Source organism: Silurus aristotelis, assembly GCF_946808225.1.
Source record: "Silurus aristotelis genome assembly, chromosome: 26".
Classification (NCBI taxonomy): Eukaryota; Metazoa; Chordata; class Actinopteri; order Siluriformes; family Siluridae; genus Silurus; species Silurus aristotelis.
This window is the reverse complement of record NC_139599.1, coordinates 11,100,122-11,161,069: the sequence shown is the minus strand read 5'-3', so window position 1 is coordinate 11,161,069 and position 60,948 is coordinate 11,100,122. Positions and strand designations below refer to the sequence as shown.

The window sequence follows — 60,948 nt, the reverse complement described above, 5'->3', positions numbered from 1 at the left end:
ACAAAAAAGCTAATCATAAATAGGGCCCTATTATGATTTTCTTGCATAATTTGTGGATTTAATTTCAAACCTAGATACTTCTTTAGACAAAGCATTAATTTAGATTTTTATATATTATTTTGATATTGATATTTTAATAATCATTTGAGAACATTAGATTAAAACAGTCTAAAATAAATTTAGATCATTACTTCATCTCCTTAACTATGCCTCAGTCATAGAATATGTACCTTGACACATTACCATTTTAAACCTATATTCACGTCAGCTACTGCAACAAGTCTTATTAATTATCTCCCTTCCCTACATGTTTTTTCAAAGTGATAATTCCTGAAGCTGTTAAACATCTTTTAAAAATAATAAATTCTTCTTTTAACACTGGTTGTGTACCTAAATCATTTAAGATAGCAGTTAATAAAACTGGGGAGGTGGCAGCTTAGTGATTAAGACATTGGACTTTAAATCTGAAGGCCATGAGTTCAAATCACAGCCATACCAAACTCCCACTCCTTGGCCACTGAGCAAGGCCCTTAACCCCATAGTTGCTGAAATGTATGAATAAGGTAAATGTAGGTGGCTCTGAATATGGGTGTCTGCTAAATGCCATAAATGTAAAACTCCTAATGAAATATCCTGAACTCAACCCCTGTCAGCTATCCAACTATAGGTCACTGATAAAGGGGAGATTTGATAGTGACCTATAGTTTAATAGCTGACAGGGGTTGAGTTATTTTTAATCTACTAGGATGGCATTCATGAAATGTATCATTTAGGATTTAGGACTCATAATAACACAGAGACAGCACTGTTGAAAGTGGTAAATTACGGGTTGCGGGGGCAGCAGTCTAAGCAGGCCCCCGCCTTCGACTGCTGCCCAATCCTCACAGCACCGTCCCTTACGGTCCCTCCTGCAGATGGTGAGCCCACGGGAAGGTGGCCCCACGTCACTCCGACGTCACGGACCTTGATATTTCCCTCGTAAGGGACATATATACATATATATATATATATATATATATATATATATATATATATATATATATATATATATATATACAGTATATATATCTGTATATATATATATATATATATATATATATATATATATATATATATATATATATATATATAAAAATATACAGTATATACATATCTGTATTTGGGTATAACCTGAAAATACCCAAAACGTTCTGTGACTGTGCCACTGAGAAAAGCGGATATAATCCCATCTATGCCAATTTATGATCCATTTTATGAATTTTCAGGAATTCCAGATCTCAGTTCCAGAAATCTCTGTTTCTTTTGCTGCTAATTTCTTCCCGATTCGTGTTTTTTTTTTTATGTGGCATAGGTGGTGTTGCCGTTGTAGCAAATACTTTTTCTTGACACTTCGCGGTTTGTATTGTTTTCATTTACAGCCGTAATATGTGCACCCCTGCTATGTGTATTTTTCTTACAGCAGCGTGGTTTGCTGTTGGATTTGGTTTTTAGAGAAGCCCAAAAAAATTTGAAAAATGAACCTGTGATGATTTTGTATGTTTTGAAAGAGAGGGAGTTCAGCCCAGTTAGCCCAGTGTTACCAGATTCTCATAACCCTACAGCATATATATACGTCGTTTGTATAAAAAAATATAATAATAAATAAAAAAAAAACAAAAAAACAAAAAAAAAACAAAAAAAACCCCACCTCGCTTCAGATTTGCTTTGTTGGTTCGGTTGTTTTGAAATCGATCTACGTATAAATAGATTCATTTGGCCCTCAGGTCGTGTTGTATTTGATTCACTCTCACTTAAATGAGTCGTTCTTTGAGAGCCGATTCATTCACCACTAACTCGTCCTTATCCTTCCTTGTCGGTGTTATAGGCATAAATAGGTTCAGCACTCCCAAAAAAGCAAGAGGAAAAGAAGAAAAGGATAACTTCAACAGATAAACTAGCCAAATGTTCTTGTAACTTGTTAAGTGTATTTCTAGGTATTATTTAGTGCTTAGGTGAGGTGTAAATATATACAGGGAATCGGTTTATTTGGCTAGTTAGCAAAGCATGGCCGACATCGATAAGCTAAACATAGACAGCATCATACAGCGCCTGCTTGAAGGTAAGATTGAGAAAGTTTGCTTCTAAATTAGTCATAAATACTAATTAATAAATAAGTTATTAGACGATTAGTTTGCTAATGTATGCTTTATGTTGGTTAAATTGTTGGAAATTTTAGGGACTCTGCTTGATTGACTAGCTAGCTTGGTTGCTATACTGAATATACTGACTGCTATACAGTCACGCTGTAGAGCTTGATATATTCGTTTCTTGTTATTGTTATTGCACATGACAATAGATGTAAATTAAGTCGTTATCGATAAGGTATTTTGTGATGACTGTATTGACCGGGTATTTACATTCGCAGGCGGAACCGTGGTAATGTTGTGAGTTTTCAATCACGTGTTTTTTTTTACCATTTGTGTTTTTGCTTTCGTGAAGGCACAGTGATTTCAAATGGAAAAGCAAAGTCTTGACATCACTTACAGTCGACGGCCAAGAGGGAACCTGCCAGTAACAGACTATTTTGCAGAATGTTTTGAATAATGGAGGTGGTCTGTAAAATTGTGGCGGACATTATAATGCTCACGCAAAAAGACTGTTAGCCACTTTACTTAGGTTGGCAAAGACAACATTACTGATGTGGCTGTTCATCAAGGCCACAAGCTCATTTAAGTGGAAATCTGTCTTAGTCTGTCTGAGTATGAACTGTCATCAACTTGCTGCGCAAGCATCATAATGTCCTCCATAATTTTACAGACTACTTCCATTGTTTAAAACATTGTGCAAACTAGTCTATTCCTGGCATTTCTCCCCTTGGCCACTATTGCGGTCACTTCCCAATACAAAAGACGCCCAATAATATAGTCCCACCCCTGACACTTGATTTGCAATTCCAGTTGAAAATTATCTGGACTATCCTTCAGTTACCATGCATACTGAGACAGCATTTGGAGATGGAATTCCACACCAGATTTGTAATGTAAAAATAAAAGCATCTCAACTGGTCAACTGTACTATTGCCTAAGTCAAAAATTTTAATTGAAATTTGAGTCTCATAAAAATGTTTAACTTTTAACAGGAAAATTTGTGTCTAGAACATCTTGATGGTGTTCTTTTGTTTTAAATTTCTTTTAAAAGTTTGTATTAACAGTTCTTTTTAACATGAGATCTGTATGAGAAATGCTCGTTTTGGGGGAAAAAAAACCCACTCCCTGTCATGGCGAATCCATTCCACAGTTTCTCAGAGAAGCTGCCCAAGCACTGGAGTGGTAAATTGTCCTGTTGTTTTGTTCAAAACAAGTATTTCTCATACAAACGATAGTCAACAAATATTGACCATCGTGGCTGTAATTTTAACGTAACTTATAGAGTAATCCCCTGCTTTTCCATGGTTCGAATATCGTGGCCCCGGTTTATTGCGGAATTGCATTTGCCACATACAGTGAGGAAAATAAGTATTTGAACACCCTGCTATTTTGCAAGTTCTCCCACTTAGAAATCATGGAGGGGTCTGAAATTGTCATCATAGGTGCATGTCCACTGTGAGAGACATAATCTAAAAAAAAAAAAAATCCAGAAATCACAATGTATGATTTTTTAACTATTTATTTGTATGATACAGCTAAAAATAAGTATTTGAACACCTGAAAAAGTCAATGTTAATATTTGGTACAGTAGCCTTTGTTTGCAATTACAGAGGTCAAACTTTTCCTGTAGTTTTTTACCAGGTTTGCACACACTGCAGGAGGGATTTTGGCCCACTCCTCCACACAGATCTTCTCTAGATCAGTCAGGTCTCTGGCCTGTCGCTGAGTAACACGAAGTTTGAGCTCCCTCCAAAGATTCTCTATTGGGTTTAGGTCTGGAGACTGGCTAGGCCATGCCAGAACCTTGATATGCTTCTTACAGAGCCACTCCTTGGTTATCCTGGCTGTGTGCTTCGGGTCATTGTCAAGTTGGAAGACCCAGCCTTGACTCATCTTCAATGCTCTAACTGAGGGAAGGAGGTTGTTCCCCAAAACCTCGCAATACATGGCCCCGGTCATCCTCTCCTTAATACGGTGCAGTCGCCCTGTCCCTTGTGCAGAAAAACACCCCCAAAGCATGATGCTACCACCCCCATGCTTCAGAGCAGGGATGTTGTTCTTGGGATGGTACTCATCATTCTTCTTCCTCCAAACACGTTTAGTGGAATTATGACCCAAAAGTTCTATTTTGGTCTCATCTGACCACATGACTTTCTCCCATGTCTCCTCTGGATCATCCAAATGGTCATTGGCAAACTTAAGACGTGCCTGGACATGTGCTGGTTTAAGCAGGGGAACCTTCCGTGCCATGCATGATTTCAAACCATGACGTCTTAGTGTATTACCAACAGTAACCTTGGAAACAGGCCCAGCTCTTTTCAGGTCATTGACCAGCTCCTCCCGTGTAGTTCTGGGCTGATTTCTCACATTCCTTAGGATCATTGAGACCCCACGAGGTGAGATCTTGCATGGAGCTCCAGTCTGAGGGAGATTGACAGTTATGTTTAGATACTTCCATTTTCTAATGATTGCTCCGACAGTGGACCTTTTTTCACCAAGCTGCTTGGCAATTTCCCCGTAGCCCTTTCCAGCCTTGTGGAGGTGTACAATTTTGTCTCTAGTGTCTTTGGACAGCTCTTTGGTCTTGGCCATGTTAGTAGTTGGATTCTTATGGATTGTATGGGGTGGACAGGTGTCTTTATGCAGCTAACGACCTCAAACAGGTGCATCTAATTTAGGATAATAAATGTAGTGGAGGTGGACATTTTAAAGGCAGATTAACAGGTCTTTGAGGGTCAGAATTCTAGCTGATAGACAGGTGTTCAAATACTTATTTGCAGCTGTATAATACAAATAAATAGTTTAAAAATCATATATTCTTTTTAGATTATGTCTCTCACAGTGGACATGCACCTATGATGACAATTTCAGACCCCTCCATGATTTCTAAGTGGGAGAACTTGCAAAATAGCAGGGTGTTCAAATACTTATTTTCCTCACTGTAAATTATTTCTTTGGCTGATTTTCCTGGTTTCTAGCAGATAGCACAATAGACCAAAAAACGTATAGCAAATTGTTTTTTGGAGTTTTATGTTGAAATAATGAAATTTATTAATAAAAAAAAAATGTATCAATTATAGAATGAAGTACTGTATACATAAAAAAAATTTTTTGGAGTGGCGTCCATTTATTACGTGCGGTTTTGGAACGTAACCACTGCGGTAAACAAGGGATTACTGTAAAGCGTTAAATCTATGTAATTTACATACACGCCCTGGCATACCATTATGAATTGTAAAGTGAATAACACTGATTATCTTTTCATCATGGCACCTGTTATTGGGTGGGAAATATTCTGCAGCAAATGAACATTCTGTTCTTAAAGTCGATGTGTTAAAAGCAGGAAAAATGGACAAGCACAAGGATTTGAATGAGTTTGACAAGGGCCAAATTGTGATGGCTAGATGCCTGGGTCTGAGCATCTCCAAAACATTCTGTGGGGAGATTCCTGGTCTGCAGTGGTCAGTATCTACCAAAGGTTGTTCAAGTAGGGAACAGTGGTGCATCAGCAACATGGTCAAGGTTCATCAATAAATTGTTAAATTCGTTAGTATGATGATTTTTGTGTATTAGGTGAGGGTTGGAGCAGGTCAAACACTGTCAAAAAACTCCACTGTTCATTGCTAAGGTAACTGGGGAGTTTATTAGATTACTTTGTATGTCTATGCTAATAATAAATCACAATGTTAACATGTATGGGACAATTATGTTCCCTTATGCAAGTGCACAACTCGCATGCACGGTTTGGTGTCTCGGTTATGCGCCTTCCTAATTATTGGGCCAATTTGGCTATTTCATAATTTGGACATTACTAACAGTTTCATGTAGCTTTTTTTAATCATGTCTGCTTAGTTGCAATGACAAGTGGCAAGAATGACAGATCATCAGTTTAGTTTTTTTCTCGTGTGCTTATTCGTAAGATAAATAGCTAATCTGAGTTCTCTTTCTTGTTGACGAAACAGCTAAAAAACTGTAAGGACACCGGAAAAAATAAAGCCAGCCAACGCTCATGAACCACTCTACATTATCTGTCTACCAACCATCAGCTTCTTACTCTATCCTTATACAGTGGCGTGAAATGGTGTTTGCCCCTTCCTGATTTCCTTTTTTTTTTTTTTTTTTTGCATGTTTCACACTTTTAATGTTTCAGATCATCAAATAAATTTAAATATTAGTAAAAGATAACACAAGTGAAAACAACATGCAGTTTTTTAAATAAAGGTTTTTATCATTGAAGGAAAACAAATCCAAAACTACATGGCCCTGTATGAAAAAGTGATTGAAAAACTGAAGTTTATCACACCAGAGTTCAATTTCTCTAGCCACACCCAGGCCTGATTACTGCCACAAAACAAAAACTGCTGTTGAGCAAAAAGAACATGGATTCTGCAGCAGGACAATAATCCAAAACACACCAGCAAGTCCACCTCTGAATGTCTATAGAAAAACAAAATGAAGACTTTGGAGTGGCCTAGTCAAAGTCCTGACCTGAATCCTATTGAGATGCTGTGGTATGACCTTAAAAAGGCGGTTCATGCTCAAAAACACTCCAATGTGGCTGAATTACAACAATTCTGCATAGATGAGTGGACCAAAATTGCTCAACAACGCAGTAACAGACTCATTGCAAGTTATCGCAAACGCTTGATTGCAGTTGATGCTACTAAGGGTGGACAACCAGTTATTAGAATTAGGGGGCAAACACTTTTTCACACAGGGCCATGTAGTATTGGATTTTGTTTTCCCTCAATAATAAAAACATTTATTTAAAAAACTGCATTTTGTGTTAACTTGCGTTATTTTTTACTAATATTTAAATTAGTTTGATGATCTTAAACATTAAAGTGTGACAAACATGCAAAAAAATAAGAAATCAACACTTTTTCACACCACCGTATGTTTGCTCTGTGCATTGGTTAAATATGAGGCTAATTTTGGACAGACAATGAGAATAATAACATTTGAAGAGAGAATTGGAGTACATTTTTTGAGCTGTATTAGTAAGTGAGCCTTTAACCAGCTGTAGTTTAGGCTACAGGCAGGCACGGGTACAAAAACCTGGTAACAAGTACACTGAATGGACAGTCTTGTGTTGTTCAATAAATGTTTCATTTATGCAATTTTCTGGATCATGTCTTATTAATTATTTTATTAGTTTTTAGATTTTATAAGATGAAGGAAAAAAGAAAATTGGCATAATTTATCGTTGAATTAGTGTTTCAAACATTGTGACATGATTCATATGGATTCTATATTTCATAACAGACAATCTTTTCTGTGATCTATTATCATGCCTTTTTTTTAATCTTGCATTTCTTTAAATGAAATATAAGCTGAAGCATTTTTGAGTAAAGAAAGCTGGTAGAGGTGTTACTTATTAAGTCTGTTTTTCTCTTTTCTGTTAGTTTAAAATGTTACATGTCAGTTCTATGGATATTTTAGTCTAAAATGTAAATATGAACATGTATAGGTTTCTGTTGCAAACATGTAAATTGTGTTGACCTGCGGGAAGAAGCTCCTCCTCATTCTCTCTGTGTTCGCTTTCAGGGAGCAGAAGCGTTTCCCTGAACGCAACCGAGAAAAGAGTCCATTGTTGGGATGGCTGAGGTCCTTCATAATCTTCCTGGCTCTGGTCCTGCACTGCGTGCTGTAGATGTCCTGCAGGTCAGGGAGCTCGGTGTGGATGGTATGTTCAGCTGAACGCACCACCCTCTGGAGGGCTCGTCTGTCCTGCATGGTGCTGTTCCCGAACCAGGAAGTGATGCTACCCGTCAGAACACTCTTAATGGTGCAGGTGTAGAAAGTCTTTAGCACCTGAGAGGGTAGTTTAAAGTCCCTTAAGCGTCTCAGATGGTACAGACGCTGCCGGTCCTTTTTCACCAGGGTGTTGGTGTGACATGACCAAGACGGATCCTTTGTGATGTGAACACCTAGGTACCGGAAACTGTCCACTCTCTCCACTGGGGTCCCGCTGATGTTTCGCGGTTGGTATGACCGCTCCTGCTTCGTGCTCCACGATCAACTCCTTAGTCTTGCTGATGTTCAGGAGAAGGTTGTTCTCCCGGCACCATCTCTCCAGATTTTTAACCTCCTGTAGGTAGGCCGTCTCGTCGTTGTTGGAGCTCAGGCCCACTACAACTGTGTCGTCAGCAAACTTGATGATGGTGGAGTTGGAAGTGGCCACACAGTCATATGTGTACAGTGAGTACAGCAGGGGGCTCAGAACACAACCCTGGGGAGCTTCAGTGCTGAGGTGAGGGTGGATGAAGTATGTTTTCCCACCCGTACGGCTTGTGGTCTGTCTGGGAATTATGGTGTTAAATGCTGAACTGTCCACAAACAGCATCTTTGTATAATTCCCATTTCTTTGGTCCAGGTGGCTCATCGTTGTGTGGAGGAGATGAGCAATGGCGTCCTCAGTAGAACGGTTCTGACGGTACGCAAACTGTAGTGGGTCCAGTGTGTCTGGTAGTGATGCAGTGATGAAGTCTCTGACAAGTCTTTCAAAGCACTTCATCACTAATAAGGTCAAGGCTACAGGGCGGTAATTGTTAAGGCAGGCGGGCTGGGGTTTCTTCGGGACAGGAACAATGGTGGATTGTTTGAAACGTGAGGGGACAACAGACTGTTCCAGTGATTGGTTGAATATCTCAGTCAACACCGGTGCTATCTGGTCAGTGCAGGCTTTCAGAACCCAACCTGTGATCCCATCTGGTCCTGCTGCCTACCTGGTATTCACTCTCTTGAATGCCCTCCTCACATCATGACCACCATGTTGGTGAAGGTGTTTACCTCTCCGGCTCTCGCGGCGTGCACGCTGTATGTGCCACTAGCGCTGCTAGCGTGGTTAGCTCTATTTTTATAAAGGTCGTTTGAGAGAAAGACAGACATGGCAGATTCGGGCAGGATTAAAAATCACAAACGTCTGTGAAACAGAAATTTCTCTAGCGACCCCCTGTAAAACTAGTCTCGTCTGAATAGGGCTTTAGTAACTAAAAACCTAAGCTGACCTGCTATGTCCAGCGCCCTGGTATACACATGACCTGTGCTGCTGGTGCCTCAGAATAGAGTCTCCTATAACCAGAGCTCTTTCAGGTTTCTCAGTGGGTGCTTCACCAAGGAGAGCAAACCTGTTGGACACGTAAAGCGGAGAGAAATTGTGCTCCCGTGGGCGAGCATTAGCTTTGGCTTTGCGAGTATGCCGCCGAGTCGTCACCCACTCGCCCCGCTTCAAGCGCTCTGATGCCAGAGTCGGGGAATGCTAACTCCACCTAGGGCATCCAGACTTTCCCCTGAAAAACCTGGACTGCTCTCGCACTCACTACTTCTCTCTAGACTCTGGATGCTCTCTTCTAATGCTGAGATCTTCTCCATCAAAGAGCAAACTAACTTACACTTCTCACAAAGAAAATTATCGCCAACAACGGAGAAAGACTGACTAAACATGTCGCACTTCACACACTAAATGAGCTGAAAATTACATAACTTTATGTGGTTACTGTTGTGTGTGTGTTCGTAGTTCTGATGTGAATGGTCTCCACTCGCTGCTTTCAAACCCCCGAACAGGGAATAAAAATCTCTTCCAAAAGCAAAAAGAGAAGAAACGGAGCCGCCGGAAAGTAGAGGATGCAGGAAATCAAAATAATATTTTGAGATTTTAAAGCGATGAGAGAGGGGGAAAAAAACGACCTGTAAAAATGTAAATGCCGATACAAACACTGAATTCCCGGCAAACAATTAACAACAGGAAGCTACGTCACCCATACATATAAGTATCTCTTAATAGATTTCTGTGAAGATATAAATAGTAACCTGATGATCAAGAATACGCTTTTCTTCTGCAGTGAGAGGGTCAAAGCCCGGTAAAAATGTTCAGCTGCAGGAGAATGAGATTCGTGGTCTCTGTCTAAAATCTCGGGAGATCTTTCTAAGCCAGCCTATCCTGCTGGAGTTGGAGGCACCTTTAAAGATCTGTGGTAAGTAAAATTTACACAATAGTAAAAACTAGGCCACAGATCAGCTGCATGACAGCTTAAGCCTGAAATTCTGGTTATTTTACGCAGTTTTTTTAAGCCTCCTGCTCTTCACTTTGTAGGTGACATACATGGGCAGTACTATGATTTGCTGAGGCTCTTTGAATATGGCGGCTATCCTCCTGAAAGTAACTACCTGTTTCTTGGGGACTATGTGGACCGTGGCAAACAGTCACTCGAGACCATCTGCCTTTTGCTGGCATACAAAATCAAATACCCAGAAAACTTCTTCCTCCTCAGGGGTAACCATGAATGCGCCTCAATCAATCGCATCTATGGTTTCTACGATGAGTGTGAGTATGTTTGATCAAATAGTCAGTTGTGTATCAGTGTGCTGATTGGTGGAATGACCTGTGTCATTTACAGTTGGGTTACCAGTTATTTGATTTTATAACCTAGAATTTATAATAAAGGAAAAAATTTATACACATATATTAAATACACATTTTGTGCTATTTCAAGTAATTTAACATTCCATACAAAGCTTGGGATGCTGTTTATTTAAAAATATCTTCTTAATAATCTTAATATGTAAGAGCATACTGGTTGATGTTCTTAATGATGTCAGAAATGCAGTTATTTTTCCTGTTTAGGAAGAATCCTTCTCTTATGAACTGAATTATAATTCTTTTAATAAAGGAAAACATTCTAAGGTAAAACCTTAAGAAGAATCAAAATCACCAGATAATGAAATTACTAGCCATTACTCTGACACCTATATACCCCATATATAGACATACGACATATTTGTTATTGTCATGTTTGCAAACAAACTTGACATAAAGCAAAATTTTTTAACAGCTGGTAAATGGTAAATAATATTTAAATTAATATATTACATTTAAAAGTAATATGTATGATGATATAGTCTGTATTACATTGTGAAACAAAAGTGTCTACTGCAACTTAAATGGTGCCTGGGTCATCTGGAAGGTACTGATTTATTCTCCCACACCTATACAACAAAATGGTGTACAAAGTGTTGAACCCTGACTTATCCAGATCAATCTGCAGATATAAAAGTCTGTATATACAAATTATGGAACAATTTTAGATTAATGTGGCACAAAATTGCAAAACAGTTAATATCATCAAAGGTTTCAAAGAATCTAGAGAAATTTCTATGCACAAGGAACCATAATGTAAATCACTATTGGATGCCCATCATCTTCGGGACCTCAGGCAGCATTGATTCTAAAACCGTCATGACTCTTTAATGAAAATCACTTTATTGATTCATTAACACCTCCAGAAATCATTGTCTGTGTCCACAGTTTGCCATGTCTTCCACATATACAGGTTAAATGTCTATCATTCAAAGAAGAAGGCATACGTTAACATGATCCAGAAACGCCACCTTCGTCTGTGGGCCAAAGCTAATTTAAAGTGTATTGAGGAAAAGTGGTCAGACGAATTTAAATAGATTTCTTTGTTAAAACCCAGAACGCCACATCCTCTGCACTTAAGTGGAGAGGAAGCATCTGTCTTATCAGCCCTCATTTAAAAAAAAGCTGCATCTCGGATGGTATGGGAGTGCATTAGTGCCCGTGGAATGGGCAGTTTGCACATTTGGAAAGGCTTGATTAATGCTATAAGGTATATGCAGGTTTTAGAGCAACAAATGCATCTGTCCAGAAAATGTCTTAGACGTAGCCATGGGTTACAACTGCCGCATTCCTTGTGTCAAGCCACTCCTGCAACAGAGACAATGTCAGAGGTGTCTTACCTGGGCAAAGGCCAAAAAGGACCGGACTGTTGCTCAGTATGCCAAAGTCGTCTTTTTAGATTACAGGAAAGAAAATTTTGCATTTCATTTGGAAATCAAGGACCCAAAATCTGGAAGAAGAGAGGAGAGGCACAGATTTCAAGGTGCTTGAGGTCCAGTGTAAAGTTTGCACAGTCAGTGGTGGTTTGGGGATCATCATGTCATCTGCTGGTAGTGGTCTACTGTGTTTTATCAAGTCCAAGGTCAGCACAGCCGTCTACCAGGAAGTTTTGGAGCACTTCATGCTTCCCTCTGCTGACCAGCTTTATGGAAATGCTGATTTAAGTTTTCAGCAGGATTTGGCACCTGCCCACACTGCCAAAAGCACCAGATGTTGGTCAAATGACCATGGTGTCGGTGTGCTTGACTGGCCAGCAAACTCACCAGACCTGAACCCTATAGAGAATCTTATTGTCAAGAAGAAAATGAGAAACGAGACCAAAAAATGCAAATGAACTGAAGGCCACGGTCAAAGAAACTTGGGCTCCCAGTGCCACGCTGATCACCACCTACCATGCTGAATTGAGGCAATAATTAAAGCAAAAGAAGTCCCTACCAAGTATGGAGTACATATATATTAAATAAACATACTTTCCAGAAGGCCAACAATTTACAAATAAATTGTTTTTTTGATTGGTCTTATGAAGTATTACATTTTTTGGTGAATTGGTGGGTTTTTGTTAATTGTGAGCCAAAATCATAAAAAACAAACAAAAAAAAAACATTGACATCAATCAGTCTGTGTCTGAATCTATATAATATACAAGTTTCACATTTTATATTGAATTTCTAAAATAAAAAATATTTTTATATTCTAATTTATTGAGATGCACCTGTATTTTAGTAAAAAAATGTCTGCCACAACTTTACACTGAATGTTGGAAAAGAGTTTACAAAGAAATCAGCAAAGCAACATTTTTCTATTTGTATATGTTTAAAATACATATTTTGCCTGTATTTTAACTACGGTCTACTAACATTTGATTCCAAACTTTTTTCCATATTGCAATATAATATTGATGATGATTATCTGGACAGTGAAAAATATTGTGATATGAAAATATCAACATGTGTCCAGAAATGTATGTAATGACTGCTCCCTGATATAAGTTCCACTATCGTGTTTTCAGGCCGAAGGCGCTACAACATTAAGCTGTGGAAGACATTTACAGACTGCTTTAACTGCTTACCCATTGCTGCCATTGTGGATGAGAAGATCTTCTGTTGCCATGGGGGTGAGTGTGGGTGCCTAACGATGACATGATATGTAAAGACAGGTTCAAGGGTGAGCACTATAGAAAAAAAGGTCATCAAAACCAAACAGACAACCAGCATTTAGAAATTACTGACAATAATTTCTCAGGTATTTATACAGCAGTACCATTTTTATTTGCTATACACTGAATAGGATTGGGATTAGAATGAAGCACTGTAAGAATGAAGCACTTTGGGTTCATCAGAGTCAGAAAGAACCCAGAGCAAACTCTGCCCAGATATTTTATATTGTTCTTCCCTCTGAAGTATAGACCGGAGTTATCATTTAAATGTAAATCGGAAATTTCATTGGTCTAATGTTATGTCGCTCAGATTTTTGGCTTGAAGTTTGTGAAACCCGGAAAAACCCAGGAAAAATCCATTTATTAGCCGCTTCGTTGTGTAAGGTTCAAAACATGGGAAAAAAAGTAGTGGCTTATAGTCCGAAAAATACGGTTGTATGTTTAAAAATGATGAACAAATGTGGGTGATGTACCATTTATGTGTATCACCTTTTTATGTGCTAAAGGTTTGTCTCCAGACCTGCAGTCCATGGAGCAAATTCGACGAATCATGAGGCCCACAGATGTGCCTGACCAGGGCCTGCTGTGTGATCTTCTGTGGTCTGATCCTGATAAAGATGTGCTAGGCTGGGGTGAGAACGATCGCGGTGTCTCCTTTACCTTTGGTGCTGAAGTGGTGGCCAAATTTCTCCATAAACATGACTTGGACCTGATCTGCAGGGCCCACCAGGTCAGTTATTTGTTTTAGTATGTAGTATTATTTAGCTCCATATTTCTTAACCTCGGTTATGCAGTGGCGAGCAGAATTCGATTTTGAATGTGTAATGCTTAATGGAGAAAACTCTATTTATTTGCTTGTTATAATGCTTGAAGTGAAATTTTCAGTTTGAGCATTTAGAGACAACACCTCATACATTCTAAAAGAGCAAAAAAAGCTCTTCATACAGCTCTTCCTGTCCTATAATTGTAGAGCTTTAGGTGAGACTGATCACGAAATGCTGTCTGAGGTTCACAATTATGTTTGTTTCTTATAAAATACTTTTTTTTTTCAGTAAAGAATTCATAAAGTCCTCACTAAAAACTGTGATGGAATACTTTTTTTCAGATATCTGATTTGTAGTTAATTTAGCCACTGTACTAAAAAGGAACTTGGGGTTGTTTTGGTTGTTTTCTACAAGATTTTTTTAGGTGCGCAGCACTAGCAGTGTTTAGCAAAATTAGACCAGCTTCGTGTCTGTCATTAGTGGTCTCTACTATTACAAGCTTATGAATAGCTGTATTAGCCATTGAACATCATAAATCCAAATCAATCAAGTAATTTTGAATTTGATGCCTGTTATACATCTCAAAATCGTCAGGATGGTGCCAACAAAAGGCAAGTACAGTGTTACAAAAAGAAACATCTACTTTTGTTAAAAATTTTTCTGTTAAAAAACAAACAGTAAATTACTATCAGCAAGGTTGCCAGCATGTTGCTGTAAAATTAAGTGTCTTACTTAAAATTAGTTTGCTACTGTTTATTTGAAAAAAACACATAAAATGGCAGCATATTTGCCAGAAAGTTGCTGTACAATAGTTGGCTACTGTTTTAGCAAATACAGTATAATGCTGTTTCTACATTTAAAGTACATTTCTGAGAATAGCTTTGGCCGTTAACCTTTTTAAAACTTTGTGATTTTACTACAGTGTATAAATGTGGAAGTAAAGCAACTTTAAATGTTGTTTCAAAACATCTCTTCATTAAACTGTTAAAAAGAGTTCTTAGAATAAAACCTAAATAACATTAAATAAAACAACTCAAAATATCCCCAAAACTAGATTCTGACAGTTGTATAAAATGAAAACAAATGATAAATCAAAAGCCCAAAGCTTATAATTACAATAAGGATGTAAATGTCAAATTCCAAAAATTTGCTCTGGACAGAAAGACTAGGTTTTTTAATGAATATGCACGTGTGTGATTTATGCCATGTGAGTGTGTTTGATGTACGTTTGCACATAGGTGCGTGAGATATGCGCGTGTGCGCTCAGTGGTGTGTATTACTTATATAAAGTCTCACTTCAAATTAATAATTTTTTCGAGACTGGAGACACGAGGGTTCATGGTTGTCTTTTTTCTGGGTGACCTTCCCTGTCCGCTTTGGTGCCCTTTTCCGGATTTATCCCGATGAACCGTCTGAAAAACAAATGTGTTTAGAATTAGTGTGGAGTACATAAAGATTACTCATTGATGATAACAAAAATATACTTTGTTTTATTTGTCAAGAACACATATCAGGAAAGGAAAGTTTTTTTTTTGTTTTTTTTTATGAAGCTCCAACACTCAGATCTTTTGGAGCTGGTAGCCTTTTAACAAAAAAAAAAAAAAAAAAACACCGGCCATTTCTGCATGCTAGAAAGATATTGATGTGATTTTATGCATGTTTGGAAATTTTACTTTGCAGAAGAATTATCACATGTTGAATGAAATTCACTCTGTAATTGGGTATAATATTATCCGAGTCAGAAATCCAGCTGTACCCCATGATGCTGCAGTTGGTGTGTTAATCACTGAAAAAGAGAAAATAAAAGCTAGTTTCACTTAAATATCCACAATACAGGTTAGTTGCAGTAGCAAATATAATGCATTTTGTTTGCCCGATATCATGGACGAAAGGGAAATCACATTAATAGTATGAACACTGATAAAAGTCCTTGTGTGCTCACTGCAGTTTACAAAAAAATTACTGGATAGTAATGTTTTATTTACTCCGAGTAATAAATACAGTAAAATGTCGTTATATTGTAATTTCAGAACAACAAAAAACAGTAATGTACTGCTTACTAACATCATAGGATTATACTGTTGAAATTCTGCCATAAACCAACAGCAATTTCTAATTGTGTAGAGGAACATTTCTAAATAGTTAGGTTAACTTGCTTCAGATCAGAAACATACATAATACGTAATATAAAAAAAACTGAGATTCTAGAGATATTTCTGTACACAAGGAACAATAGTGAATGATAATTTGATGCCTGTGACTTTTAGCCCCTCAAGTGGCACAGTATCAAAAAACAGGTATAATTATCTCAAAGAAATCACTGCATGGGCCCAGAAACGCCTCTAAAATTTTATGTCTGTAAACACAGTTCACCATGCTAGCCACAAATGAAGGTTAATGCTCTACCAAGCAGCTGGACTTGCTGGTGTGTTTTGGATCATTGTCCTGCTGCAGAAACCAAGTTTGCTTCAGCTTGAGGTCACGAACAGATGGCCAGACATTCTCCTTCAGGATTTTTTAATAAACAGCAGAATTCATGGTTCTATTTATCACAGCAAATCTTCCAGGTCCTGAAGCAGCAAAACAGCCCCAGACTATCACACTACCACCACCATATTTTACTGTTGGTATGATGTTATTTTTCTAAAAGGCAGTGTTACTTTTACGCCAGACGTAATGGGACACACAACTTCCAAAAAGTTCAACTTTTGTATCGTAGGTCCACATAGTATTTTTCCAAAAATCTTGGTGATCATCAAGATGTTTTCTGGAAAAACTGAGACGAGCCTTTGTTCTTTTTGCTCAGCAGCGGTTTTCGTCTTGGAACGCTGCCATGCAGACCATTTTTGCCGTCTCTTTCTTATTGTGGATTCATGAACACTGACCCAAACTGAGGCAAGTGAGGCCTGCAATTCTTTGGATGTTGTTGTGGGGTTTTCTGTGACCTCTTGGATGAGTCCTCGCTGTGCTCTTAGGGAAGTTTTGGTAGGCCAGTGTGACAAACATGCAAAAGAAATAAGAAATCAGGAAGGGGCAAACACTTTTTCACACCACTGTACATCTACTGTCTTTTATGCATTCCTTCAGATTCCTCAACATTTATTAAGCTGATCACACTCATCTTGTTTTTTTTTTTTGAAACACACATCTGTGTACCGTTAGCATAACTGTGGTAGCTAATGTCATGTTTACCCAAATGTAGCGCATATAATGTAAAAAGGAGTTGGCCTAAGACAGATCGTTGTGGAACACCAAACTTCACCTCTGCTTTACCATAGAAAACTTATAATTTATATTCACAAAGTTATGATAATCAGTCAGATAAGACTCCCTTAATTCCAGCAAAATTTTCTAGCAATGTTCAAATTCATCTGGAGATATGTTTGAAAAAAACATTTAGGTGGATAAGGATGTATAACAAGTTTAATACTGGGGGAAAAAACTAATTGGTTCTCTTGAATGGGAGTAAATGTTTTACATTTTTGGTCTATTATATTTTTATTGCTATCTACATGGTTATTTATAGAATTGTCTGGGTCTGTTTTTGTGTGATTTTAAAATTTGCTTATTGATGGTGTGCATGTAGGTGTGGTGCATCTATTGCTAGTTTATTTTGATATGATCTAGGATTATGCTTATCTTCTATGAGGGTAGAAAGATATGTTCATCCAGTAGCACTGAGAGCTTTTCTCTATCTCCGGAGGCTCTCCTTCTCCTTTTGATTTATTTCTACCGAATATACAATGGATACAACTGCTTTTCTCAGATGGTGATCCTGATTATTAAAGTGCATATTATAATCACAGTTGGGCTGCAGCTATCGATTAGTAATTGATATTTTACCGATTATTCCATCGATTAATCAAGAAATAGGATAAGTACCGTAATTTCTGGACTATCAAGCGCACCCAAATATAAGACGCATCCACTGAATTTAATTTTTCAATTATTTTGAACATAAATAAGCCACACCTGTCTATAAGCCGCAGGTGTCTACACTAAAACTAATGAACTTTACACAGGCTTTAACTAAAGACAGTGTCTGTTACACGGTGTAACGGGTAAAATATGTTGTGGCTCCTTTAAGAGCAGAGCGGCATTTTGGGAATAGCCTGCCCGCCACATTTTTCCGGTATTACTGCATGTGTGCAAGACCGAGGAATATGTCCCTATTATTTTCTGATGCTCATTTCTAAGTTTCTTTGACTAACCCGTAACGCTGTTGCCAAGAAAAATTAAAAAGCAGGTTTTGGAAACCTGTCTGTGCTTATATGATTTCTGTTGCAACTGGAGTTAGCGAGCAATCCCATGACCCAGACTCAATGCGTTACAATGGCTTGTATCTAAAGAGTAGCCTACCAAGATAGTCATTGTTCACTGTCTTCCTCCTTCCTTTCACAACTATTTCTTTAGAGAGTTTTTCTTTTGGCATCGTCGTGCAGTTAAAAATCACCATTGGTGAAGCTTTTCTCCCGATGCCGTGCAGCTCAGAACACAGGTGAAGTGGGGTTATTTTTATTTATTTTTTTTTTCATGCCTGTTCGGCAATTTCATTGGTCTAATGTTATGGGGTTCAGTTTTTTGGCTTTAAGCTTGTGAAACCAGGAAAAACCCAGGAAAAATCCATAAATTAGCCGCTTCGTTGTTTAAGCCGCGGGGTTCAAAGCGTGGGGGGAAAAAGTAGCGGCTTATAGTCTGGAAAATACTGTACCTTTTTTCTTTATTAAAGAGCAACACTAAATATACAAGAAAAAAACAAGACAGGTCTCTTAAGATGAACAAGTAATTTTTATTGCTGAAATTGCAAATAAGAATATCTGTGAAAACTAGAGCTGCAAGAACTAATCAATAATAATCGATAATAAAATTCTATGGATGAAATGAATTCGGGTCATCCAAGGCATGTAAGGAATTTTATATTAAACTCAACAAAGAAGACTAACCTACAAGTTATGCAAAGAGGAGCTTGTGTGGCATGGAAGTACCACAGTAATGCACGAGGATTTAAAACTGTGCGAACAAACACTAAATCTAAAAGCAGCAAATAACAGCAGAAGTAAACGATTACGTTTTAGCCAATGTTGTGGTTTTCAGCGAATGCTTATGCATTGGTACACCAATGCATATATTTTCTCTGTTCCATTCTCTTTTTATAGCACTTGTCTTCTACAACAGTTAACTTATTTGTTGTAAAACGCGATTTACTACGGCTTTACTACGTTCAAATGCTTATTTGTGTGTTTAATTTATGCATATATCATTTCATTATTATACAAAATGAAATTAATTATATATTCTAGAGGCTTATCTACACGACTGAACAAAATGTCTTTCTTTTTAACAAAAATGGTCAAAACAATGTATTATTTTATATTATTATTTTAGGCATGTTGTCAACTTGCCATTTGCAATTATCATTAAAAACAATACAAATGTTGACTTGCAGAAATTGCTTCTCCTTGCATACTGAAATGCTGTTTATTATTTTATTTTATTTTGTTTATATTTTACAGAACGAAACAACCCAGCGTGAGTGAATTTGTTAAGAGAATTCCCCTATGTACTCCTCAACAAGCAGCCACTATAAGCTTTAACATTTCTAAATTAAAGATGGTTAAACTTATGTGGCTTTTGCATTTTTTAATGTACACTTTTTTTACACAAATACTTTGAAGTTGTGTTTAATATAGGTTTAATAAGTAAAACATCAAAGGTGTTTAAAAAAAAAGAAGCTATTTTTATTAATGCAAATACAAAATAAAATTCTTCTTCTTTCGGCTTCGCCCATTATTGGTAGCCAGATCATCCGTCTCCATACCCCACTGTCCTCTACATCTGCCTCTTTCAAACCAATGACCTGCATGTTTTTCTTCACCACATCCATAAACCTCCTCCTTAGCCTTCCTCTTTTTCTCCTTCCTGGTGGCTCCATCCTCAGCATTCTCCTACCGATATACCCCATGTCCCTCCTCTGCACATGTCCAAACCATCTCAATCACACATCGCTCACCTTGTCTCCAAAACTTCCTACATGCACTGTTCCTCTAATAAACTTGTTTCTAATCCTGTCCATCATCGTCACGCTTAACGAATTCTAGTCATTGCCACTGTCTCTAAACCATACCAACATCGCAGGTCTCACCACAGTCCTATAAACTTTCCCTTTCACTCTTGCAGATATTCTTCTATCACAATTCAGTCCTGCCACTCTTCTCCACCCACTCCACCCTGCCTGCACTCTTTTCTTCACTTCTCTAACACACTCTCCCTTACATTGCACTGTTGACACAAGGTAGGCTTGTGCAACCCTAATTGTTGGGTTCAAATACAAAATAAATAAATAATCGGATAAAAACAATTATTTATATTATATTATTATACCTTTTATATAAAACCTTAATTCAAGGTATTTATTTATAAAAGTGTACTTAAAAAAAAAAAAAAAAAAATATGCAAAAGCCAGTTATAGAGTTTAACTTTACTTAATCTTGACAATAAAGCTTATAGTGGCTGCTTGTTGAGGAGTGCACAAAAAAAACCCATTTTGTTTAGTTGTGAAGACATAAGGATCTAGAATATAATTAATTAAATTTTATATAATTAAATGATATAAATGTAATTAATTAAATTCAATCATTTGAACGTAGTAAAGCTGCAGTAAATCGCGTTTGACAACAGATAAGTTAATGTTGTAGCAGACAAATACTATAAAAGAGAATGGAACAGAGACCCTGCAAACTGACTTAAATAGATGGAAAATTTATGCATTGGTATACAAATACATAAACATTCGCTGAAAACTACAACAGTGACTGAAATGTAATAGTTTACTCCTGCTGTTATTTGCTGCTTTTAGATTTAGTGTTTGTTTGCACTGTTTTAATTGAATCCATCACGATCTCCCGGGCAAGCTGATTGTACAACCTGATGCTTGTGAGTCCCGACAGAACAGATCCAGTGTGGCTTTCCCGAAATTAACACAGTTTACACAATAGCACTTTATTAAACTATACTATTTTCACATAAGTTTTTACAGTTTTTTGCTTACCGCACTGATGTTTCACCTTCATCCGTAAAACCACTGTTTTCTTTTCCTGTTGCCGGTTGTCCTATCAAATGTTGTGCATTTAGTCTTGTCTAATTAATTAAGTTATTAAATGGAACTACCTGGGAATTTCTGCAGTTAGATTTTTTTTGTTTATGAAACAGACGCATCTCAATATAGGGGACCCTGAGTGGCGAGTGCAGGTAGCAGGCGGTCGTTTTTTTTTTTTTTTTTCCCTCAATTAAACTGCCCTGTAGCCCTGACCTCCGTAGTGATGAAGTGCTTTGGAAGACTGGTCAAATGCTTTATCACTGCTTCACAAAGGGACACACTGGATCCACTACAGTTTGCTTAGTAACAGACAAACTACAGTATGTACGAGTGGGCAAACACACCATATCCTCACTCACCCTCAGCAATGGAGTTTCTGAGGGCTGTGTTCTGAGCTTCCTGCTGTACTTGCTGAACACATATGATTGTGTGGCCTCTTTCAACTCGACCACCATCAAGTTTGCTGATGACACTCTTGTGGTGGGCCTGATTTCCAACAATGACGAGACCGACAGGAGATTAAAAACCTGGAGAGAGGATGCCAGGATAACAATCTTCTCCTGAACGTCAGTAATACTAATAAGTTTATTGTAGTAAAGCCACACTCAACCTGAGAGCATACTCATGGCATGTCAGAGATTATATGAAATCAGTGACAAAAATCTTCTTTTATACACATTGAATTTCCTTTGATTACCATAAAATTGGAAACTCTAAAAAAAAAAAATCCTTAAATTCGTCATGTTTGTTTGATCATTCTAATTCCCATTAACTTCAGCCTATTTAGGGTTGGACTAAAAATAATTAAGAACTTCCTTGCCATGTTTATTGAACAAATTTTACTGAGCTGTGCTATGGTTTTTCTTTTGCACATTCCCTTAAGCATTAGCTCGGTTCTCAAGGCCATTCTGGCCCAGAACATTACACACAGTTACTATGACCTCTCCAAAATAAAAATGCACAACAATCTGTCCCTAGCTGCTGTGTGCTGTGTCCTTGTTATTCTTAAATTTAGAGTGTGCAGTCTGTTCATTATATGAACATGAAGTTAAAGTATTAACTTAGCAAATTATTCTACAGTCTCACCTTTTAAAGCTTTTAAGCCTTATCAAACAAACTCAAATACAGAATCGTAAATTAATATTAATTATACCTAGTCATACATCATTTAAAGACCCTTATTTAAAGGGTAGGAGTGTATGAAAACAGCACAACAGACTTGATCCCCACAGGGGGAATACTGATAGTGTGCAACCTCATCAGGTTGCATTCAAGGAGATATAGGGAGAAAGCTGTTGACATGACCAACAAGGCGGAAGACTTGATGATTGAGGATGCAAAGAAAGTACTCGATAAACAGGAGGGGAAAATGTTGAGGGCAAAGCTGCACAGTGTGAAATGCACTGGCAAGTGTAAGATACGGTGCAGTGGCTGTGTGTGTGATTGCTGTGAAGTAACATATATGTATGATGGCATGTGTGCTACTGTGCTAATTATGGACTAATGTCATTAGTATTCTATTCTAGTATCCAGGTGAGTAAAACACTAAAGTAATAAAGAATGGAAAGCAAAAAATATGAGGTACCGTTCTGGGATAGACCAACAAAATAATTAAGTAATAATTATGTTAACACTACCTTGTAATAGGGAACAAAAAGGACTATTGAATTCAATTTAATTCAATTCATTTTTATTTGTATAGCGCTTTTAACAATGAACATTGTCTCAAAGCAGCTTTACACAGATAATGTGGTGATTAAGAGTGAATATGTTCTTTATGAGTAAGTTTGTCCCTGATGAGCAAGCCGGTGGCGACTGTGGCAAGGAAAAACTCCTGGAGATGGCATAAGGAAGAAACCCTGAGAGGAACCAGACTCAAGAGGGAACGCATCCTCATCTGGGTTGAACCGAATGTCCATTTATAGCAGATACACGATGTTGCGGGGTACAGTGAAGATGATCAAAAGCGAACTGTATTCCTGAGCCAGTGTAGGAGACTGTTGACATCAACTACAGTCCAATCCATCCTCAAAGCTCCCGTTCTTAGTCCGGAATTTAATGGAACCAGCCAAGGCGTTGATGAGAAACTGTCCCAAGCTGCACAGAGTGGCCTCCAGTCAGAGAGAACACTATCCAGAGGCAGGCCTGGACAAAGTGGGAAGATCCACGAAGGGGAGAGGGGCAGGAACAGTGATCACTGGAGCCTCAGGAGCAAGTTTAACGAGAGAGAGAGAGAGAGAGAGAGAGAGAAAAGAGGGTGACAGGAAGAGAAGGATATGGATTATTAAGTGTCCTTATTGGCAGCATAACTAAAAGGGAGAACCAGAAGGTAATACAGACATGAGGGATCTCTGGGATAAGAGACGACCCACCACACCACAGTCAACAAACCTGAGTTAACGTGTGAATGTGAGGGGACGACAGCATACAAATATCCCAGTTCACCAAACACTCTATATCCATGTTCCCTCCAGATCTGCGCCTTTACCTAAGAAAAAATCTACTGATCAAAGGCTTGACTGAATAAATATGTTTTCAACCTCGATTTGAACACTGAGACTGTGTCTGAATCCCGAACACTGATTGAAAGGCTGTTCCATAACTGTGGGGCTTTGTAAGAGAAAGATCTGCCCCCTGCTGTAGTCTTCATTATTTGAGGACCCAACAGATAGCCAGCACCTTTTGATCTAAGTAGGCGTGGAATATCATACTGGTACAGAAGTTCACTCAGATACTGCGGTGCGAGACCGTTAAGTGCTTTATACGTCAGTAGTAGTATTTTATAATCAATGCGAGATTTGATTGGGAGCCAGTGTAGACTGATTAATACAGGGGTGATGTGGTCATATTTCCTAGATCTAGTGAGGACTCTTGCTGCTGCATTCTGAACTAACTGAAGCTTATTTATGCACTTACTCGCACACCCAGACAGTAAAGCGTTAGTTATCTAGACTAGTAGTAACAAAAGCATGAACTAGTTTTTCTGCATCCTGTAACGACATCATATTTCTAATTTTAGCAATATTTCTAAGGTGAAAGAATCCGATCCTGGTGACATTATTCACGTGAGCCTCAAAGGAAAGACTAGGGTAAATAATAACACCAAGGTCTTTGACAGCCGTACACGCTGAAACAGAAACACCATCCAGAGATGCTACGTAATCGGAAAGTTTGCTTCTAGCTGCATGTGGTCCTAGTAAAAGTATTTCCGTCTTATCTAAGTTGAGCAGAAGAAAGTTATCAAGCATCCACTGTCTAATGTCCTTTACACACTTCTCAACATTGTTAAGCTGATCTCTCTCATCTGGCTTTGCTGAAATATACAGCTGTGCATAATCAGCATAGCAATGAAAGCGAATACCATGTTTATTAATACTTTCACCATGAGGCAGCATATATAAAGAGAAAAGCAGAGGGCCTAAGACAGATCCTTGAGGAACACCAAACTTTACCTCAGAGAGTTTGGAGAACTCACCATTTACATAAACAAACTGATAGCGATCAGTCAAATTAAACCTGAGCCAAGAGAGAGCCGTTCCCTTTATTCCAACAATGTTCTCAAGTCTAGCAAGTAGTATAGTGTGATCAATGGTGTCAAACTGGGTATTCAGTGGCCCAGTCGAGCTCTGCGGGGTCAGACGGAGATCTATCCAAGATCGTAATTTCTGAAAGATCATTGAAATCGTTCAGACTGTGGAATTATGACTAATAATTGTATTAATCCAAATGTTAACAACAAATCGAGAGTGTGTCACCACTATGAGTGGGTCCTATAACATTCTGATTAATTCCAACTGAATCTAGAATGGACACAACTGCTGCTCTTAAGGAGTCTTCCTGATTATCAAAATTAATATTAAAGTCACCAATAATTACTGCTTTGTCTAAAGAAGTAGCTACATTTGTGATGAAATCTGCAAATTCTATGAGAAAATCAGAGTAGGGCCCTGGGGGTCTATAAATAATAATTAATGGAATTGACTGACTGGACCTGCTTTCGGACACTGAATATTTTATGCTGGTGTAAAGAACTTCAAATGTTATACACTTGTGTTTAGTCTTTTGTGTGACGCTTAGATTATTATTATTATAAATAGCTGCGACTCCGCCTCCTCTGCCATTTAGACAGGGTTGGTGTATGTAACTATACCCAGGAGGACTCGCTTCATTTAATGCTACATATTCATTCGGTTTAATCCACGTTTTTGTTGAACACATTATTTTAAACTCCTGGTCGAGATAATTTCGTTTATAGTAAGCGCTTTTGACGTGAGAGATCTAATATTCAACAATCCTATCTTTAGATCAGAGGTGCTGGCTGTGCATTCAGTCCTATTTAATTTATTGTTAATCAGGTTAGTAAAACAGACTTTATGAGAATTCCTATATTTTGGTTTTGCTCGGGGGACAGACACGGTCTCAAAATGGTGGATCCTGAGTGACGACTCTGTGCAGCTAGCAGACGGTCGGTTTAGCCTGTCTGTCTGCTCCCTGGCCTTGGCTCTAGGCAGTCACTTGTTAACTAGTGCTGTTCTGAGACTATGACCTATACTAAAAGAAATGAGAGTAGCACCTTCCCGAGTGGGATGGATACCGTCCCGCCCTAACAGGCCAGCCTTGCCCTCAAAAATGCTCCAATTATTAATGAAGCCCACATTGTTTTTGAGGCACCACTCGGACATCCAGCATAGGCTACATCGCCGCGTCGCATTGGGATGGGGCCAGAGCATGTTACTGCATCGGACATTGCCTTCGCTAATTTACACACCTATGTGTAATAATACCTATAATATTACTCTTAGTAACCTCTGACTGTCGAAGGCGTATATCATTAGCTTCTGTGTGAAAAACTATCTTAGAGAACCTGTGCTTTCCTAAGAATCTAAGCGACCTACTATGTCCGGCACCCTGGCTCCCGGTATACACATAACCTCAATCAATGCCACTAAAGGTCTAGCTAATTTCAATTGCTCTATTTCAAACTTAGTTCTGCCACAGGGGTGGGTGAAAAAACCTTAGCGCCAATGCGAGGAAAAATGGCCACTCAGCCTGAGTAGTAATGCGTGACCTGTGCAGGAACTAAACTCTTCTTAATTGTCTGTAACATCCAATAGAGCATAAGAAAATCAGGTGTAGAACGTAAAGGTTTCAACAAGGCCCACATGCTAGAGCAAGGATGGGCAAACTTTTTGACTAACGGGCCACAATGGGTTCTAAAATTTGACAGAGGGGCTGGGTGATACATATACATATACACACACACACACACACACACACACACACACACACACACACACACACACACACATATATATATCCAGTGAGGAAAATAAGTATTTGAACACCCTGCTATTTTGCAAGTTCTCCCACTTAGAAATCATGGAGGGGTCTGAAATTGTCATCGTAGGTGCATGTCCACTGTGAGAGACATAATCTAAAAAAAAAAATAAAAACCAGAAATCACAATGTATGATTTTTTTACTATTTATTTGTATGATACAGCTGCAAATAAGTATTTGAACACCTGTCTATCAGCTAGAATTTTTACCCATAAAGACCTGTTAGTCTGCCTTTAAAATGTCCACCTCCACTACATTTATTATCCTAAATTAGATGCACCTGTTTGAGGTCGTTAGCTGCATAAAGACACCTGTCCACCCCATACAATCAGTAAGAATCCAACTACTAACATGGCCAAGACCAAAGAGCTGTCCAAAGACACTAGAGACAAAATTGTACACCTCCACAAGGCTGGAAAGGGCTACGGGCAGCTTGGTGAAAAAAGGTCCACTGTTGGAGCAATCATTAGAAAATGGAAGAAGCTAAACATGACTGTCAATCTCCCTCGGACTGGGGCTCCATGCAAGATCTCACCTCGTGGGGTCTCAATGATCCTAAGGAAGATGAGAAATCAGCCCAGAACTAAACAGGAGGAGCTGGTCAATGACCTGAAAAGAGCTGGGACCACCGTTTCCAAGGTTACTGTTGGTAATACACTAAGACGTCATGGTTTGAAATCATGCATGGCACGGAAGGTTTAACTGCTTAAACCAGCACATGTCCAGGCACATCTTAATTTTGCCAATGACCATTTGGATGATCCAGAGGAGTCATGGGAGAAAGTCATGTGGTCAGATGAGACCAAAATAGAACTTTTGGGTCATAATTGCGTCGCCACCGGCTTGCTCATCAGGGACAAACTTACTCATAAAGAACATATTCATTTTTAATCACCGCATTATCTGTGTAAAGCTGCTTTGAGACAATGTTCATTGTTAAAAGCGCTATACAAATAAAAATGAATTGAATTGAATTGAATTCCACTAAACGTGTTTGAAGGAAGAAGAATGATGAGTACCATCCCAAGAACACCATCCCTACTGTGAAGCATGGGGGTGGTAGCATCATGCTTTGGGGGGGGTGTTTTTCTGCACATGGGACAGGGCGACTGCACTGTATTAAGAGGAGGATGACCGGGGCCATGTATTGCGAGATTTTGGGGAACAACCTCCTTCCCTCAGTTAGAGCATTGAAGATGGGTCGAGGCTTGGTCTTCCAACATGACACTGACCCGAAGCACACAGCCAGGATAACCAAGGAGTGGCTCTGTAAGAAGCATATCAAGGTTCTGGCGTGGCCTAGCTAGTCTCCAGACCTAAACCCAATAGAGAATCTTTGGAGGGAGCTCAAACTCCGTGTTTCTCAGCGACAGGCCAGAAACCTGACTGATCTAGAGAAGATCTGTGTGGAGGAGTGGGCCAAAATCCCTCCTGCAGTGTGTGCAAACCTGGTGAAAAACTACAGGAAACGTTTGACCTCTGTAATTGCAAACAAAGGCTACTGTACCAAATATTAACATTGACTTTCTCAGGTGTTCAAATACTTATTTGCAGCTGTATCATACAAATAAATAGTTAAAAAATCATACATTGTGATTTCTGGATTTTTTTTTAGATTATGTCTCTCACAGTGGACATGCACCTATGATGACAATTTCAGACCCCTCCATGATTTCTAAGTTGGAGAACTTGCAAAATAGCAGGGTGTTCAAATACTTTTTTTCATCACTGTATACACACACACACACACACAAACTAAAATCAGGTCAACAACAGACACAAAACATTAACAGAAACAACCATTCAGTATTATACTATATACAATCACATTAAGCATACTTGTAGGCAGCATATATGAAGGTTAATATGTGTATATGTATGTATGTTCATAGGAGGGCATAGAAAGGTTTTAGGGGCACTAAGGTGATTGTGAACACATACTTGTCAGGTGTAATGTCAAGGTCATCTGTAGGTGATTTAGCAGGTCCTGAAGGGGAAAGTCGGTGTGATGTCTTTGTAGGCGAACAGAAGGAAATAATGTCATAGATAACCTTACTTTGTCGTAAAAAAAAGTCATTAACGCATATTGTCTCTCTTCTCCTAATACCAGGGAGCATATCAAGTAACGAAGCAAAGGAATGCAACAACCAATACACAACCAACCTATATTAGTAATACCAATGCCTGTCAGGGACGACAATTAGTAGAAAATAACCATGTCCACCAACCAGTTTCAGGTCCTCTCAACTGTTTCATCTTGTCCAGCACCTGTGTTACGCTCCACAATCACCTGTGTGGAGGGGAACTAGAGCACAACATTCCTCACCAGTTAATTCTCACACACACAATGTCATGGGCTGCCATTCTGGAGTAAAGGACAAATCTATTTTGCACCGCCATTAATGTTGTCACATGTAATTGTCGTTTAATGAGTCTGATTTGCCGCCGGCGCCCAAATGTGCTTTTTTTTTTTTAGATGCCAGCAAAAAGAGCTTAAACTGCTCTGTCATATTTGATCAAACATGTCAAAGTAATTTGTGAACCCGCTATTCACAGGTAAAATAGTTCGATGAGTCACACGTCCCCCAGTGGCATAAAACAATGCGATTCCACTGAGATTATTACACATTCAGCTGCGTTTGAAAGATGACACGCTACACCGGTGAGAAAGCTCTTCAGATGGTTTTGGACAGTGATGAAGAATTTACCTTTTCATCCGAAGAAGATTACGATTCCGACGAGGAGCGTTTGCATTTTGAAGAGCGAATCAACCCATTCGAGGACTTTCCATCAAGTTGCTACGATGAGTAAGTTATTTAGTCTTACATTCTGATCGTGTAAAACTAATATTTTTTGTAGACATCTCTGCCTAGCTTTTGTCAGCATTGCCTTTTAATGTTACAACAAAAATCCACCAATATCTGCTTATTTGTAACATTAACTATTTGTAATTGTATGCCCTAAATAATGTTGACGTTATATAAAGTTATATTTTAGACTCAGTTCAGTTTTGGTTAGTCTCACTCATCATCCTGAAAGGCTGTTATGTAGTGTTAGCTAGCAGAGATGTTCTGGAATGCTGAGGTGTAAATGCTAGCTAAATTACTGCTTAATGAATGTAACATTTTCCATTATTTGCTCAGCTGTAAATGGTGATAGTGTAAATGTCTGAGATGCATTATGGTCTATGGCCCATCAACAAACATTTATCTGTCCTATTGCCCATCAACAAATAGGCCTATAAGCTATACAATGCATGCTAACAAATATATATTGTTTAAGTGTATTCATCATCCTAAAATATATTGTTTGGTTATTTTTAGGAATGTGGCTGCATCACCCTTGCCTTCACTGGAAACTCACACCAGGCCACGCAGGTGTCGCTCCATTTTGAGTTCGACCAAAAATCATCCTGAGTAAGTACATATTTTATATGTTCTTAAATTATATTTAGTTTGAATCATTATTGCATTGTATGACATATGCAAACAATGACCCAATCATGACTTTATCAATGACCAAACTAGTGATGTTTGTGTCTGTGTGTGCGTGTGTGTGTTTTCATGTACAGATGTGATCAGGCACCTGCTCCAAAAAGGGCAAAGGCAGCACACAGACAGTCCACCATGTCATGAAAGATCAGACAGATAATGATACAGTTCCACAGACTCTGCGATTCCTGCCCGCACGTGAACCTGGACCTCAACTGAGGTCTTCTGACTCTCATTTCCTATTTAGTCTATTTAAAATGTTTTTCTCTGAGAGTGTTGTGTCAACTCTGTGACACAACACAAATGCTCAAGCTGCCAAGTCAATAGCCAAGGGACGCAAATACAAATATTTGTGAAGTGGATGGACACACGAGAGGTCTCATTGTGTTCCACCATTCATTCTGCATATACATGAGACACTGTGCAGAGGAGGGTGAAATTACAAGGTAAATGGGAAACAGACATTTCCATGCACTGCACTTGTAACTGCATACAACCAGCACATGGGGGGCGTTGACCTGTCTGATCAACTGTTACAATACTACACACCACAGCAAAAAAACAATGAAGTGGTACCGAAAGATTTTTCTACACTTCTTGGACATCACTGCCACCGACAGTATCATTGTGCATAAATAACTGTATGGTAACTTGTCCCATAAAGAATTTATGGAACAACTTATTGCGGAGCTTTGTAGCGTCACACAGAAAGAAGTGCCAAAACGGACCAACTCTGATCATGTACCAGTTCCAGGATCTGAACTGTCCTCTGATGTCAGAAATGTTGCCACTGCTGGTCGCAAGAGCTGTGTACATTGCAAAACATTGCATGGTAAGCACCACAAAACACCATGGAAATGCCTGGCATGCGATGTTCACCTGTGTCTTCAGTTGAACAGGAACTGCTTTTAAGAGTGGCACAGGGATTTTTGATGCAATTTATTTTTTTTAACTGTTTTGTGTTATTGTTTCTGTTGTACATTTTTTTTATTTTTTTTATCTTTTTATTATACATACTGTATTGTTTTATTGTTACACAATTCCCTTTTTAATGCTGTCCTTGCTAATGTGTATTTTAAATAAACCACAAAGGAAACACATTCTTTCTTGTAGTACTGTACTTCTCACTCAGATCCTGGCTCAGTGATCCACAGCTCATTATGTAATCCACAGCTCATTATGCGACCCGTTGTCTACAAAGCTGTCAGTCACAGCATGTCGACGCTTCTTCGCATATGGCCTTTCAAAGTAGAAAGTGTTTTTTTTTTTTTTTTAAATCAATGTATTGTTTAATGTGAATGAGCAGGCAGGATGATTTTCACATGATTAAAAAAAAAAAACCTACATTAGAAGATCTGGTCTCAAAAAGTCTTGGGAAAACATGTTTACTATAGGTTTTGTGGCCTTATTTCAGTGTTATTTTTTTTTTTTTTTTTTTTTTACTTTTTCAAAAACCATGCATAAACCTTAATTTATCAAAAAATACAAACACATAGTTGTTTACACATAATGGTAGCCCAGTTTGTGCTGAACACAGTGTAATAAGTCTTATAATATACAATAATACAATAATATACAATTACCGGCCACTTTATTAGGTACACCTTACTAGTACCGGGTTGGACCCCCTTTTGCCTTCAGAACTGCCTTAATCCTTTGTGGCATAGATTCAACAAGGAACTTGAAACATTCCTCAGAGATTTTGACCCATATTGACATGATAGCGTCACGCAGTTGCTGCAGATTTGTCGGCTGCACATCCATGATGCGAATCTCCCATTCTACCACATCCCAAAGCTCCCCTATTGGATTGAGATCTGGTGACTGTGGAGGCCATTTGAGTACAGTGAACTTATTGTCATGTTCAAGAAACCAGTCTGAGATGATTCGCACTTAATGACATGGCGCGTTATCCTGCTGGAAGTAGTAGCCATCAAAAGATGGGTACACTGTGGTCATAAAGGGATGGACATGGTCAGCAACAATACTCAGGTAGGCTGAGCTCAGGTATTTTCTTGGCACACTTTGGGCCCATTAGTACTAATTGAGCATTGTGTCAACGCCACGTTGACACAATGCTCAATTAGTACTAATGGGCCCAAAGTGTGCCAAGAAAATATCCCCCACAACATTACACCACCACCACCAGCCTGAACCGTTGATACAAGGCAGGATGGATCCATGCTTTCATGTTGTTGACGCCAATTTCTGACCCTACCATCCGAATATTGCAGCAGAGATGCTCTTCTGCATACCTCGGTTGTAACGAGTGGTTATTTGAGTTACTGTTGCCTTTCTATCAGCTCGAACCAGTCTGGCCATTCTCCTCTGACCTCTGGCATCAACAAGGCATTTGCGCCCACAGAACTGCCGCTCACTGGATATTTTCTCTTTTTCGGACCATTTTCTGTAAACCCTAGAGATGGTTGTGCGTGAAAATCCCAGTAGATCAGCAGTTTCTGAAATACTCAGACCAGCCCGTCTGGCACCAACAACCATGCCACGTTCAAAGTCACTCAAATCACCTTTCTACCCCATTCTGACGCTCGGTTTGAACTGCAGCAGGTCGTCTTGATCATGTCTACATGCCTAAATGCATTGAGTTGCTGCCATGTGATTGGCTGATTAGAAATTTGCGTTAACGAGCAGTTGGACAGGTGTACCTGATAAAGTGGCCGGTGTGTGTATTTAAAAGCAACTAAAAAGAACCAAATGTAAGAGCATGTCAGAATCTCTCAAGGGGCCCAAAACACCCTCAGACTCCAGAGGGTTAACCAGATCTAAGGCAACTATTGTGTAATTGATAAAACATTGCTGATTATACCATATAATTTATTCAATGATTGTTGTGCACAATCTATGCCTAAGGAAGGAGAGCAGTTAAGGCACTTATCCCTGCTGGTCCCTGAGCTAAATGTTCTTCAGGTATACCCACAGGGGGCACTGCACCAATCTATATAAACAATAGGGTCCTCCTATTTCTGTAACAGATTGATGTTCATAGTCCCTTCTGCTGTGTATTTCGCCATTGGGTGATATCGCTACGTATAGGTTGGAAAATATCTTTCAATTGTATTACAAGTATCTTACTTTCTAACGTAACAGGAGCACAGCATCCTGCCCAACTGTCAGGCAGAACCTGTGGAGTGCTGTCTCCACTACCGTATCAAAAGAACTGTACAATTAGCCACTGTTCACATTGTAGGTGTCTATGAGCAGAACAGTTAGTTCAGTGTGTCATGGACAGTTTTATCCTGATCCGACACATCCCTAATAGGGTAATGTGGAATGCGGAACGTACCCAAAGAGGAGATTTCTACTCTTTGACTTTTTTTTGCAATGGGATAACTTAAGGAGAAATAGAAGGCATGGAATTAGCTTCCATTGTTATGCTGATGATACCCAGCTATATATTTCATCCAAACCAGGCGATACAGCTCAATTAGCTCGCATAACTGAGTGTGTTGAAGGAATAAGAGATTGGATGACCCATAACTTTCTGCTATTAAATTCTGATAAAACGAAGATTTTGCTCATCGGCCCAAAAAATAGTACACAGAAGCTCCAGCATCTCAGCCTGCATTTAGACGGTTGTTCTGTAACTACTAGTTCAACGGTAAAAGACCTGGGAGTTATTTTAGACAGCAACTTATCTTTTCAAAAATCACATCAATCAAGTTACAAAAACAGCCTTCTTTCACCTTAGAAATATTTCTAAGCTAAGAAATATGTTATCTATATCTGATGCAGAGAAGCTCGTCCATGCGTTTATGACCTCTAGAATAGACTACTGTAATGCATTACTAGGTGGATGTCCTGCATCATTAATAAACAAGCTTCAGTTAGTTCAGAATGCCGCAGCAAGAGTTCTTACTAGGTCAAGAAAATACGATCATATAACCCCAATCTTATCGTCCCTACATTGGCTTCCTATTAAGTTTCAAATAGACTACAAACTACTGCTACTCACTTATAAAGCACTAAATGGTTTGGCTCCCATGTATCTAACCAGTCTTTTAACACGCTACAATCCGTCACGCTCCCTGAGATCTCAAAACTCTGGGCTTCTAGTAGTTCCTAGAATAGCAAAGTCCACTAAAGGCGGTAGAGCATTTTCACATTTAGCTCCTAAACTCTGGAATAGTCTTCCTGACAGTGTTCGGGGTTCAGATACACTCTCCCAGTTTAAGTGTAGATTAAAAACATATCTTTTTAGCAAAGCCTACACATAACACACATCACACACATCACATCACAACCTTGTGCTCCAGAATATATGATCACATGCACATTATCAACTTGTGCTGTTAATATCATGAACAGCAGCTACGCTAATTCCTCTCCACTGCTTCTCTTTCTCTCCCCATCCCGAGGCATCCTGAGGTTTGGCCAGCTCCAGTCACGTCCCACCTCGTGAAGATTATGGACCTATGGATGATCATGGAGAAGTAGATGCCGAGTGTTTAAAGGCCCTGGCATGGAGAAGCTGATGCTGGATCTATGATGATCACAAATTGTTCTGTATTGTTGAAAGATTTATGACCAAACTTTTGATGTCACCCATATGAGGATGGGTTCCCCTTTGAGTCTGGTTCCTCTCAAGGTTTCTTCCTCATATCATCTAAGGGAGTTTTTCCTTGCCACTGTCTTGCTCATCAGGGACAAACGCACACCATTCACCTTCACTGTTGTTTTCTGTAAAGCTGCTTTGAGACAATGTCTGTTGTGAAAAGCGCTATACAAATAAACTTGACTTGACTTGACTTGAGAAATAGACTGGTGCGTGACTTGATAGTCACAGCTATGACTGAGAATAGCCTTCCAATTAGCGCAATGGGTTTTAGCCATTGCTCCAAACAAACAAATTATAGGACAGTCAAAATCATTCGTGGGCAAGGAGCACACCTCTAAACCCTGTGCAGGCTGTACATGTGGAAGATGGCTTGTTCTGTCATGACGCACTATACTTGGGTGTTGGGTCACACTTCGAACACTGTATGTAGCCATGTAAAGTTACCTACATGGTGTGCTCCGTGTAGTTCTTGGGCATGCACCTTATGATTAGTGTTCTTTAAATGAACATTGGAGGCAATACTATAGAAGTCCAAAATTGCATGGACACCTGATGCATTCATTGTTATATTACGAGGGCCAAAGGGTGCCTCACACACTTGTATTACACGCAAAAGAGAAGGTCATTCTAACCATAGTGGCTATAAAGGCCATCACTAGGTGCCTATATCATGTACGTCCTTTAACAGGTGGTATATAAAAGCCTTGCTTTGATGTTAAACCAGGCACATCAGAACACTTTCTCTCTATGGGTTTTCCACTAACCCTGACTTAAGCAGTGTCTTTTAGAGGTAACCGCATGGTATCAATTTCAGCTAATGCAAGGGTGCATGCTCTATGGGTACAGAAAATCGCCTATACTCTCCCTGGCGTGGGCCTACTCAGTGTGCATTTGGAGTGGTGCAGGGCAAGCTTAATGTTCAAGTCTGGTTTCTTGGGGTGTCTATTACCAAAGTGGACTGGCCTTTGGTATTATTGTTGTTACTGTTGCAGGTGTTGGAGCAGAATATAACATCATAGAAATTATAACTGCAGATGTGCATCCTATAAATATAGAAAGCAATGCATATTCACACAGCCTTAGAGTGTGCCTATTGCCTCTAGTATGGCCACTCATCATGGATCAAAGGGAAAGTCTAAGTAAGTCAAATTAATTACTATAAATGGAACAGTGGGATCAATAGGATCAGGGAGTGAAGAACGTAAACCCTGATCATCTGTATCCTGTAACAATAAGCCTAACAGTGACTCCTCTTGTATTTGTGGAAATGTTTGTTCACTGGTCTCAGGGGATGGGTCTTGTGAAACAGTCAATGGTTCCAACAGTCTCCAAAGGTCCAATGTCTTTTGATACACTTAAAGATGTCTGTCCCTTAGTGCTGTTTAAAAGTCTCTCGATATCCACTGGTGTCTAGCTGTCCTCAGGCTGTGGTTGCCACTTAGAAAAGTACACATCAGAGTATTTGTTTGCAGAACCATTTCCGTGTTTGACTGCTCATTGAGGTCCATATAATAATTTCTCCAACAAAAATCAAAATGTCTAAGTAGGAAAGAGATTGCAATACGTCATTAGAAACAATAAACGCATATTTTGGGCGTAATCCATAATATTCAGCAAGGGCCAAAGAGCTTATATGTTGTCGCAACAAGACAAAGCTAGGGGCATGGTGTCTGTACAATAGATTTGTCTATAAACAGAGTAGAACCAGGTGTCCTTCTGCACCAGGATGTTAGCATGATGGAGCAATAATTTACAACCCACGGGGTCTCCAAGATGACGACTAATTAAAGGAGCACCATCCATGCTTTTAAACTTTTCCAGCAAAGCAGGCATAGAAAACTGTTGAATTCCAGCACATCACTTGGGTTGTGATGTTTGACGTATGCACAGACAGGCATGGAACACCCTTTGGGCCAGCGTTGGAAAGGTCCAGCTACCATGCCTGCAGTCAAAAAACTACACCACAAAACACAACAGCCATACAGTATTATACTATATACAGTGTGGCATCTGGTCACCTGAATTATCCAACGGGGTTGCTTTTTTAGCAGATGATTGTGCCAGTCTCACTCTAGCCACCTGTTGCTCCCGTCACCTTTGTGCCTGAGCATGAGTATGCTTCGCTGGGCCTATTGAGGACACTAAGTCTGGGTCAGAGTTACTATCTAACTCGTAAGGCTGTTTTTGTAACTTTTTCTCTACTGGAGACTTCTGGGCTCCCCCCCTCTGTCCCTTTTAACCTCTACCCAGGTTAAGGATGTTTCTGCACAATTTGCTTGATCGCCCCATTAGCCCTTTCCACAATGCCTTGTGATTGGGTTGATGCACACACTCCTCAAACTTCTGACTAATACACAGTGCCTTAGTGATGCACTCAATGACTTCATTCACCAAAAAAAAAAAAACACCGCTAACGCTTCTGGCTTTCATACGAGCGGAGCATTGAGTTTAGTCTGGTCTGCTGCTTTTATCATATCTCATCATCTTATCATATTTTTGCACCTGTATGTCAAAATCGCATACCCATGGTCTACTAAAACCCGTCATACCCAAAAATGTACACAACATTTGGTACACTGTTTGAGGTGTTTTTTTACTCCGCACTTTGTTTACAAAACTGTAACTGTAACTGTAGAACCGTACTTAATATATCTTATTAGCTATCACCAATTGGTTAATTGGCCTTAAATCATGTACTAACCTCCATTTTCTGAATTGGGCTGCTTAACAGGAAAATTAAGGTATAGCAAATGGCTTTTCAGTATCATTAGTCCTGCTTCCACTAAGCTCTTAATGGTTGGCCTTATCCCCTCCTTAGCCTGTGCTGACAATGTTTACTGTTTTAAATATTGCAGCTGTAACTGGCATCTTGACCAGTCCTGCTGATTTTACTAGTCCTATGTCTGTTGAGTTTTTAGTCCATAGGTTTTCTCATACTTTTTTTTAACAATCTCTGTTATCCCATCTATCTTTTTTTCCAGTCACTGCTAACTGCTTTACCCCCTTACACGTTTCTTTCTCTGTATGTGTAGCTACAGTTTGATCTATAGCTACTTGTGATGTTCTCAGAAAACGTTTGCATGTAGGGGTTATGTGTTCGTTTTTATTCCCTAAATTTCTAATGTGTCTCTTATCTTTGGCCCTAGATCTTTCCATTCAAAACTTTTCACGACCGTCAGGGAGACATGACATTCCACCTGGTACCAGTTATGAAGTCTATCTGGCAACTGAGCAAAACTTTCCACGACCATCAGGGAGACATGACATTCCACCTGGTACCAGTTGGTACCAGTTGTGAAGTCTATCTGGCAACTGAGCAAAAGCCGCCACTCCTTGTGCAACAATCAGTATCTCTGTAGTATTCATGTCATATTTGTGGCCTTCCATCTGTTTTTTCCAGAGAAGGGCATACTCCTCATCTGACCCTTCTAGTTCATACTTAATGGTGCAATGTAGAGGTCCTTCTGTTTCTCAATACTCAGGACACATGTACATCAACCATGGTTTCCATTCACTGAATATGCGCCATAACTCTGATTTATGAGTGTGGGCATATTTCAGCCAATACACTCTGTCTGGTTTTCTGTATTTCACATCCATTGTTTTGACATTGAGTCTGGAAGGGTGACCCACAGCCTGGTGGGGCACAATGTATTTTTTACTCGCAGTTTACACAAAGTGTCTCTTCCTGAAAGGTTCATTGGAGCATCTGGAGAATATAATAGAGGCACTTCGTTAGTGTTTCCATCCAGCATGATTTCTTGAGGCTCTGTAAATTGTAAAGTCTGTGTTTTTCCTGAGAAGACAACAAACCTGAGTGAACGTCCGAATGTTAGGGTGCGACAGCATACAAATATCCCAGTTCACCAAACACTCTATATCCATGTTCCCCTCCAGATCTGCACCTTTACCTAAGAAAAAATCTACTGATCAAAGGCTTGACTAAATAAATATGTTTTTAACCTCGACTTGAACACTGAGACTGTGTCTGAGTCCCGAACACTGATTGGAAGGCTGTTCCATAACTGTGGGGCTTTATAAGAGAAAGATCTGCACCCTGCTGTAGTCTTCATTATTTGAGGAACCAACAAATAGCCTGCACCTTTTGATCTAAGTAGGCGTGAAGGATAATACTGGTGAAGAAGTTCACTCAGATACTGCGGTGCGAGACCGTTAAGTGCTTTATACGTCAGTAGTAGTATATTATAATCAATGCGAGATTTGATTGGGAGCCAGTGTAGACTGATTAAAACAGGGGTAATGTGGTCATATTTCTTAGTTCTAGTGAGGACTCTTGCTGCTGCATTTTTAACTAGCTGAAGCTTATTTATGCACTTACTCGAACACCCAGACAGTGAAGCATTATAGTAGTCTAATCTAGAAGTAACAAAAGCATGAACTAGTTTTTCTGCATCTTGTAACGACATCATATTTCAAATTTTAGCAATATTTCTAAGGTGAAAGAAGGCGATCCTGGTGATATTATTCACGTGAGCCTCAAAGGAAAAACTCGGGTCAATAATAACACCAAGGTCTTTGACTGCTGTACACACTGAGACAGAAACACCATCCAGAGATGCTACGTAATCAGAAAGTTTGCTTCTTGCTGCATGTGGTCCTAGTAAAAGTACTTCCGTCTTATCTGAGTTGAGCAGGTTCATCATACTCCTCCTATTTCTTCTTCAATTTTGTCTTCTTCTCAAAGTTCTTCTTTATTTGTTACTTTACATTTTCTCCTTGCTTCTGCTCTTCGCTAATAGCTTATCTCTCTCCCTCCTTTATTCTCTTTTTGGCCACTACATGTATAGCTAGATGGCATAGCACAGCTGTAAATAGCTGGGGCTCATAGCGTGGATCTGTTTCTTAACACCATAGGCTACATTTCTTTACTTGTCCTATTGAACCTTTTATACTTCTCCTGATCTATCTTGGATTTTCCTGCCCTTCTTCTTTCAGTTGCTCCCATTAAGGGGTCACCACAGCTAATCATCCATCTCCATGCTACTCTGTCTTCTACATCTTCCTCTATCAAACCAACTACCATGTCTTTCCTCACCACATCTATGAACCTCCTCCTTGGCCTTCCTCTTTATCTGCTTCCTGGGGGCTCCATTATCAGCATACTCCTACCAATACCATAAGGAAGAAACCTTGAGAGAAACCAGACTCGAGAGGGAACCCATCCTCATCTAGGTTGCACCGAATGTCCATTTATTACAGATAGACGATGTTGCGGGGTAAAATAATGGTGATCAAAAGGAAACTGTAGTCCTGAGTCAGTGTAGCAGACTGTTGACATTACCAACAGTCCAAAACCATCCTCAAAGCTCCTGTTCTTCTCCACCCACTCCACCCTGCCTGCACACATTTCTTCACTTCTTTAACACACTCTTCATTCTTTGCACTGTTGACCCCAGGTACCTGAACTCCTCCACCTTCTCCACCTCTTCTCCCTGCAACCGCACCACTCCACTGCCCTCATTCACACACATGTACTGTCTTACTCCTACTGACTTTCATTCCTCTTCTCTCCAGCACATATCTCCACCTCTCCAGGCTCTTCTCAACCTGCTCCCTACTCTCACCACAAAACACAATATCATCCGCAAACATCATAGTCAATCTGTCTATCGGAAAGGGTTTAGAGCCGATCCTTGATGCAGTCCAACTGCCACATTGAACCAGTCTGTCGTTCCTACTGCACACTTCACTGCTGTCTCACTGTCCTCACATGTCCTGCACCACCCTCACATACTTCTCTAAGACACCTGACTTCCTCATACAATACCACAACTCCTCTCTCTGCACTCTGTCATCTCTAAATCCACAAACACACAATGTAACTCCTTCTGACCTTCTCTATACTTCATCAACATTCTTAAAGCAAATAATGCATATTTGTATCTGTGGTGCTCTTTCTCAGAATGAAACCATACTGTTGCTCACAGATGGTCACCTCTTCTCTCAGCCTGGCTTCCACTACTCTTTCCCTTAACTTCATGGTGTGACTGATCAACTTTATTACCCTGTAGTTACTGCAGGTCTGCACAACTTCCTTATTCTTAATGATCGGTACCCGCACACTCCTTTTCCATTCCTCAGGCATCCTCATTTGCCAACCTCTTGCTACTTATGTTTTCCTGCATATCCCAATTTCACCACTACGTTTCTGTCTTCCTTTCTATTTCCAGATGTCACACCAAGTACCTTCCTAGCTGTCTCGCTTATCACTTCTGCAGTAGTTGCCCAATCATCCAGCACCTCTTCATCACCACCAAGCAGTTTTCCATCTGTCTGGGTGTTATATGAATTTTTTGATGAGCCAAAATCCAATTAAACAAATTTATTTTAAAGTTATAGGCTATCACCTACTTGGTCAAAAATTTTCAATGTGTGATTGATTTCAAACCAGTTCTTCCATTCCTTTATAATATCCTTGATTGATATTTACAAAAACACTTTGTACTTTATTTATTTCTTTCAAAACAACTTGACATTGTGTTTCAGGCTGTGATAATAAGGGCCAAATCTGGATACACTAAACCTAGGAAAGTGAGACTTCCCTATCTTCTTTCAAATTGATCGGTTTGGCGAATTTAGTAGTATCTTATTATTTGGGTAAATGTCCGTTGATGCGTTGCTTGGAAGGGTCACAAAGAATCCACACTCTTCCATGGATAAACTATTATAGGTTTTCAGTTACTTTTATGACGATCTTTTTTTTTTTTTATAGGGCCACCACACCCATTTTACCAGGCAGACTTTTTTCCTGTTTCTGGTCTTTTCTGACAAGATTTTCTTTTTTTTAAACGCCTTCTCCTTCCTTATAATAATCTTTTTAACTTGGGCTCATAAAACGTTCCTCTCAACATTTTCACCATCATAGTCTTGTCATTTACATACCGGGGGATCTCTCTGTATTCTTTCTAAAATAGTAAATTTTTGCGACCCTTTTTTCGGAAAATTCTAACTACGTAATTTTGTTTTTTTTGGTTTTGGTGAAATTAGTCCATAAAGAGTTTTAGAGTTTTAAACATGTTAAAGTAATTCTCTTTGTTTACCTCGATGTGTTTCATTTTGATACTGCTAGGATCATTTCTGTTGAACGCTTGAACCAAATCATATATGATGTCTGTGTATTTTCTCATTTTAAAAGATGTAAAATATCTCCACATCTTGGTCTCTGGAGTTCTGTTGAACCTTTCACACACTGCCGCTTTTAGGCTTGTACCAGTAGCAATGTGAAAAATCTTGTTTTTTTTCATAAAATTTTAAAAACTTTTGTTAAACTCCTTCCCTTAGTCAGTTTGTTTTTTTGAGAGCTTTGCCTTCCTTTAAAATGGAATCAAAAACTTTAGTTACCTCAGGTCCTGTCTTGTATTATAACACTGGCACCCAAGCATATTTGGATTAAATATCAATCCTCTTTATAAAAAATTTTGCATTATCATTACTCAGACAAGTTGCTCATATCGACCAAATTTGCTTTCTATTATTCATCTATGTTTTTTTTATTATTATTATTAATTTTCTTTATTATTATATTATGACTATGATCTATACACGGGGCATAAAATGTATCTGTTTCTTTTGTTCTGAATCACATGATCACTTCCAGTGCTTTTTCTTAGTTTATCATTCAATAAACATAATGAAATGCAAATAATAGTAACAGTAAAAGTTATAGTAATTTTTCCTTCCCTCCATTTCTGATTTAAAACCTTGCTACTTATTTAGACAATGTTTAATTGTTTGTATTTCTGTTTAATATTAATTTCTTTTAGTCAGGAAGACTCACTGAGACAGTGGTTGTATCGATTCTAGATTCAGCAGGAATAAATCAGAATGTAATAGAATGGTGTACACACTCATGATTTAATACTAACATTTCGATTATATATAGAAAATACTGTATAGTCATACTTCAAGTTATTTCAGATCAATACCAAAATCTCCTTTCAAATATGCCTTGTGGTATATGTATAGTATATAATAGTTTTTGTACCCCACCACATTACCATGTTTAAACGTACATTTATCAACATTGATAAACGCATCCTCATCTGGGTTGCACTGAATGTCCATTTGTAGCAGATATACAATGTTGCAGGGTGCAGTGATGGTGATCAGAAGAGAATCGTAGTCCTGAGTCAGTGTAGCAGACTGTTGACAATTAATTTGCAGTCAGACATTACAGTAAATAGCACTGTAGATAACAATATAACAGATCAGCAATTACAAGGTTAACTTCTGAGCAAATGAATTTCACTTGCATTAAAATCAACTTTTACATTAGATACTTTACCTACATGTTTCTTGAAAACAGATTCCAGAAGCATGAAATTACATGATGCAGAAAAACTAATTAATGCTTTTGTTATATCTAGTATTAATATATACTATTCTAATGCTTTACTGTATTTTCTAGTAAGTGCATAAACGGTTGATTGAAATTGTGTGAATGTGTGTGAGAGTCTCTTTTTTTACATTTTTTTATTAATTTGCAAGGTCAGTTTTTATTTAAACCCATACCGATTAATCAGTGCTTTAATAACTGTGGCCAGGTGAACCATTTTCTCTCCATAATCTATATGTATTGTTGTAGTTGCTCATAGTTACATAGCAACTAAAGGTATATCTTAACTCATTATTGTGATCTTCTGGACTTAGGTGTCAATTGCAGCAACAAATGCGAAAAGACATTGCAGTTTTGGCATATTGTTCCATACTGAGACAATTGACCAAAATTTGGCAAAATATAGCAATTAGTTCAAAAGGGTTTGATTATACAAAGACTTTGTCTAGAAAAGTTTTCCTTTGCCTCTGGAAACAATTGTATTACAACCCCAATTCCAAAAAGTTGGAATATGGTATAAAATGTAATTAAAACAGAATTAAATTATTTGAGACTTCAGTTCTCATAAACCTAAATTTTATGCACTGTAGAACTGAGAAAAATATATTCAAATGTATAATCTGAAGAAATGAACCATTTTAAAGAAAAATAGTTAAACATTGGATTGCTGAAACATGTCTCAAAAAGTTGACAAAGCCATATTAGGCATCCCCTCTTTTTTTAACAATAGTTTTGAGTGAAGTGAATGATTTGCATCTCTTGTCAATTTCTCCTGTAGGTGGTGGAGGACGGCTATGAATTCTTTGCTAAGAGGCAGTTGGTGACACTTTTTTCTGCACCAAACTATTGTGGCGAGTTTGACAATGCTGGGGCCATGATGAGCGTGGATGAGACCTTAATGTGTTCTTTTCAGGTATAGTGGATCCTGAGAAAATGGGCTTATTTTTTGTTTGTATTACAAAGATGTACTGTAGGACGCGAGAGGCAGAAGTGGTAAAAGTACACACATTCTTCACTTAAGTAGAAGTAATGCTACTCAGGTTTTAAAACACTGTAAAAGTTGAAGTACTGAATATACTTTTTTGCTCAAGTTAAAGTAAAGAAGTTTGGGCTCTGAAATGTACTTTTGTAAAAAGTTACTTAAAGCCATTACTACTTCCTGTTTTAGTGTCACTCTGGTAACTGGACCTCATGTCATATTAATATTAGGGCTGTCGATTGATTAAAATATTCAATCGCATAATTGTCATAAGTTAAATCACAATTAATTACACGTCTGTTCTAGCCCTAACCCTTAAATTAACCCTTATTACCCGTCTGTGTGGAAACGGAGCAAATGTTCCGTTTGGTGTCCTGATGATTTAGGTAAATTTTAAACACCATATTTTAAAGTAATTATGGTGTTTTGAATTTCTTAAATCATCAGGAAACCAAACGGAACATTTGCTATGTTTCTACACAGACGGTTAATACGGCGATAAAAAAGAACATCTAACTTTCATACAGATTACATATTCATAGAATATTTGTTTTCGATGTGAATTGGTTTATTTAAAAGGAGACAATTTCAAGCTTTTTATTTATATATTCATATATGTATTATGTCTGTGAGGCAAGTTTTCACTGAGATTCAGTTTTATTTGTCTGTGAAGAGAGATAACTGAGACAGAGACGGCAGAGAGAACCCCCTGTCGGTTTTCTTTATTTTACAAAAGCACAGCATTTTGTTGTTTTTATGAGCGTATACATTAATTAAAGTAGACCCTTTACAGATTCAAATGATGTATTGCTCTTATCTGTACGATCAAAAAAGACAGAGTAATATAAGTTTGTTTTCATTGCCACTAAAACTCACAGGCGCATTTGTCAACCCCAGAGGGTTAACTGCCAGATATGTGCATCATTTCAGATTTTGGTGCTTGATTTTGAGACGTCTTCATTTGAGGTGCATCAGTAAAACAAATGTTTAGTGAATAAAACTTATTTTTCAGAGGAATTTATTTATTTATTTTTTATATCTGAGTAAAGAAAGGACGTTGTGAATAAATGTGTTGCGTTTTTATTTCGCCTCTTTTATAGCCTCTTTTATATTTATATATTTATATTTTTTATAAAAAAAAAAGGTTAAACAGAAATATGCGCTGCATTAATCACGCGTTAATAAAATTAGTGCCGTTAAAATGTTAACGCATTTTTACAGCCCTAATTACTATGTTAATACAAAACGAATGTAAAATTTTTTACCTAATGAATGTATCCAGGCTGAACAACCACCATATAGAACACAAACAGAGCAAAGACGATCAGGTGATCAGGAATAAAGTATTTGTACTTTGGGGAGCAGAGTGTGTGTGTGTGTGTGTGTATATATATATATATATATATATATATATATATATATATATATATATATATATATATATATATATAAAATCTAGCACAGTACAAAAGCAGGTCCTATATAATCAGAATTAGAAAGAGCTTTGTTGCCAAGTATGTTTGCACTTACAAGGAATGCAGTTGCACATTCTTTTAATGATTTAAAAAATATATAAATAAATAGTGTCGAAAGACTAAGTAACCAGTTGAATGTCTTGTAGCAAGTAACCAGTGGACATCCAATGACTGCATGTTTTGGCTTGTTTTTATTATTTTTAAAGTGTGTATCTGTAAAGGGGAAAGAATTTTTTTTTTAATTGGTTATAATTGCAATAATCAGTTATATATGCCAAAGGGTAATGTTTTCTGTATCTTTTCAAAAGATCTTGGGGTATTTACACCTTGCATTTTGTGCCCTCCAAATTGGAATATTAATATAAATACAAACCTAATATGTCCTTTGGGTGTATATAAATAAATACATGGTTACCAAATAATTTTGTGCAAAATGCAAATAGTGTGTAGACTAAGAGTAAATCAGCCTGGTGTTACAATTGGATTACTTAAAACATAATGCAAAATGTAATTGAACAAACGTGTAATATAAACCATCGTCATATTCTATTATGATTTTCTCACAGATTTTAAAACCAGCAGAGAAGAAGAAGCCAAGCTCGAGCCGGCCAGTGACTCCACCAAGGAATATGGTCACCAAGCAGGCAAAGAAATAAGGCCTGCCTTAGTGCTCTAGCCATTTTTTGGACCTGTGCTATTATATTTCTTTAATTTTTTTTTATTATGTTTTTCCTTGGTATAATGGTTGTGTGAAATTGCTTGGAACTATTGACAGTTTAGGTTCACCCCCCAACCCCCGCCCCCTCCATGTCCATTCCCCTGACCCCAGTTTCCAGACACCCAAACTGTGAGTGCTTTAAAATCATCAAGGTACATTTTTTTTTCCTTTTTTTTTTTTATATTCTGTTGTTTTTTTTTTTTAATATCCATAGAGGCAAAGCATTCATACTATTTTGGCACAAGTAATTGCAGGGAACTTTTTCTATATATGGAAACACTCCACCATTTTTTCTCCATATTTTTATGTTTGGCTATCAGTGTACACATCTAAGCCACTGTGAACAAAAAAAGCTAAATATATTCCCTTTATGAAATAGAGCAAATGGCATTTAAATAAAGATTTCACCTTAGCCTTTGTGTGAACGGTCCAGATTTGCTGTTCTATTTAGTTGTTATTAAGAATTGTCATAATTATTCTGTGATTTTGTGTATATATATATATATACACACACACACACACACACACACACACACACACACACACACACACACACACACACACATATCAGTGGCGGGTGGTCAGGGCCAGCAAAGCCTTCTCTGCTGTCCTAAACACTATCAGAAGCACTGACCTACATTTACAACTTAAATTCTAATATTTGTTCCATGAAATTGTATTAATTTATTCCCAACAGTTTATTATTTTCATTTTGTAGCGTTTCGCTTGGCTTCACTGCTCCTGGTATGTGTATGTCGAAGTTAGATTTTTTTGTCCAATCAGATTTCAGCCTCTATGTGCTGCCATGTCAATCCAATCTGCCCAGGGCCTTCAAAGTCTGTCCTGCTGGCCTTTTTTACCATTAAAAATATTATGAATGGGCCATTGTAAGGAGGTCGGCCACCCCGAAGCTAGCTAGCTTGTATCAACCCGGGAAATGGTTTGTTCGCCACTTCCAGACCAGTGAATCCCAGCGGTACCACTGGATTACAGCCTCTGAGGAGCGGTGCAAATTATGAGTCTGCATCTCTGATGAGTAGGTTGTACTTTATTTATATTTTAATGTTTTTGTCATGTTATTAGACAAATATTCTGAACTGCTCCAGATTATGTAAGTGGCACAGTTGCGGTTGTAGTGTAGAGGTTTGAAGTTGTCTTAACTGGGTTTCTTACTTTAGTAAAATGGTATTCACCCTCCATATGTGAAATGCCTCTCTCTCTGTAATGCCATGCGTTGTTATATTGCTTTTTTTTTTATAGTATTGATGTTTTCTATAATTGACGTGATAGTGGTGGTATTAAGAGGTGGATTAAATTGGTAAGTCCCCACTGAAGACCCAGGTACCAAATGCACTGCCCGCCACTAATATATATAAAATATATTATATACATATAATGTGTGTGTATTGTGGTATCTCAGTATCTCACAAAAGTGAATACACCCCTCACATTCCAGTAACCATTTAAGTGTATCTTCCCAAGAGACAATACTATAGAAATTCAACTTGGACATATTTTAGAGTAGTCAATGTGAAGCTTGTATAGAAGTACAGATTTCCTGTCTTCTGAAAAAAACTCAACACACAGTTATTATTGTCACAATAGCTGCCAGCTAAAGTGAGTGGACATGTCAAATCTGTTTTCACAGTGTCAATATTTTGTGTTGTCTAATATCTAACACTGCCTTAATCCTCCTGGGCATGGAATTCACTGGAGCTGCACAGGTTGTTGCTGGGATCCTCTTCCACTCTATAATGACATCACAAAGCTGCTGGATGTTAGACACATGGCGCTTTTCCACATTCCCACAGGTGCTCAGTAGGATTCAGGTCTGGAGACGTACATGGCCACTCCATCATCTTCACTTTAAGCAAGGCAGTGTGTTTGGAGTCATTTTCATGTTGATAAGTCGTTCAGACCAGTTTAAAAAAAAAAAAAAAAGGGTATTGTATTCTGCTTCAGAATGTCAGAGTACATGTTGGAATACGTTTCCCTCAATAACCTGCAGCTCCCCAGTACCATGATGCTACCACCACCATGCTTAGACAGTGCGTAGGCAAGGCACAGTTTTCTTGGTGTTCCTCACTAGAGCGTCGCCACACCTGCTGAACACCATCTGAGCCAAACAAGTTTATCCTAGTCTATTCAGACCACAAGACATGTTCCAGTAAGTCATGCTTTTGGACAGGTTGTCTTGTGTGAAGCGCTTCAAAAGAGGCTTGCTTCAGGGACGACATTCATGAAAAGCAGTGTGTGGCGTATGGTCTGGTTTAACGGTTTAATTTCTATAGTATTGTCTCTTGAGGAGAAATACTAATATGGTTGCTGAAATGTGAGGGGTGTATTCACATACAAACACACACACACACACACAGAGTGCATTTGGAAAAGTATTCAGAACCCCACCACTTTTTTTTAAATGTTGCAGCCTGATTTACTACAGTCGTTCAAAGAGATTTTATTTTATTTATTTCTTTGTTTGTTTTTTATATGTAAAAAAAAAAAGAAATCACTTTCATAAGTACGTGTGTTAATAAGAATGATGGTAATATAAAAATTTAAAAAGTGAAGGGGTCAAACATTTTCCAAATGCTGTGTGTGTGTGTGTGTGTATGTATATATATATATATATATATATATATATATATATATATATATATATATATATATATATACAGTGGGTACGGAAAGTATTCAGACCCCCTTAAATTTTTCACTTTTTGTTATATTGCAGCCATTTGCTAAAATCATTTAAGTTCATTCTTCTTCCTCATGAATGTACACATAGCACCCCATACTGACAGAAAAACACAGAATTGTTGACCTTTTTGCAGATTTATTAAAAAAGAAAAACTGAAATATCACATGGTCCTAAGTTTTCAGACCCTTTGCTGTGACACTCATATATTTAACTCAGGTGCTCTCCATTTCTTCTGATCATCCTTGAGATGGTTCTACACCTTCATTTGAGTCCAGAAATGTTTGATTATACTGATTGGACTTGATTAGGAAAGCCACACACCTGTTTATATAAGACCTTACAGATCACAATGCATGTCAGAGCAAATGAGAATCATTAAGGTCAAAGGAACTGCCTGAAGAGCTCAGAGACAGAATTGTGGCAAGGCACAGATCTGGCCAAGGTTCCAAAAAATTTTTTGCTGCACTTAAGGTTCCTAAGAGCACAGTGGCCTCCATAATCCTCAAATGGAAGACGTTTGGGACGACCAGAACCATTCCTAGAGCTGGCCGACCGGCCAAACTGAGCTATCGGGGGAGAAGAGCCTTGGTGAGAGAGGTAAAGAAGAACCCAAAGATCACTGTGGCTGAGCTCCAGAGATGCAGTCGGGAGATGGGAGAAAGTTGTAGAAAGTCAACCATCACTGCAGCCCTTCACCAGTGGGGCTTTATAGCAGAGTGGCCCGACGGAAGCCTCTCCTCAGTGCAGGACACATGAAAACCCGCATGGAGTTCTCCAAGATGGTGAGAAATAAGATTCTCTGGTCTGATGAGACCAAGATAGAACTTTTTGGCCTTAATTCTAAGCGGTATGTGTGGAGAAAACCAGGCACTGCTCATCACCTGTCCAGTACAGTCTCAACAATGAAGCATGGTGGTGGCAGCATCATGCTGTGGGGGTGTTTTTCAGCTGCAGGGACAGGACGACTGATTGCAATCAAGGGAAAGATGAATGCGGCCAAGCACAGGGATATCCTGGACGAAAACCTTCTCCAGAGTGCTTTGGACCTCAGACTGGGCTGAAGGTTTACCTTCCAACAAGACAATGACCCTAAGCACACAGCTAAAATAACGATGGAGTGGCTTCACAACAACTCTGTGACTGTTCTTGAATGGCCCAGCCAGAGCAATGACTTAAACCCAATTGAGCATCTCTGGAGAGACCTAAAAATAGCTGTCCACCAACGTTTACCGTCCAACCTGACAGAACTGGAGAGGATCTGCAAGGAGGAATGGCAGAGGATCCCTGAATCCAGGTGTGAAAAACTTGTTGCATCTTTCCCAAAAAGACTCCTGTCTGTATTAGATCAAAAGGGGGCTTCTACTGAATACTGAGCAAAGGGTCTGAATACTTAGGACCATGTGATATTTCAGTTTTTCTTTTTTAATAAATCTGCAACAGTGTCAAAAATTCTGTGTTTTTCTGTCAATATAGGGTGCTATGTGTACATTAATGAGGAAAAGAAATGAACTTAAATGATTTTAGCAAATGGCTGCAAAATAAAAAAGAGTGAAAAATTTAAGGGGGTCTGAATACTTTCCGTACCCACTGTATATGGGTAATGGAACTTATTAAATAATATGTAATGAATTTGTTGATCTGTAGCATTGTATTAAAAGCTGAACAGATCTAACTGGGATGTGTTTTATAAAACAGATTATATCAAAATGAAAAAAAAAAAAAATACTTATTTGCTTGAGTTACCTAAATAACTTTTTTGAAACTTTTTTCTTCAGTAGGCATTCTGCTTAGTGATGTGTATATGATTTGATATCATTTACATCTCTATTACACATTCAGGAGATTTTGCATCAGGTATTTGCAAATCAAAGAAGAAATATGTTTCTCATGAAGTTTTGTTATTTGCAATTTAGCTCAGAGCATGCAGGCTTTTAGCATGTCTTTAAATAATGTATCCCGATTTCTGTCTGTTCATTGTAATGTTAAATTTTTTTATAATAATTTTTTTTTTCAATAAAACAATTTATTCAGTCTTGGCAATAAAAATTTCACAACTTAATATTTAATACTTGATTAAATAAAATGTAATGTTAATTCCAAATTGTTCTTGTATTTTAAAGTGTAGGTAAGATTACAGATATTTCTGTAATTAATTATGATTGAAAGTTTTATTGGTTTCTATTTACAATATGCCTGCACTGAATTGTTTATAATACTGTATTTGCTTCTCATATATATTATAAAATATACACTCCTGAACAAAATCTACGGACCAGGGGAAACATTCCAAGTATTTGCATTTTGTGCTGGTGGATCATAACCAGGTTGTAAGAACTGCTTCAAAATGTCAAAAGAAGAAAAAGATAAAACAGAGATTGGCATTTCATTGAAAACTGCATTTAAACTCAAACAGGCTGTTCATCAGCTGAACAAAAGTTTAAGACTACTGCCCAAAAATGTCCCACAACAGAACTAAAAGTGTCAAAAAAGGACTCCATAGTGCGTAGCCCCACCATTGTTGTTCATAACTTCACTACACTAGTTTCAGCATGCATGATGCAACTGTTTCCAGGAGGCTGGTGGGACCGTTGCTCCATGTGGTAAAGATGGCTTCATGAAGGGCATCCACAGTCTGGAACTGACGTCTGTTTTTGTAAACTTCGCTTGCCGTCCATCCCCAAACATTCTTAAGGGTATTTAGATCAGGGGAACATGCAGGATGGTCCAGAAGTGTAATGTTATTGTCCTGGTAGAAGTCCTTCGTCAGGCGGACATTGTGAACTGCAGCGTTGTCCTGTTGAAAGACCCAGTCAATACCACACAGACGAGGGCCATCAGTCATGAGGTATGCCTTCTGCAATATGTCCATATAGCCAGCCGGTGTTTGAGGCCCCTGCAAAACCTGAAGCTCCATTTTCCCATTGAAGGAAAACTGTGCCATGTAGAAAACATCTCCAGTGGGACCTCCTTGCCAATATCGTTCAAAGCCATCAGGACCATCCAGATAAAAATGTTTCTCGTCCGAGAATAAAACTTTCTTTCATCTTGTGTCCCATGTTTGGTGCTTCCTTGCAAATTCCAAATGGCCAAGTTTGTGGTATGAGAAGAGACGTGGCTTTCGAATATGTTTTTTGTTCTTTGAGCCCTTCTCTTGCAGATGCTGTCTCATAGTTATTGGGCTCCAATCAGCATCAGAAAGGGTTTTTATTTGGGTCAAGGTTCGGCCTGTGTCTTTACGGTCTGATCCTCCGGCTCAGTGAAGGTAAAATTTTTTTGGGTCTACCACTTGATTTTTTCTCTCTCAGGATCTTTTAAGAAATTTCAAATGACTGTCTTACTGCGTCCAACCTCGGCAGCAATAGCGCATTGCAGGAATCCTTGCTTGTGCAGCTCAACAGTCCTGACATTTTTAAAAACAGAAAGCTTTTTTGCTTTTTGCCATCAGGAGATCATGACATTGGGATAGTCTGAAGGACGATGACATTAAAGCCATATTTTTGCACAGATGTGTTTGATCAGCTGATGAACAGCCTGTTTGAATTAAAATGCAGTTTTCAATAAATTGCCTACTCTCTATTTTTTGTCTCTTGCTCTTGTTTTTTCTTTAGTTATTTTGAAGAAATACTTACAACCTGGTTATAATCCACAAGCGCAAAATGCATTTTTATTTTTTGTGTGTGTGTGTGTGTGTGTGTGTGTGTGTGTGTGTGTGTGCGCAGTTACTCTGTATTCTATTCTCTATACTCTATACTCTATTCTACTCAGCCAATTGACAAAATACAACACCTCCTTTTAAAGGGAGCAGACAATAACCAGGTGGGAATGGTCTGCTCCCTTTAAAAGGAGGTGTTGTACTTTCAGGTGTTGGTGGGTTCTGGAATTGCCAGTCTGCTGTAAGGAAAGCTGACTTTGACTTTCTGACACTTACTGAGACCTGTATATACCCACAGAACACTGCTTCACCAGCTGCTCTATTTTCTGCCTATGCTTTCTCTTATTAACCAAGAGGAACTTGTAGAGATGTTGGCACAGGTTCATTGTTGTCACTGAGATAGTGTTTCACACCTCTGCCTTTGCCTCATCCTACCAGCTCTTCTTTTGAATTCCATGCCGTTTCAGTTACCTCTCCAGTCAACAACAACATCATCATCATCTGCGCTCCTCATCCCCTTGAAGACTTAATCACTTCATAGTGTATGAAGTGCATCCGGAAAGTATTCACATTGCTTAACTTTTTCCACATTTTGATATGTTACAGCCTTACTCCAAAATGGATTAAATTCATCACTTTCCTCAAAACTAATTGTAATTGTACAAGTTGTAATTGGTGCCAAAGGTGCTTCAACAAAGTATTGACCAAAGGCTGAGTATACTTATGTATACAGTGGTACCTTGACCTACGAGTTTAATTCGTTCCGTGGCTTAGCTCGTATCTCAATTTGCTCGCACATCAAATAAATTTTCCCCATTGAAAATACTTAAAATGGCATTAATCCACTCCAACCCTCAAAATGATACCCCGTTTTTATGTTTCATGTTATTAAATTAGGAAAATACATTTCTAAATAACACATCTTGTATAAAAACATAATAGAGTATGTAAAGATATAATAAGGTTTTATACAGTGTATTTACCTTGCAGATGAGACGACTTGAGCTAATGAAGACGCCAGCGGAGGGGGGCGTGGGGGGAGAGGCGATAAGCGGCGGAGGAGGGAAAACTAGATTTTTTTGCTACTCTCTCTATCACTACTGTACACTACGTATCCCTAAACTTTAAATATTTTACTTTTTGTACTTTGCTTATCTTAATTTTTGTCCCAATCTTCCCTTTCTGGCTTCGTTTCGCCATCTAGCAGCGGCGTTTCGAGCTCGTACCTCAAATTCTTTGCTCGCGTAACAAAGCAAAAAATCGACAGAGTGACCGCTTGTACCTCAGAAAACTCGTACATTAATGCACTTGTAGGTCAAGGTACCATTGTATTTTTATACACACAGGCTGCTCAGGTGCTTGTTCTCCCACACCACCCCACTGCTGCGCTCCCTCTGCTGGCTTCTCGTTGCACCTATCAGATTCAAAACATTGATGCTTGCCTACAAAGCCAAAAATAGACCAGCACCCTCTTACCTCAAAGACCTTATCACTCCTTGCACTGCACCACACTGCCTGAGATCATCTAGCACTGCTCGACTGGGCCCACCATTTCTCAAGGTAAGTGGTAGTTATACCTCAAGGCTCTTCTCTGTTCTGGCACCGAGGTTGTGGAATGAACAACTTCTAGATGGCCAAACAGCAGAGTCACTGGCTATCTCAAGTGACATTTGAAGACCGACCTCTTCCTGAAACACTTAAACTAACACTTTTCCTGGTTAGGTTTGTCTTTGTTTATTTTAATAAAATCAGAGTTTTAGGCTGATGGTATCTTAAGTTTATAATCTAGCGAACCAGTGTTGATTTATTTATTGCTAGAGCTTCCAAGCACTTTTGTACATCGCTCTGGATAAGAGAGTCTGCTAAAAGCTGAAAATATAAATGTTTTCAAGTCCACACAGGCTGCCCAGGTGCTTGTTTAGTCTCTTGTCATTTCAAGACTCGACTACTGCAACTCTCTGCTGGCAGGTCTTCCCCTGAACGCTATTTGTCCACTGAAAATGATCCAAAACGCAGCTGCATGACCTGTGTTCAATGCTCTGCCCAAGTTCTCCCACACCACCCCACTGCTGCGTTTCCTTCACTGGCTTCCAGTAGCTGCATGTATTAGATTCAAAACACTGATGCTTGCCAACAAGGCCAAAAATGGACCAGCGCCATCTTACCTCAGAGACCTCATCACATCTCGCATTGCACCACGCTGTCTGAGATCCTCCACCACTCTCTCTCAGAATGAGAGGTAAGTATACTTTAAGGCTCTTCTCTGTTCTGGCACCGAGGTGGTGGAATGAACCTCCCCTAGATGTCTGTACAGAGTCCCTGACTATCTTCAGGCGACGATTGAAAACCTACCTCTAACTGGAAAAATGAAATTAGCACTTCCAAGTTTGCTTTGTAGAATTCAAGAGTTATATTTATATAACTCTTGAATTCTACAAAGCAAACTTGGAAGTTTGCTTTGTAGAATTCAAGAGTTATATTTATATTAAGTTTGTAATCTTGTGTACCAGTTTAGATTTATTAATTGCTAGAGACTTAAAGCACGTTTGTACGTTGCTCTGGATAAGGACGTCTGCTAAATGCCGTAAATGTAAATGTACATATTGTACATGGTCATGCAAAAAACAAAAAGGACAACCCTTCTTCAATTCTGTTTTATTTATCAAGCCGCAATTAACAGCTGTCCTCGCTATTTATAAAATACACTATGAAGTTATTTTAACTAAAACAGTAAACCAACATTCATCAAAAATAAACTTCACTTTATATCAAAATATTCTTAATGACAAATGTGAAGTCATCTGTTAAACAGCTTAAAATGTGTCAAATTTGGGTCATGTAATAGGACAATGATTCTAAACACTTCACCTGATTGACAAAATAATGAAAATAAATTTAAGCTGTTAGAATGCCCTAATCAAAGTCTAGATCCCTACCACACAGAGATGCTGTGGCAGGATTTTAAGATCTCTTGAACCAAAATATCTCCAAAATGATGCAAGTGACTGGTTTCAAATAAATGTTTAAATCCCCAGATATATTGGCAGACTTACATTATACAGTATATGCATGTTTGATTGGTTAAAACACTGGCTTAGGTCCCTGAACAATACCTATGAAATATTGTACCCAGCCAAGCTGCATCTGACTACATGTTCACATGATTGAATCCCCCAGAGATGCAGAGAATTTTGTTTAGGACATACAGCACACAGGTGATTTAGAGCTAAAGTGTAACTTTCTACTCTACAATAATAGTAGTTTTGACCCTTTTAATGTTTAATTATATGTTTTCTTGTAGGTGGTCAATTAAAGGAGGTTAAAATTTAAGGCTAGATTACAAGCCAAAAGACTTACAAGGAGAACATCTCATTGGATGAATGAGCGGTAATATGTTCAAAGGCACAACTATCAACCCTGGACTAAGACTGATATAATACAGTCGGATAATGTAAATGTAATGCCTCTGGATGGTGTTCTTTTTGATTGGAGGCCACTCTGTGCATCTGGGGATGGTTTCACATCAAATGCCTGGGGATCCATTAAAATACAGAGTAAGAACAGGAGCTTTGAGGATTTAGATTTTGACTGTAGTTAATGTCAACAATCTGCTACAATGACAGAGGACTACAGTTTGCATCCAATCACCATCACTGCACACCTAAAAATCATTTATCTGTAATAAATGTATATTTGTTGCAACCCAAATGAGGATGGGTTCTCAAGGTTTCTTCCTTATGTTATCTCTGAGAGTTTCTTCTTGCCTAGTCATCACCAGCTTGCTCATCAGGGACAAACTTACACATATAGAATGAAAAAGAATGTTCTTTATCACCGCATTATCTGTGTATCTGTGTATATCACTATACAAATAAAAATGTATTAAAATGAAATTGAACAGTGCAGAATGTGCAGAGATTAAAAAAAATTTGCCTAATCTCCTCATATATATTTTTTAAACTTCTTCTTCCCTAGTACCAATAAGACCTAACTCTATATATTAAACATTTTACTGACAACTGTTCTCCCACAAACAGAGGAAGGAAATTGGTAGACTTGTGTATTATAAGCTAGACAATTGATTGTCATACACTGGAAGAATGTAGGGCATACACTTTACTATATCAATCTTAGCTCGGCAGTTATTCCTCACTGTAGACTTCACATTTTCCTTATTATCATCATCTTCTTTTGGCTGCTCCCATCAGGGGTCGCCACAGCGGATCATCCATCTCCATACCACCCTGTCCTCTACATCTGCCTCTTTCACACCAACTACCTGCATGTCTTCCCTCACCACATCCATGAACCTCCTCCTTGGCCTTCCTCTTTTCCTCCTACCCGGTGGCTCTATCCTCAGCAATCTTCTACCAATATAACTCATGTTCCTCCTCTGCACATGTCCAAACCATCTCAATCTCGCCTCCCTCACCTTGTCACCAAAACATCCTACATGGGCTGTCCCTCTAAAAAAACTCATTTGGAATCCTGTCCATCCTCGTCACTCCCAACGAAAACCTTAACATCTTCAGCTCTGCTACCTTCAGCTCCGCCTCCTGTCTTTTACTCAATGCCACTGTCTCTAAATCCATACAATATCGCAGGTCTCACCACAGTCCTATAAACTTTCCCTTTCATTCTTGCAGATACCCTACTATCACAAATTAAATTAAATTCAATTCATTTTTATTTGTATAGCGCTTTTAACAATGAACATTGTCTCAAAGCAGCTTTACACAGATAATGCGGTGATTAAAAATGAATATGTTCTTTATGAGTAAGTTTGTCCCTGATGAGCAAGCCGGTGGCGACTGGCGACTGTGGCAAGGAAAAACTCCCCGAGATGGCATAAGGAAGAAACCTTGAGAGGAACCAGACTCGAGAGGGAACCCATCCTCATCTGGGTTACACCGAATGTCCATTTGTGGCAGGTATACAATGTTGCGGGGTGCAGTGATGATGATCAAAAGCGAAATGTATTCCTGAGTCAGTGTAGGAGACTGTTGACATCAACTACAGTCCAATCCATCCTCAAAGCTCCCGTTCTTACTCCGGAATTTCATGGAACCACCCAAGGCGTTGATGACAAACCTTCCCTAGCTGCACAGAGTGGCCTCCAGTCAAAGAGAACACTATCCAGAGGCAGGCCTGGATGAAGTGGGAAGATCCACGGAGGGGAGAGGGGCAGGAACAGTGGTCACTGGAGCCTCAGGAGCTTGTTTAACTTGACCGAGAGAGAGAGAGAGAGAGAGAGAGAGAGAGAGAAGAGGGTGACAGGAAGAGAAGGATATGGATTATTAAGTGTACCTATTGTTGCATGAGAGTTAAAGTCACTGTGCAGTTTGGACTCCGGCAAGACTCGCTATGGCAACATAACTAAAAGGGAGAACCAGAAGGCAACACAGACATGAGGGATCTCTGGGATAAGAGACGACCCACCACACCACCATCAACAAACCTGAGTGAACGCGTGAATGTGAGGGGACGACAGCGTACAAATATCCCAGTTCACCAAACACTCTATATCAATGTTCCCTCCAGATCTGAGCCTTTACCTGAGAAAAAATCTACTGATTAAAGGCTTGACTGAATAAATATGTTTTCAACCTCGACTTAAACACTGAGACTGTGTCTGAGTCCCGAACACTGATAGGAAGGCTGTTCCATAACTGCGGGGCTTTATAAGAGAAAGATCTGCCCCCTGCTGTAATCTTCATTATTGGAGGAACCAACAGATAGCCAGCACCTTTTGATCTAAGTAGGCGTAGAGGATCATACTGGTACAGAAGTTCACTCAGATACGGTGGTGCGAGACCGTTAAGTGCTTTATATGTCAGTAGTAGTATTTTATAATCAATGCGAGATTTGATTGGGAGCCAGTGTAGACTGATCATATTTGGTCATATTTCCTAGATCTAGTGAGGACTCTTGCTGCTGCATTCTGAACTAATTGAAGCTTATTTATGCACCTACTCGCACACCCAGACAGTAAAGCGTTACAGTAGTCTAATCTAGAAGTAACAAAAGCATGAACTAGTTTACAAATCCCTCCTGTCACTCTTCTCCAACCAATCCACCCCGCTGCACTCTTTTCTTCACTTCTCTAACACACTCTCCATTACTTTGCACTGTTGACCCCAGGTACCTGAACTCCTCCAGCTTCTCCACCTTCTTCTCCCTGTAACCGCACCACTCCACTGCCCTCCCTCTCATTCACACACATGTACTCTGTCTTACTCCTACTGACTTTCATTCCCCTTCTCTCCAGCGCATATCTCCACCTCTCCAGGCTCTTCTCAACCTGCTCACTACTCTCACCACAAGTCACAATATCATCTGCAAACATCATAGTCCAGGGAGACTCCTGTTTGGCCTTGTCCGTCAAACTGTCCATCACCACTGCAAACAGGAAAGGGTTTAGGGCTGATCCTTGATGCAGTCCAACCTTCACCCTGAACCAGTCTGTCTTTCCTACTGCACACTTCACTACTGTCACACTGTCCTGCACCACCATCACATGCTTCTCTGACACACCAGACTTCCTCATACAATACCACAACTCCTCTCTCGGCACCCTGTCATACACTTTCTCTAAATCCACAAATACACAATGCAATTCCTTCTGTCCTTCTCTATACTTCTCCATCAACATTCTCATAGCAAATAAGGCATCTGTGGTGACCTTCCTCGGCATGAAACCATACTGTTGCTCACAGATGGTCACCTGTTCTCTCAGCCTTAATTCCCCTGTAGTTACTGCAGGTCTGCACATCTCCCTTATGCTTAAAGATCGCTACTAGCAAACTTCTTCTCCATTCCTCAGGCATTCTCTCACCTTCCATAATCCTGTTAAACAATCTGTTTAAAAACTCCACTGCCATCTCTCCTAAACATCTCTATGCTTCTACCGGTATGTCATCTGGTCCAACCGACTTTTTACTCTTCATCCTCTTAATTGCTGCTCTCACTTCCTCTTTATTAATCCTATCCACATCTTGCTTCACTAACTCCACATCATCCAACCTTCTCTCTCTCTGATTTTCCTCATTCATCAGCTGCTCAAAATACTCCCTCCACCTTCTCAACACACTCTCCTCACTAGTCAACACATTTCCATCTCCATCCTTTATTGCTCTAACTTGCAGTACATCCTTCCCAGCTCGGTTCCTCTGTCTGGCCAATCGGTACAAATCCTTTTCTTCTCCGTTAGTGTCCAACCTCTCATACAACTCCCCATATGCCTTTTCCTTGGCTTTCGCCACATCCCTCTTTACCTGCTGCCGCATCTCCTTGTACTCCTGCCTACTTCTCTCATCACTCTGTCGATCCCACTTCTGTTTTGCCAACCTCTTTCTCCTTATGCTCTTCTGCACTTCCCCATTCCACCACCACATCTCTTTTTCTTCCTTTCTATTTCCAGATTTTACACCAAGTACTTTTCTAGCTGCCATTCTCATCACTCCTGCAGTAGTTGCCCAATCATCCAACACCTCTTCACCACCACTGAGCCCCCCTGTCCCTGTCCTCACTCTCCTCCTGTTCTCCTTCGCCTCCAAAACCATCCTACAGACCACCATCTGATGCTGTCTAGCTACACTGTCCCCTGCCAACACCTTACAGTCTCCAATCTCCCTCAGGTTGCATCTCCTACGTGGAACATAGTCCACCTGTGTGCACCCTCCTCCACTCTTATAGGTCACCCTATGATCCACCGTCTTCTTAAAATAAGTGTTCACCACTGCCATTCCCATCCTTTTAGCAAAATCCACCACCATCTGCCCTTCCACATTCCTCTCCTTAAGGCCATACCTACCCATCACCTCCTCATCACCTCTGTTCCCTTAACCTACATGCCCATTAAAGTCTGCCCCAATTACCAATCGTTCTTTCCTAGGTACACCATCTACCACTTCATCTAATTCACTCCAGAATCTTTCCTTCTCCTCCATCTCACAGCCGACTTGTGGAGCATAAGCACTGATGACATTTATCATCATCCCTTCAACTTTCAGCTTCACGTTAATCACCCTATCAGAAACTCTCTTCACCTCCACTACACTCTTACTGTACTCTTCCTTCAGAATCACCCCTACACCATTTCTCTTTCCATTCACACCATGATAGAACAGTTTAAACCCACCTCCAATGTTCCTGGCCTTACTCCCTTTCCACTTGGTCTCCTGAACACACAACATATCTACCTTTCTCCTCTCCATCATATCAGCTATCTCTCTCCCTTTACCAGTCATAGTACTAACATTTAAAGTACCAACCCGAACCTCCACTCTCCTACACTTCTCCTTTTCCTGCTGTCTCTGTAGACGTCTTCCTCCTCTCCTTTTCCTCCTTCGGCCAACAGTAGCCCAATTTCCACAGGTACCCTGTCGGCTAACGATACCTGTGGCGGTCGTTGTTAACCTGGGCCTCGACCGATCCGGTATGAATTTCTTATTTGTGATCCGCATATTCGATTTTGCACATGTTTTTACGCTGGATGCCCTTCCTAACACAACCCTCCCCATTTATCCGGGCTTGTGACCAGCACTAAGAGTGCACTGGCTTGTGCCTCCCTAATGGCTGGGTTACACATTTTCCTCATTATT

At 39.0% G+C, this 60,948-nt stretch overlaps 2 protein-coding genes and 1 long non-coding RNA gene across 3 annotated transcripts; all 3 read left to right on the top strand.

Annotated features, from left to right (window-relative positions):
- Positions 1-1,773: 1,773 nt before the first annotated feature.
- LOC310720848 (serine/threonine-protein phosphatase PP1-gamma catalytic subunit A) lies at positions 1,774-46,404 on the top strand. The gene is made up of 7 exons (XM_083531972.1): positions 1,774-2,098; positions 9,971-10,102; positions 10,222-10,452; positions 13,055-13,159; positions 13,708-13,931; positions 43,599-43,733; positions 45,841-46,404. Exons 1-7 carry the CDS (start codon positions 2,044-2,046, stop codon positions 45,928-45,930), a joined length of 972 nt encoding a protein of 323 aa, XP_083388098.1. The 5' UTR covers positions 1,774-2,043; the 3' UTR covers positions 45,931-46,404.
- LOC310720919 lies at positions 13,956-19,693 on the top strand. Its single transcript, XR_014531861.1, has 2 exons — positions 13,956-18,186; positions 18,259-19,693. It is a non-coding gene; the product is annotated as an uncharacterized lncRNA (long non-coding RNA).
- LOC310720690 (uncharacterized protein) lies at positions 28,221-30,087 on the top strand. Its single transcript, XM_083531472.1, has 3 exons — positions 28,221-29,207; positions 29,724-29,816; positions 29,972-30,087. The coding sequence occupies exons 1-3, from the start codon at positions 29,047-29,049 to the stop codon at positions 30,033-30,035; spliced, it is 318 nt and encodes a 105-aa protein (XP_083387598.1). The 5' UTR covers positions 28,221-29,046; the 3' UTR covers positions 30,036-30,087.
- Positions 46,405-60,948: the final 14,544 nt, after the last annotated feature.

Excerpts from the sequence above, each read along its gene's own strand:
- LOC310720848 (XM_083531972.1), top strand. The coding sequence starts at position 2,044 with ATGGCCGACATCGATAAGCTAAACATAGACAGCATCATACAGCGCCTG. Across the intron at positions 13,160-13,707 it reads GATCTTCTGTTGCCATGGGG|GTTTGTCTCCAGACCTGCAG; the intron begins GTGAGTGTGGGT and ends TATGTGCTAAAG. Across the intron at positions 43,734-45,840 it reads CCTTAATGTGTTCTTTTCAG|ATTTTAAAACCAGCAGAGAA; the intron begins GTATAGTGGATC and ends ATTTTCTCACAG.
- LOC310720690 (XM_083531472.1), top strand. The coding sequence starts at position 29,047 with ATGACACGCTACACCGGTGAGAAAGCTCTTCAGATGGTTTTGGACAGT. Across the intron at positions 29,208-29,723 it reads CCATCAAGTTGCTACGATGA|GAATGTGGCTGCATCACCCT; the intron begins GTAAGTTATTTA and ends GGTTATTTTTAG. Across the intron at positions 29,817-29,971 it reads TCGACCAAAAATCATCCTGA|ATGTGATCAGGCACCTGCTC; the intron begins GTAAGTACATAT and ends TTTCATGTACAG.